This window comes from Cibotium barometz, chromosome 25, assembly GCF_041138505.1.
Source record: "Cibotium barometz isolate CiBa-2024 chromosome 25, ASM4113850v1, whole genome shotgun sequence".
In the NCBI taxonomy this organism is placed as follows: Eukaryota; Viridiplantae; Streptophyta; class Polypodiopsida; order Cyatheales; family Cibotiaceae; genus Cibotium; species Cibotium barometz.
Genome location: NC_141070.1, coordinates 6,860,075 through 6,932,163, shown reverse-complemented (window position 1 = coordinate 6,932,163; position 72,089 = coordinate 6,860,075). Strand labels below are relative to the sequence as shown.

General features: G+C 43.4%; 1 protein-coding gene across 3 annotated transcripts; it reads right to left on the bottom strand.

Annotated features, from left to right (window-relative positions):
- Nucleotides 1-14,485: 14,485 nt before the first annotated feature.
- On the bottom strand, nt 14,486-44,966 carry LOC147624198 (uncharacterized). 3 transcript variants are annotated; one of them, XM_086819905.1, is made up of 6 exons: nt 44,686-44,966; nt 44,521-44,603; nt 15,262-15,432; nt 15,075-15,168; nt 14,842-14,904; nt 14,486-14,741 (listed from the first exon to the last, which is right to left on the bottom strand). In XM_086819905.1, the coding sequence occupies exons 1-6, from the start codon at nt 44,755-44,757 to the stop codon at nt 14,676-14,678; spliced, it is 549 nt and encodes a 182-aa protein (XP_086676031.1). In that variant the 5' UTR covers nt 44,758-44,966; the 3' UTR covers nt 14,486-14,675. The 3 variants fall into 3 exon arrangements, with proteins under 3 accessions (XP_086676031.1, XP_086676032.1, XP_086676030.1); XM_086819906.1 differs by having other exon boundaries at nt 14,486-14,738; XM_086819904.1 differs by having other exon boundaries at nt 14,486-14,701; nt 44,686-44,965.
- Between the last annotated feature and the right edge of the window lie 27,123 nt (nt 44,967-72,089).

Here is a 72,089-nt window from a genome sequence, read left to right as displayed (position 1 = left end):
TAATCATAAAAGCAATGTTACATGTGAATTTTGTTAGTGGGAAAACTAAGAGATGTTAATAATGGGGGAGAAGAGAAGGAATGATCTGGAGGAATGCAAACATAATCATCAGAAGATTGTGTTTCTCAGTTCCTCATTTGATTCATTAAAGCGACATTCATCATTTGAAGAAATTAGCATTTGATGAAGTCTCTTTTTGTGGTAGGATTCTTGTCAAATGTTTTTGATTAGGGCCTATTCTCGCATGCTTGTTTTGATGTGCTTTTTATGCTTTTATGTATATTTAAGTGCTCCAATAAAGCAAATATACATGAAGTATAAGAATTGAGTCACATAGACTCTTATTGAGCTGCTTATTGAAGTAGCCACTTGTTGGTGGCAAGGATTGAAAGAATTGCATTGACTTGTGAGGTTTAGATAGATATCTTTACTAAAGGATTGGAGATCATTATTTTTTAAATATTCTAGCTTGGTTTGGAGAGGTTTGCAATTTGAAGGAAAATTCTAGGCGATGGATTGTACCATTGGCTAGCAGGCTTTCACCTACCATGGCCCCCCCATCTAGAGATGTACCTGGAAAGTTATTGATGATGAGGCTTTGGTGCAAATGTCCTCCAGTGCATGAGTATGGATATGTTCAGCTACTACATTAACTTAACCAAAAGAATAGTAAGATATAAACTTTAAAAAAAAGGGCTATTTAAGATCCTTGGGAGTTTTTTGTGATATTCTACCACTTTTAGGTAGGCCATATGTGTAACTCCCTTGTGTTTTTGTTTTTGTTTTTTGTTTTTTTTTTTAAAAATAAATTGGGTTACCACCTTGCGATCAATAGGTTCTTTTGCAGCTATTCTCCTTTGTTTTGTGAGAATAGGTTTTTATGTCGATCACGTATCTTGTGCACTTCACTTCACATCTAGAGGGGTGAAAAGAGCATTGTGAGTTTGTATTTGATGCGCGTAAGTCTGCGTTGCAGACGTGGGAATCGATTCTTGATTTTTGGCTCAAATGTTGTCGAGGCGGTAGGTAAGACTATTGGTTAGTTACCATTAGGGTTTCTTGAACACACAAGCTCGTGTAGGTGCTAAATGCACGAGAGTTAAGGATTTCACAATGGGGATTGGGATGGTCGTAGTGATTTCACTAAACACATAAGGCATTTCTCCCATCAATTGGAGAGGCATTAAGGATGGTTGATTTTGAAGGATCTCATCCTCTTTTAGAGATGTTGGTTGTAAGCTTTTAAGTAAGGCTGCATAGAATTCAGGGAATGATAATTCCAAGATTAATTTTTCTTTAGCCATTGCTGCACTCAATTTCGATGAGGCACATCTCGTATCATGGTCATCTTCCATCATGTTGTCATCTAAATGTATTGCTTCTTTGCAACATTGATCAAATGTTTCTGGATTGGATACAATGATCAAATTGTGTACGCTGTTATTCTTTAAGCCCATCGTGAAACATCTCTTCAATTGAGAATTATTTAGTTTTTCCCATGACTCACATCGTGAGTCCAAGAGTTTTATATCCGAAGGATAAAGTCTGTAATGGTTTCGTTTGGTTTACATTTCAATTGAATAGAGTTCTGTCGCTACACTCCACCAATCACCTTGTCTTGAAAAGCCATGGACAAAGGTTGACTCCAAGGTTTTGAACCATCAACTAGCTTTTCCCACTAAGAATAGGTTCAACGCATGTACCTTTATGGGGCAGTTTGGATTTCCAAAGGCTTCACGTCTCTGTTCAAACATATGTATATGAATTGAACAGGATCAGTTGTTCCATCATATTTATTTGGAAATCTGTATGGGGTCGTATTTTTGTAAGTCACTAAGGCGGTATATGAGTGCTCTTGTGGGTAGGGACTCACTTAGTCCTTGGGCAACCTCCCTTCTTAGACTAGTCAATATGTCCAAGGTGTGGGCATCGAGGGGTTGGAAAGGGTTGGTACCTATAGGATTTGTGGAAATGTTAGGTAAAGGACCAAAGCCCGGTGGTGGGATTGAGTGACGGGGGGTGCAAAACCTGATGACACTCTTGTTGTTGGCATGGAGAATGGTATTGGGAGGTGCATTTGTGGCATGGATCTTAATGTCTTGAAGATTTACGCCATTGCGCATTAAGTGAGGGTGTCGTCCCGCATAGTCCCTCTATCATTGCCATGTCTGATGCTGTCAATTGCTCTGTAATGAGCGAGCACGTATTTTTTTTTAATGTTTTATAACAACCTATTACAACCCATTATAGTCTTAGGAGGCCTGGCATACCCTTCATTGGGTCAGCGAGAGTGTCACTTTGCCCAAATTGGCTTAGGCGCCACACGCGAACGACAATAATTTTCCAAAAAAGGTGCATGTTAGTAGCTTCCTAGATGGAAGATGAGGTCTCAAAACCTGTTTTCCATCATTGTCTGAAGATGAATTTTTTTCCCGAGAATTTGTTTCCTATGTCGCAAGCCGTTTTTTGAAGGTGTTCCAAAAGGACTTTTGAAAAAATATGTATGAGAGAGTTGTAATATTTTTGGAGTACTACAACTTTGTCTGTCTGAGTCGTTTGTGATTATGTCATTTGGACCCTCAAAAAGTAACCCGAATATGTTTCGAAGTCGTTTTCGCACTGTTTTTTACGATTTTTAGTGGTTTTCGATTGTTTTTTTGCCTCGATTTTTTGGGTCAAATTTTGAGGCTGCTCGTCGGAGGCCAAAACGATTGATTTTTCCTTCTAATGGTCAAGACCAAATTCAAAGAGCTCAATGTCAGCTTTTCGAGAGCACTAGAGCACGTTCATTGGATTCATGGTTTAGCAAATACAGGCCTTCGAACAAAGGTTTTTGCGGCAGGTGAGCTACATGATGTTTTGACCTTAGACAGGTTGAAAGAAGGCCTTTTGGAGCGTTTGCAGCAAGTGGAGGATTCTAGTGTGCTTTGGCAGGAGTTGAGCATCTTGAAGCAGGTCCATGGGCAATTACTGGATGATTTTGTGAAGGTATTTACATGTTTGTGGAGTAAGTTGTGTATGACATTGAAGCAGGAAGTTCCTCCTATGTTTCTGAAAAAGAGCTTGTTCATTGATGGTCTGTTACCTCATTTAAAGGTTAGGGTTGAGTTAAAGAATCCCAAGTCATTTGATGATGCAGTTAGGGTTGCTAGGGAAAAGGAAGGCAAGATTTTAAAGCAGATGGAGATGGGTATTTATCCATATGAAGGTGTTGTATCTGCGAGGGATAGGCAGGTAAATTTGGTTGAGGTGGATAAGAGTTCTATGCAAAGTTTGATCAGACAAGAACCTCAAAGGCCGATACAGGTGCAAAGGGGAATGTTTTATGTGCCTTCTGATTTTTTCCCAAAGTTTTTAAAGCAGGTGAAGGTGGATGAAAAGCAGGTGAAGGAGCAAAGTGAAGATAAGGAGTTGCCAGTGCATTCTTCTTTGGATTTGGACGTCATAGCAGCTGTACAGGATAGTGATTTGGAAGGTTCTATTGGAGATCATTTGCATTCGGATTTGGATGATACGCATGCACATGGAAGCAAAGAGAATAATGCCTTGGGATTGGCTGATGATAAGAAGGAAGAGGAGCTAGATACAGGATGCTTTGAGGATGATTGTTTGTCAGATTCTACAAGGGAGGAGGACGGGGTAGAGACTTGTGATGAAGTGAAGACGGTTTGTGATGCGGATGCGGAGAGCATGGAGGAAGATCCTATTATTATGGATTTTCTTGGACAGCTTGATAGTGATTTGGTACCTGCGATAAATGGTATGGATGTTTTTTCATTTGATGCATTATGTGTTGAGGAGTCTTTGGACGATGATACCAGGGGGGTTGGCAACATTCAAGAAGGTATACATGTAGATTTGGCTAATGAAGAGCGTTGTGAGGTGAGTATTGTGCTTGAGGATGATATCTGGGAAGTTGCTAGCCTTGATGAACAGGAGCAGGTAGACATGGATGCAGATATGGTCGAGAGTGTAGCTAAGGCTTCTTTGCATGTTGCTGAAATGCTAAAGGCAAAGTCCATGGATGACAAGGGTTCTGAACCAGTTGAGCTGTATGGTTGTGAAGAGATGCCTGAATTACAAGAGCTGGAAGTGCTTATGGAAACTGCTGTTGGAAAGGATCTAGATTTTTGTGTGCAGAAAGGTCAAAATGTTAGAACCTGGCCTTTACTGGTGTTGATAAATGGGATGCTAGATGCTGCAATGCCACAGATTTTGAAGACGAGGAGGTTTGTTGTGGGTGAAGTGGACGTGAATGATTTTCTGATGCATATGGTTGACGTTTGGTATGCAGTGATGCAGCCATGGTGTTTCAAAGATTTTGGGGAATGAGATGGTGAGTTGCTGTTTCCTTTTGATCCTGGTGGATAGCTATCGACTTTATCTTTTGCTGCTGAGCATGAATGCTCTAGCACATGGGGGGGTTGGCAAAGTATGTCAGGCGTTTTTCTGAGAGGTATTTTGGGCTTGTGTACATACGTGTGTATGGTGTGAATAAAGGCTTTGCTATGGAATGCGTTGGCAGGTGTACAGGGTGGATGGATTTATTTTGAGCTTCTGTAGGCCTGTCCGGAACGTGGTCAACTGGAGATGGTATCAGCTGCTTGGTAGCTTGTTTGTGTGCGTGTCTTGGTAGCTTGTTTGTGTGCGTGTCCCAAGTACAGTGGGTATTAGAAAGTTGCATCTCGAAGAGGTATGGAAGCATGGGCATTTAAGGTTGAAGGGACAGTATTGCCTTTGACATTGGTGTGAAAGCATTGAGGGTGGCCATCACATTGGGCTTTAAACAATAGAAAAAATATAATAATATTAACGTGGCCCGCCACTTGGCTGTTTGCCTAGATGCCAACGTCTCCCAGCGCGGCAGGGTGGCTCGAGCTGGGTCGTTGGAGACGGGGCCGGGCAGTAACCATGTGCAGTCCTCAACGTCGAAGCCCGAAGAGCCGACGCTGGTGTCCTGGCGTTGCAGCTGTGCTGCAGCTACTCGAGCTAGGTACTGGGCGGCCACAGCTGCTTGCGCCTAGCTAGGCACGGTGCAAACGTCACGTGCAACACGAGCGCGCAAGAAAGTAGCTGATGCTAGCAGTCGACACAAACGTGCGCCGTGCAGCTGAAGTCGAGGCGCTGATCGAAATATTGGAGCAGCTGCAAATGGTCGAGGTGCTGATCGAAATGGAGCAGCTGATGAGCTGCAGAGGGCAGAGAGCAGATGAAACAATTTGGGCACCGAGCTCTCTGCAGAAAATTTAAGAGAGCAGGGGTAGCTGTAAACGGGCTGTAACATATTATATTATATTAGTTGTAACGCGCGAGAATTAGTATGTATATATATATTATATTATTATATAATATATATAGTATATATATAACATATTATATGTAACGAGCGAGAATTAGTTATATATATTTTATATAATATATAATATATATAATATATAATCTATATTATATATTCTAGATTATATATTATATATTATATATAATATATATAGTATATAACATATAATATAGATTATATATTCTATTTTCTATATTCTATATATATATATATGTATATATATATATTATTATAATATACATACATATACATATGTATATATTATATATACGTATATATACATATATATTATAATATATATGTATATAACACATATATATGTGTGTGTATAATATATATATATATTATATATTATATATATATATTATATATTATATATATATATATATATATATATGTGTATAATATATATATATATATATTATATATTATATATTATATATATGTATGTATATGTATATATATGTTTTTTTCATACATTCGCCATTTAGTATTCTTCTTTAAACTCATAGATTTTTTAGTGTGAAAATTCAAAGATTAATTTCTAAAATCTCGTCATCTCTAGTGACCTTAGCTTCATCTCAAGATGTTATAACCACTTAGGACTAAGCTAGGACCCTATTCTCAAAGTCATCTTAGGTCTTAAATCATAATCATCTCTAGTAATCTCTTTGTTGTCTCACTCGAACCAATAAAAGCTCACATGATCTTAGCTTTGATCATCTTAGGATTTTATAAGCACTTAGGGCCAAGCTAGGTCCTTATTCTTAAAGCCATCTTAGGTCTTAGATCATGATCATCTCTAGTAATATCTTTGTTATCTTGCTCGAACCAATAACATCTCACATGACCTAAGCTTTGATCATCTCGAGATTTTATAAACACTTAGGGCCAATCTAGGTCCTTATTCTTAAAGTCATCTTAGGTCTTAGATCACAATCATCTCTAGTAATCTCTTTGTTGTCTCGCTCGAGCCAATAAGAGCTCCTACTATATGACCTTACCTATGATCTTTACGGTTGAATTCAAAGATGGATTTCATTGTGGTGAGATGAAGACAAGGGCTTTGATGGGTGCAAGTAGTGTAGAAGAGGGTGAGTGGTGATTTGGGGATGCCAAAAATTTTGGATGGGCCATCATCAATGGCTAATCATGGCTATAGCTCACGCACGTGAAGGGATGTGTGCACGTGACGACATTTCAAGCATCATCCATCTCGGTGCCTATATGTGAAGCTTTGGGTTTCCTACAGTTGAAGCTCTCTCTTAATTGTAAGTAAAGCTTTGTGGATCACATATATGTGTCTCTTGATGTTGATGGTGAGCACAACAGCCTGTAATATATCTAGATGTTCAGACCTTTATGGTCTTTGTATTTGGTTCTTTGGTCCTTTTTTTGTGTGTTGTTTATATGGAAGATGAGTGAATTCGATGATGGCCTTACCTCTAGCCTATGCTAAGAGTGATATTGATACACCACCATATATGTTAGTGGAGGTGTAAAACAAAATAAAGGAGTAAAAAGTGTTGTAATTAAAGATACTAAAATTTAAATATAGCTCATATTATATAATTCATATAGCTCACAAGATAGATTATCAAATTGATATTGGAGCATACTATTGATCTTTTTGGAAGCTATAAGTATGATAGCTCATAAGAGCTCTATATATAACTAGTCTTATGAAATCTTCCAATCCCTAAATATTAGATCAAAAGAGGTAATGTTTTAGGTATGATCATACAATATTTTAATATTAATCATCTTAGGCCTTAAATCATGAGCCTAATAGATAATCTTACATTGATATGATTAGAATTCTAGAATATGAATATGTTGATTGTTTGAACCACTCAAATCAAACAACAAATTCAACTTGTGACCATGGCCATCAAAACACTTGGTGATATTTCATTCATGTGGAGTCTATTTAACATTTGCATCAACAGACTCTGCAAACTCAGCCCATGCAACCCTACTTTCCTATGGCAACCATGCCCTAAGTCTTGATTTAAATCAGATAAGGGAGATCCCAAGGAATCATAAGAACAGAGCTTTTAGAAAAAACAATGGAGTGTTTCCAATAGATTAGAAATCGTGAAAGACTATGATAGCAAGATATTAAAGAAGAAACCTAGTCATTTCTTGTGACCTTAGCTTTTATCATCTCAAGATTCTATAAGTGAAAGGACCAAGATAAGTTCTATGAGCTCTTCTCAACCCTTATGTGATCTTATGTGCTCGTAGGAAGTCTTATGGGTCTTATGATCTCATTCAATCTCTAACAATATTTTTTGAAATTATATTAGCTCTTACATGAATTATATGAGCTCTGACATAAATTATGCGATCTTACATTAATTATGAGATCTTAAGAAATATTATGAGCTCGTGTATGGTCTTATGAGATCTTGAGAGCTTCTACCATACACTATGTGGTCATAAAAGCTAATCTTAAACATTAAAGGATGATCACATTGATCTAGGAAATTTCATGACCTCATATATGGTCTTATTAGATCTTAAGAGCTTCTACCATACACTATGTGGTCATAAAATCCAAGCTCATGATATCTTTACTTTAAGACTCAAGTCTTTAAATATAATTCTATTTCCTAGCAAGTTCCTTGCTTCTCTAACTTGTCACTTGCATATGTGTTTTTGTAAGCTTTGACTTGGGTAGCATAATAACGTTTTTTTTAATGCTAAAAACTTCTTCTCATCTAAGTGACGTGGAGTCACTTACAATTGGGGGCAAAAAAATATCACTATTAGAGCTATAGCTGCACTAGTTTTGGCAGATTAATTTATCATGGCTATAGTTACACTAGTGTAGCACTCTCTTGCTCTCCTATCTTGGCATCTCCTATGTCAATGCCAAAGATTCCTAGTTTTGAGAGTGGGTTGGTGATTGGTTTAGATGACATAAGAAACATTGTATCTCCACAAAGTAGCAATCTCACGAGTGGTACACTGCCATCACTCTCTCAATGTTGCTCTCACAGCTAGTATACCTAAGGCTAGGAGAAAATTTGTTGTGTGGGTACATTTCTTGGGAACTTAGCTTTGATCATCTCAAAATGTTATAAGCACTAGGACCAGGCTCGATGAGCCCTTCTCAACCCTCATGTGATCCTATGGACTCACAGAGGAAGTCTTACAAATCTTATGATCTCATTATATCTCTAAAAAGATTTTATGAAATTATATGAGATCTTAAGAAAGATCATGAACTCATGTATATGGTGTTATGAGATCTTAAGAGGTTTTACATCTATGCTTTGAAAGCTATGTAGATAAATTCTATCAAAACACTCACTCTTTCTCACCATTCCCATGCAAAATGTACTTTCCCATTGTTTCGCAATATCAACACAAATCTTTTGTCCTATTTGTATATATTTTAACTTAGTGCAAGATTAATATGGTTTCCTAATTTTGTTTTCAAATAATTAATTTGAAGTGGTGAGAGGTAACCTTAGATAAAAAATAATGATTCTAGTTCTATGTTTAACTCTAAAGAGAGCTAAAATTCACTAAAAATTGCATTCTATTGCATTATTTGATGCAATGGATGCAAACTAAGCCTAATACATTCTATGTGCAAGTCCCTAGGAACATTAAAAATCATATTAACAACAACAAAAATAATAAATTAAGCTAAAAATTAAGCCAAAAAATTTACAAAACAAAAAAGAGATATTTCTCATAAAATCACACACAAATCTCCATCAAATCCACATCTTCCTCATGGGAAACCATGAATCAAGACAATGGGCAATGGGTAATGCGTAGATTAAAGAAAACATGAGTTGTAACTTTAGACAAAATATCAACAAACATGAAGCCACATGAACAAAGCCCAAATCTATTGCCGCAACCCATATGAAAACTTCAAAGAGCATGGGATATTATAGGACAACCCAAGAGCACCCTGTTTACACATCCACATGATTGGGATCCATGAGTTGTAAATTTGAACAAAATAACAACAGAAACATGAACAAGCCCGAATCTGCATGACGTAACCCATAGACAAACTTCAAAGAGCATGGGATATTATAGAACAACGTATATCTAAATCTCTCAAGGTGAAGTTATCTAAGAGAGGCCACCCGGTATTATTAATTTATGGTAAAAAGTTATTATATAAATACTTCTATTGAGCTATAAGAAACCAAAAAAAGCAGTTAAGACATTTATGTTGTTTATGAGTTGATAAGGACATTGTCTTGTATTTTAATTTTCCGAAAAGAACGTTGTAGTTATTTTAACTTGTATATAATGTACTTGAATTTGAGATAATTCAAAAGCAACTGGACCCTTTCACAAAAGCATGCAAGCAGAGATAACCACGTGGTAGCACACAATTAAAATAAAGCAAAAAAGCATGACTTTGTTCTCTCTAATACGTCATGGGACTGAGGCCCAAACCCTTTTGTTTGCTCTGAGGTAGTGCTCTCCTTTGCTTACCCTAACATGGCAAAGCGTATTGGTGAGAACATGGAGATCTTGGATGTTGAGGGCTTTGGGCACCACTGGAAGCTTGCATCCGGAATGCTTGTGGAAGAAGACTATCGTGTATCTGTCCATAGTATCGTCTGGCCTCTCAATGGATCATCCCAACCTTAACTACGCTCCTCTTGTTGTAGATGCTCTATTGAAGGATGTTACAACGGACAAATATCGCATCCTCTGCGATTCACGGCAAAGCAGGAAGAGCACCTCTATTATGGTGCCATAAATAGGCTGCGGAAGGAGTCACAGCAGCAATATGTGTACTTAGCTTTTGGCATGAATGATGTTCATGGAAGCTTGGATCAGCAGAGGCTTTGGGCCTGCTTATGTGACCACCTTCACCTCACACGCCCAGATCTCTTCAAGGCCAGGGATCAAGGGATCCAGGCCAATTATGTGCAGAGCATCTCCCTCTTCTTAAAGAAGAACTTGAATTAGAGGCATGAAGGGAAACCTCGACAGGTTTGATTTTGGTGCTTTAAAATCAATTGTTTAAAAACCTTACCTACACCAAGCAATCTAGTTAGGCATGCTTATAAAGGGTGGCAATGGCAAGAAGCCCGTGCCTTTGCAGTAGTGATCTCTTCGAGAATTCCACAATCCATGATGTTGGGTTCAAGAAGAACTAAGAAGAAGAGGACTCCGGCCACCGACATGGTGGCTGGGGTATTGCTGGCCATGGTGGCGATGTAGAGGTGATGTGGATGATGCATACAAGGTTGACGTGACAATTATGTAGAACTTACGTGTGAGCTATGAGGTCTTGTGTATTACTTGACTGGAAGGAAGAACGTATGCACTACAACACACGGAGAGCATAGCTACATTCAGAACTACACGACAATAAAAGAATCCAGATGGAAAAAAATTTGACGCGGTTATCACACGAGACTCATCTCATCATTGACTTCAGTATCGCAGTGACAAAGGTATTCCTAATTTTTTCTCTTTTATATTCGAACAAAATAATGGCCACTTTCAACACTGAAGGTGTATCTTTGGTCCACTTTCGATATCGAGAGTGTTATTTGGGAAACAGAGGGAAGGGTACGTTCCCTTATGTTTAGAAAAATTTGGGGAGGACTGTGCCAACTCCCTGCCATACTTCATATATTGATTTTTTTTCACTCGCACAAACAAGCACAAAATTCGTATGATTTGAACAACAACATGTAACTCAAATTTAGATGTAGTAACCAATTTGTAATTATCCTTTTTGCAAGGTACTTCAAGATCTGCATCGATCGTAATCGTAGGCATACGGTTCATTGATAGCGGGCGTGCCTCTAGCACCCTTTCCAAGTATGTTTACAGATTCATGTTCGTTCGATCAATTCAAGATATTTATAAGTAAAACTGTACAGTTGTATGTTTGTACAAGATGACCCATTTCAGCTAATGATAGAAGCGGAGACACAGTGAATTATCACTGTTGAAAAAATTAGTGAAGCCTTCAAAACGAAGAGCATTCTGTACAAGTGGATAAGGATACCCAAGCATCCTAGTTTATTAAGTATTCAAGCTTTTTGGTCAAGGAATGACATGGCAACCCTCACTTGTGATCATCTAGTCTCCATAGTCATTTCACGTACTAGAGATAATGTAGGATGCATTGTAGAAGAAAAAATTACTCCTTCCAAAACATATTTTGCATGTATCATCAAGCCATCTATATCTATGTGGAAAACTTCCAAGACCCTTGTGAAGGATTCCAATCGTTATACATTCTATATAGGTTGAAGGAAATATATTTGCATGCAAGCATAGATAAAGAAGAAAACAATCATGATATTCTCTCTGAAGCATTCTAATAATTACTACTCAAGTTTTACTATAGGGATGGCATCTAAGCAAGCATACAAAATAAGAAGACATTGTGTGCTTACAATTTTCTCCCCTTTTGAATTTTTTTTCACAATCACACATCCATTTACTATGGTACACATGACCACTACGCATGCATGCATATTAGTTTTTTTTTCCTAAATACATTACATGCACGTGCATCATGTAGGCTAGAGCATATACATATATATATATACATACACGCCAAACTGTGGTAAAGGAGGGCAATACATCTCGGTGAAAATAAATGGAGAAAAATATCAACCAATATTTGGGGACGTGTTATTTCCACCCAACAAATCCTCACATTTGAGCTCGAAGTTAAAGAGGATTCATCATCATTCCTCACATTGTATAAGGACAATATATTTTTTTCACATTGGGGACGTTCTTTCAATAGGAGATTTCAATGCCAAATTGATTTATTATTTTTGAAGAAGATTTAGCTAGACTCACAAATTTGGACCTAAGCAACGAGGGAGAGCTAGACTTTCTCATGACAAGGGAAACATTATATGCCATGTTAAATTTTGGGCACAAACATGGGTCAGTTATTTACAATAGATTATCTCGATGATCCCATTCAAAGAGTTGTGGTGGAGGCTCTAGAATAGATGACTATGTTATAGGATCCCAAATTTTACTAACAATATCCTACATCTCACCACGCACTCCTCAAGAGATCATACTTATAAGTTGCAACATTCTATGTGTTGTCCCAAAATAACCGCAATCTAATTTGATCACCAAGTGTGGTAATCACCTCTATGATGCTTTTCCTAACACCCAACACTTACCTACATTAGATGATAGAGTGGTATCAAACATAACTCACTAACCACTAACCAAGAATCCCTAAATCTTTCCCTCCTAAAACTAAGATCACGGGTAGATCTCTTGTAGGTCATAACAAGTGGTATGATGATAATCTAGAGACAATTGAAAACAATTGTCGCAAGTGGTCATGAGTGGTAAATTGTATGTTGAAGATGCCAAAAGAGCAAGATATAGTTCATATGTCTTGAGTCATGACCCTAAGAAGTGTTGTATTCAAACATCTCTCCACACCTATTACAAACTCCAAGGTTTGGAGAACATTTGTATAGGCATCGCTTGGTGTCCCCAATTGGCCACCACATGTCTTTTACACTTTCCAAGGCCTTTAACCTCCTTTTACTATAGCTAATGTAAAGGACGCCATAAAAAAGCTTCACAAGAGCTAGAATGATAATGGACTACAAACTAATATTTTTGCCTATGGTTGGAAACTCCTTATGCTAGCTAGACGATTCAACAAGTGATATGTCAAGGTTTCCCTCACACTTGACTATCCAATGCCATTATTCCTATCCACCAAGCCTTGGAACTTCATGAAGCCCCCAATAACTAAAGGACAATCATGGTGAGCCACCACTATGACTAGGATCTATACCCCATTTCTTGAATCTTTGGTTAGCATTTTGCAAAGGGAAATAACATGCAAGCAAGAGAACATGCTAACTTAGGCATATGTTCCACTCTAGACCTTATCTTCACCTTGAGGGCAAAATATGATTGTTTTAGAAAGTCTAATGATGTTTTGTGGACTTAATAGAAGCTTTTGCCATTCCCATGCAAAAATCTCTTTTAACATGTTTCCAGCACTAGACTTGTCACTAAATCTTATCACATAAATAATGGCACTCTATGAGCATGTCATTGCATGGATCAACAAGAATGTCTATGAAATTAGAAGAAATGTTGGAGCGAAGCAATGTTCTACATCATATCTAGCTCTTTTTGGGACTATACACCAATGAGGTGGCTAAATTCATTGATCAATTCAAGGGCATATAGCACTTTGTTGGGACATGTAGTAACATCCATCCTCTTGTATGCATAGAACATCGTGATGGTATCATCATCATCCAAGGGGTTGTACAAAAATCTCCATGCCCTCAAGCCATGTAAACAAAAAGGATAGCAAGTATATACTGGCAAACCAATGTCATTATACTTCACAACTCAAAGGCAAGCATAAGCGAATATAACTTCACCAATAGAGAACAATAAGTAGATGTGGGTGGACTCACACATTTGAGAGTGGTTTTTTTAAGCCTACAATTCTCTTTACGTCAAGCAACAAAGGCTTGCTTTAGTAAGGGTTTTGGTTTCTTCAAATGTTTCAAAGGTAATGTTTTAAAGCTCATTTCTAAGACCCTCAAACAAAGGAGTCTGTGTTTGACTCTGGTCCATCTTGTAGCCAATGTATTATGGCACCTATCCTCAATAGAAATGGATGTGCCAAGATTGTGAACTATACTTTATAGGCTCATTAGGAGCAAAGCATTAATCCTTTCACACAAGCACATAAAATCTTTAACAAGATGCCAGTTCGAGATGTTGTGTCATGGACTGCACTCGTCTCTCTCTCTCTCTCTCTCTCTCTCTCACACACACACACACATGCACACACAATGGAAAGATGACAGTTATAAATGCACAAGAAAGACTTACGAGAACATAGTTCTTTTTTGCTCAGCATATGCACTCCACATCTGGAGGAGGTTTTTCTATTTGCTCGATATGCTTGGCAGCCAACATAATTTGGCAACTTATGGGCACCTACTTTGCACAGGTATTGTTTTTTAATTTACACACACATGGTGTACACATCACATAAGTAAACTAGCTTTTTAGATGTTTTGTCCTTGCTGAACAGGTCCCATAAACCATATTTTGGTCTCCAAAGGTCTCTCTCTCTCTCTCTCTCTCTCTCTCTCTCTCTCTCTCTCTCTCCATATATCTGAAATGATTTCAACATTTAAAACAAGTGAAAACTCATTGTCATGTATATACAAAATTGGCAAAAACAAAAAACAAAAAGACCGCCTGCATTACCCTCCCCATTACAACATGTCAACCTACCCATCAATAAGCTCAAACAGAAGGTGAGCTTGCATCCGGTTTATCAAGCAAAGAGGGGTCATATCCCTCAAGAGACATTTGCAACTTCACTGCCTGTGCCGTTAATGAATAGGTCAGCACACACCATCAACTTCTGGATCCAACCATTGGAGATTTTACATTTTTTATAAGCAGGGGGGGGGGGGGGGGGGGGGGGGGGGGAGGGGGGGGAAGAAACATAGCACAACACTTACTTTCTCAGGAACACCAACCCGTAGCATGCGGAAAAAACGGGAAAAGCGAGAATCGTCCTTGATCTGCAAGGCCATTAAATGGAAGAAATAAATCTATGTATTAGCTTAAATCTAATGATTGCTTGTACATACTTATCTACATGTGCATCCTAATGAATTTAGAGGATGCCACAAATTCTAAAAATAAAGAGCAGTGCATTCTACAACAAGAAATATGTGCCCTCCCAACATACAGTGGAAACAGGCTGCTGTTCAGTTCTTGGAGACGACACATCAGAGGCTGTTGGCTGCTCTGCAACTGTAGTTGAGCTTGATGATGGTAAACCACTGCAAATGCAAAAGCTAGCTCACTGATATATAGTGTCATGTAAGATAAGAAAAGCACAATTGCACAAGAAAACTGAGATCATATCACAAAACCTTAAAGATATAATGACACTTCTGTCATCTTCAGACACGCCATTGGGAAAAGGTTTCAACTGTTCTTGAGAAACAGTAAGAGCTGAGGTGCCCGTCACATTGTCTACCCCATCTATACTCTTCAACTTTGCCTCCAAAAGGGCTAACGTTGCTTCTATCCGTAATATCCTCCTGCAAATGAAGGGCCTTTTTAGCACTACATGAGCCAAAGATAAATACATGAAGATAATGTGCCAAAATATCTGGAAGGATGCCAATGCTAACTGGATATCCCATCACATTCCTCACTCTCCACTATGTTCGGCCAGCAAGTTGGGCCATTTTATAACTACCGGCCAGCCAAGCACTTAAACAAGTGCCCTTTCTATTGAAAAGCTGTGTACACCTTTGTGGGTACCCTCCCCACTTATGGGAGAGGTGTGGCCATAGATGAGGTGGCCCAATGGCCACCACCTTTGAGTCTGGGTCTTCGCGACTATTACTCTCTCAAATGTACACATATCAAATACAGAGAAGTACAATAAAGCCATCACTTATGCAAAACAAGGCTATATATTGCACTGGTGCCCATACCATTTGCGCACAGTTGCACCTTCTATCCATACACTGTATGACCTGTTGAGAACGCTGTATAGCTTGGGCCATGCCGCCTGTACAGTTGTACATCATCAACCTGCAGTACCTGCTGTGAGTACTTTCTTACACTTTGATGCCAACAACTCTTGCTCTGGCTGATTTGAACCTACAAATCCAATCGTGTTTATGGATAAGAGCTTCAACTGGTTTTATTTCTGCTCTACATCCACCTGCTTTCTCATTTTGGTCTTCTATGTCTCGGCCTGGCACACACATGCCTGCATATGGATGTCAGTGGAGCATAGTTGCATGTGACAAATTACTGGCGATTGGGGAGTGAGAAACTGCACACGTAACGCTTTGGATTTCGACTTTCAGCATCGACAAAATCATATTTGGTATTTGTTTTCATTGTATTAAGTGTCATTGGAAATCAAGCATTCAATGCCCATGAAGCTTGTATCTTAGAAATTCCTTGTTAATACATACATTACAAGGGGGCTCGGCCCTTCTTGGACCTAGTGCCTATGTCAACCAATTTTCAGCATTGCTCCAGCCAGAGTCACAAGGGACGGGGGACGGTAACAAGGGACAGGAACAGGGACGGGGGAGGGAACGGCACTTAACAAATACTTTTTTTTTAAGTTTTTCTATTCACACTTATTCTACTTTGGACATCAAAATGAGCACAAATTTACACTAAAATGGTAAGCTTTTGAGGCATATTAACAAAATACACCGATCAAAGAGTGAAGCCGTTGACGGTTGATTGTATTAATAATTAAGTAGATACAAAATGAGTCAGGACTCAGGACTAAGCCTTAAGGAGGCAGGACAAAAAACTTAAAAAGGCTAAAGCATGGAAAGACTCAAAAGTGCTAAAGCCTAGAGCTAAGTAGTAAGGCACATGAATCATGATCCATGAAAGTGGCGGTAGTTCTCCAAAGTTGCTCCAAGCAAGAGGAGCTGACGGCCTCACTAAGTATGCGAATGGCCAGCTGCTGTAGCTCCGGTTCATCTAAACCAAAGTCCTCCCACCATAGAGTGGCACCAACTTTGGAGCGGTCGATATGTGCATCATGACAACCAGAGGAGCCATGACATGACCTGTACATGGAAAGCTAGTCCCTAATCATGCGCCTAACCGATGCATCAAGCACAAGACAGTCCAAGATGATCTAGCGCTCACCTCCCGGTCGCTCTCTTGCTTGTTGCCTTGGAATTCTGGGTCCACCACATAAGCTATTGCATGCAATGGAGAGGTGGGAATTCCACCTTCCTAGACACAAGACATGGATCTCTTCATATTTGTCTTCGTCAGGCACGAAGTCTTTTAACTTCTCTATCTATGGCCTCGTAGAACCTGTTCTATGCATGGTTGCATAGCGTCTACAATCCTCAATAGGTGGACTATGGGCCTCACCATAGCATCCGTGGTCTTCACAGTCTCCCACCAAGAGGCGTCATCCGCCCGTAACCTACACTCTCGGCCGGTGTTTAGAGGATAGCTCCCGCCATCCTATTCGAAGACTCCCCATCCGTAACAAAGCCCACTACATGCTCGGGGCCAATGATCTCCATGGTGGTAGCCCACTCAGCCGCAAGCACATTCGCGCTCTTCCCAGTGCCGGATGCATCATGAGATGAGATAAAGTACATCTCTCCGCGGGAATATGCAACCACGCCATGAATACTCCTCTTGCGGGTGTCGCTCCATCCATCCACAATGAGAGAGACTCCGTTCCTCTTCCATTACCGCTTTGTGTTGTCGGCCGCTTGCTCTACAATGCGCTTCTCCTTCTTGAGCAATGTAGTGCGCAAGCTCTCGGATGGGGGGAGCGTATAGGTTAAGCCATACTCCCCAATCTTCTTAACCATGGCCTTGAAGTATTCCGACCTATTCAAGAAAGCAATTTACTAATGAGAAGGGGACTAGTATGATGGAAACATGAATGATGAATCGGCAATGATCGATCGCACTTACCTAGCCGCTACTTGAGAGGCAATGTGGTCGTGGAAGAAGAAGCGGGCCACCGCCACATCCACCTCGTCCTTCAACTTGGGGTTCCAATTCTACCCAAGTGTAGATTGTCACCGTGGGCCACGCAAGGATTGAGAAGCCGTGGAGATGGAGGGTGCCGGCGTGATGGATGGAGCAACATTCCGACTCGATGGTGAAGGTGATGGCGTGCGTGATCCCAATCCACCACATGCCTCCATCGTAGAAGCTTGAGTTCCTCTCCCCATCGTCGCGAGATCCATGGCCACTCATGGTGTCCTTCTTGCCACTTCGACCTAAGCTTGTCGAGAAGTTCCTGTCTCTTTTCGGGTGTGACATTCATGCCAAACCGCACCTCATGCCCACTCTCATGCAAGAGGTGGGCTTACACTTTGTCGGCCCCACCCGTTTGCCGGTATGGGCAAAGCTTGCATGCCCATGGCCAAGAACCGCCTCCACGAGCGGATGGGGTGTAGTTAACCTCCTCCCACCATGTCCATCCCGTCGTCCTTCTACAGGAAGCCCCGGCACGTGATGAGGATGCCATGGTTGAAGATGGCTTGTCACTTGAAAGTTGATAGCTTGAGAGAGGGAGAGAGACTAGAGACTAGAGTGCTTGTGTGAGAGGCTTGGAAGTTGGAAGAGGCTTGAGGGAGAGACACTAGAGTCTAGAGTGCTTGTGTGAGGCTTGGAAGTTGGAAGAGGCTTGAGGGAGAGAGACTAGGGTGCATGTGTGAGAGCCTAGAGGCTTGGAAGTTGGAAGACTCAAGACTCAAGAGGCTTGACTCTTGAGGGAGAGAGACTAGAGTGCTTGAAGGCTTGAGCCTTGAGCAATGAGCAATGAGGCTTGAAGGCTTGAGCCTTGAAGGTGTGTGTAAGAGGAAATGTGTGTGTGTGTGTGTGTGTGTGTGCACGCGCGCTTGTTCTTATATAGTTAGGCAAGAGGGAGAGGCAAGAGGGCCACTATGGCCCTTGTGACTATGGGCCAAAATGGCCCAAAAAGGCCCCCAAGACGGCATCCCCAACGGCCATAAAACAGTCAAAGAAAAGACCGTTACAGTGTGCAACGGCTCCTCGCCGTCCCCGCCCTGCCATCCCTTGTGAGGGACGCCTCCAGGGGGACGTCTGTCCGTCCCCGTCCCTGATGCATTCCCAAATGGCACCCCCACGTCCCCTGTGACTATGGCTCCAGCCCTAGTGCCTGTGTCAACTAGTTTTCAGCAGAGCTATTTTTTTTTTGTGCTGTGCCATTTCAATGTTTAAGAGTATTAATAGTTCAAGTCTGTCACAAGATTGTGCTCACCAACCAAGGGAATTTCAGGTATATAAGCAAGCACATATATTAATAGTTCAAGTCTGTCACAAGATTGTGCTCACCAACCAAGGGAATTTCAGGTATATAAGCAAGCACATATATTCACATTCTCATCCGCAAACTCTCGAGCATTGGAGCCTTACAGATTGGGCTGGCCATGGAGAGACTCCAGTAGTGTATTGGGTTGAGTATTGAGGTCTATTTTTCAGTCACATTTTGTACATGAGAATTCAGTTGAAACACATTTTCTTGTACAAAATACAATACAGTAGTTTAGGGCTGTTGTGAGTGAAATGTGCTTGAATTCTGTTGCTCTCTTCTCTTTCTATCTTGAAAACCCTAGCACATTGGCACAAGAGCTCTATAAGATATGGCCATTAAGAGTTCTTGGTTTTACCTTTTAGTCTCACTAATGCGCCTACAACTTTACAACAGTAGATAAATGATCGGTATCATCTATATCTAGGAAAGTTTATTCTAGTCTTTTTAGACAATATCCACGTATATAGTAAAACTCTTCATGAGCATCTTGAGCACTTTGGAGATTTTTTGGAGAATGCAGAGTTGAGTAAGTGTTATCCCTAGTCTACCTTGGGCATATCATCACGATAAATTGTACGTCTGAATTGACCCTGAGAAGATTCGAGTGGTGTTGAGTGGCCTATATTGGGAACAATAACAAAGGTGAACCCTTTAGCTTCATACAGTTCTTTCACGTCTCAAGAGAAGAAGGATGGGAGTGGGAACAAACCCCCACTCTCTCGAAGAAGATTGTCTGTCAAGCAATTCGAGGAATATGCCAAAGAAGGAAAGTGTTTCCAATGTGGAAAGATGTAACTCGCGGCGGCAGGTGCCCGGGGGACTAGGGTCTTTGACACACTTGTTGATACCATCAATGCATATTAAAACACTTAAAACATGGCCACAGCCTTAACACATATCCATCATCACTTTGCATAAAACATAACAACTGGACAAAACATCCACAAATGCTGAAAATGGATCTTGCACATGTGACACCACATAGAGGCCGGAATGGGCCGACAAATATAACTCGCGGCGCGTGCCCGGGGGACTAGGGTCTTTGACACACTTGTTGATACCATCAATGCATATTAAAACACTTAAACATGGCCACAGCCTTAACACATATCCAGCATCACTTTGCATAAAACATAAAAGTTGGACAAAACATCCACAAATGCTGAAAATGGATCTTGCACATGTGACACCACATAGAGGCCCGCCATGGGTGTCACATGTGCAAGATCCATTTTCAGCATTTGTGGATGTTTTGTCCAGCTTTTATGTTTTATTCAAAGTGATGCTGGATATGTGTTAAGGGCATGTTTAAGTGTTTTAATATGCATTGATGGTATCAACAAGTGTGTCAAAGACCCTAGTCCCCCGGGCACCCGCCACGAGTTACAAAAGAAGGGACAATTGGCTGCAAATTGTCCCAACCTGCCAGAGAAAGAAGCTAAAGAGACCAGAAGATCATCATATTGGCATCTTCAAGAGAAATCCTACTCTGATACCATTGTAAGCCCAACGGAACATGCAGTGAGAGATTCAACCACATGTCCAAGAGATATAGATAGAGAGAAATAAGGGGAAGGGAAAGATGGGAATAGGGGTTTCACACAGTACACCACACTGAGCGGGGAACAGGCCCCGCCTCCTTTTCACGAATTTATTTCAGAAACAATCCACAGGGTCTTCCAAGCCAGGACCAATACAACAAATGAATACAATATCAAACAAGAGTGCCGATGTCGAGGTCGGGCTGAAGTTGGTGTCGAGGCACAAGATCTCTAATGCCGAGCTCACCACGAGGATGACCCACAAGAGTCTTACACCGGGCTAGTACCAATATCCAATGTCTGAATCAAATTTGATGCTCTCAAATTTCCACAAGTGTCTCTACAAACTGGACAAATAGAATCCCAAAAGGCACACACCAAAGTGGTAGATGCGAATAGGATAAGAAGAGATGGCGGCTCTCTATGAGCAACAGCAATACCCTGTGGGTGGTGCTCAGCTAAAAGAGAGAGACAAGACAGGTGCTCATAGGCGGCAGGAAAGGCAACGGCAGCACTCTAAGGAGATGGCAGCGGCGGCGCAAACTTGGCGAACTAGCGGTGGCGGATTTGGACTCTGGCCGACGGAGCTAGGCTCTGGGCGGCAGAGGCGCTAGCGGAATGGGCGGCGATGCCAGAGAAACAGGCGGAGCTAAGCTCTGGGCGGCGGCAACGGAAACTAGTGGTTCAGCCGACAGAGGTGGCGCTGAAATCGAGAAGAAATCTTTGGATATCTCATGGATATGATGCTTTTATGGATTTATTTATCTTTATGCCATATTAGAATCACTATCTCCCCATACAGAGGCCAAGAGATTCATTGTTTATCTCACCATGCATGTGGATTCATGTTGGGATTGTGAGAGGGCAATTCAATGAACACTCCACCATACACGTGGATTCGTGTTGCGATTGTGGAGTGAGTGTTTCATTGTTTCCACACCATGCTTGTTGATCAGAGTTGGGATTGTATGGGAGAACATGGGAACTGTAGGGATTGGGAGAAAGGATTGCCAAAACTATGGAGAACCAGCTTTTCTGTCACCATGGTTTGTGCTCTTAAATGGCACCAGTTTGTGTGCATAGCACATGTTTCTGTGTGAGGCACTAGTTTATTGTGCATGGCACTTATTTAAGTGTCTTAGCACCTGGTTGGTGATTTTCATTGGCATATGATTATCTCATTGATATTGGTGATTGAGACACAATTGGCTCTTGTGCCTGTGTCTAGCATATCTTCCATGGAATTCTTGCCCATTTATTTTGGGACATGATTTTGATATTGGTATTATGGAGACTTATTTAGTCTCACCTATTTCTTTGCGACATGGATTCTTCAGCTATATTGGATTTTTGAGACTGTCTTGTCTCGCCCACTTCATTATATCTTGGATATATGGCTTCAAGCTTAAAGTTGCGGACAACTTTTAAGAAGCTGGGGAGGATGTCACCAGCGTGGACATTTCCCAGTATGAAAGGGGTCTGGTGGACTCCAAGATGTCTAAATATTTGGAAAGTACAAGCTTTGGGAATGGGGGATTATCCTAGAATACAAAGGACCACACTATTAAAATTTAGGAGAGTTGCTATTTTTGACCCGACTCCGACCGAAATTCTGTTCGTGTCATTACATCTGGAAATGAGCAGATAACAAGAGTTGGCAAAGTGCCTATGACAGAATGTCTACCAGTTGGGATATTTTTAGAGATAAAGTTTATGGAAGGACCCATCTCTTAGATTGGGACATGTGGCAAGAAAGTGGACCAAAGTGAGACAAGTGGCCTCACACTTGTCACTTCAGCTATTGTGTGGCTCTCCACTTGTCATTGTAGCCTTCTCTTGCCATTTTAGCTCATGGGAGGCCCAAATCTATAAATCGGAGCCCTCTCTCTTCATTAAAAAGGCTCTCTTGCTGCAAACTAACCTCTACCACCGTTACAGGATTCCCTAATGATGGCTACTCTCTTTCTCTCTCTTGAAGGCTGCTCATGAAGAATACCGACTGTTGGGGACTGTTTTGGAGGCTTCCATCGCGAAGAAATGCTGAAGGCAAGGGTATTTAATCATTTATTATGATTTCTAGCCGTTGTACTTGTTGTACCTGCTATACCAACCAGTGTACTGGCTGTACCAATCCTTGTACTTGTACTTGCTGTACCACCCATTGTACCGCCTGTACCAACTTCTGTACTTGTTGTACCAACCGATGTATCTGTTGTACTAGTCACTATACATGCTGTACCAACATTTGTACTTGTTGTACCTACTGTACCAGCCATTGTACCTGTTGTACCAACCACTGTACCGGCTATACCAGCCATTGTACCTACTGTTCCGGCTGAATGGAGAGTTGTACTTGCTGTACCAGCTCTATTGCATGAAGACCCGTGGTTTTTGGGGAAGAACCAATACCCACACGGAGGTATATGGATTATATTGTTGGCTCGGCATTTCTACAGCCTATGTTCCGGCTTGGTTGCCTCGTGTTGGGCTGTGTTATGGCATTCGTATATGGATAATCCGGCATCTCCCGTGGGGAGAGTAAGTCCCTCAAAGGTTGTACATGATATTATTCTCCTTGGGTAATAAATTACTCCAAGGGGGGGGGGGGGGGGGGGGTCGGCCCATTCCGGCCTCTATGCGGTGTCACACGTGCAAGCTCCATTTTCAGCATTTGTGGATGTTTTGTCCAGCTTTATGTTTTATGCAGAGTGATGATGGATATGTGTTAAGGCTGTGGCTATGTTTAAATAATTTAATATGCATTGATGGTATCAACAAGTGTGTCAAAGGCCCTAGTCCCCCGGGCACCCGCCGCGAGTTTCAAGGATTCTTACAATCAGATGAGAAGGAGCGGTACTTCAAAGAGAACCGTTGTTTTTTCTACCACCACACGAGATGTCACCATTTGGCCACCCGAATGGTTCACTCTTGCTTTCACACTGTGCATATTGGATTGGTGTCCATGGCTTATGGAATGTGCCTATGCATGTGATTGACACGTGTCATGCTGTATGGTTGGATATGATATTCCGCTGGGACTTGACGTTATCATGCCCGGAATATCTGGAGGACTTGGCTTTCCGCTGGGACTTGTGCCTTTGTGTACATGCCCGGAAACGCCTGGAGGATTGGCTTTCCACTGGGTCTGGTATCGCATATACTTACCTGGAAATGCCTGATCTTATATGGTTTCATGAACGGAAATTGCTCATGCCAATGCTGCATTGCATAGCATCTTTATGTGCTTACTTGCAATTGAAATTGCATGCTGTTTTCATGCTTGCTTGACCAATGTGTAGTTCCGGGTAAGGGGACGCCCGCCCGTGAACCATGCATGTGAAACTGTCTGCTAACATGGTTGTGTGGCATGTGAACAGGTGGTAAGTATTACCCAATCTAGGCTCAAATAGCCCTTAGGACTTATCCAATATTTATAAGTGAGTGCGTTCCCACTTCATTAAAGTTTGGGCGCCCAAAAGTCACTTTTAAATTATGACCGCTTCCAAGTTCACACTCACTGAAGTCCCGAGGCGGACAAGACTCAATGTCCAGGACCTGATCCTCCCTTTTTACTCATAAATGGGCATCTCCCCATGTCCCTTCACCTGATTGGACCCCAATTCACTTACTTATTAAGAGAAAATTCGTGATTTCTCTTCATGAGGATTTTTGGAGGCTAAAAACTCTGTTTTTCCACCATTTCTCTCCATTTCCAAGCTCTCCATAGCCATACCCAGCTTGCTAGGGTGTTTTCCAAGCTTCCAAGAGTGTTTCCAAGTGCTAATCACTCTCCTACTCACTCCCAAGGACTGAAATTCAGCAAAACAGCTCTCATTTTTGCTGTAATTTCTGGTCTTTTTGCTGAAAATCCTAATTTCAGCCTTCCTTTCTCAAGTTGAACCATAGGGGAAGCTTTCCCAGGGTTCCCTTCATCCTCTTGAAGACTTTTGTCGCGAAGGATTGCGGCAAATCGAAGATATCAACACTTCTAAAGCTTCCAATGCGAAGGCTTCCACTTGCAACAACTTCTATGAAGACTGGTACGTTAATTGGACAATGTGTTGTCATTACTTATTCAGTAGAAGGGCAGGACTCCTTGCTTAGCCGCCCTGTGTAGTATTTCTCTTGTCCTATGTGCTCTTGAAGATGTCACTACCTTGCTTGGTAGAACATAGAGCCAATGGTAGAGAATATGGGCACTGAAGTCGGGCCGGGCATCAAGGCAGCTCCTTGGTGATCTACATCGACATACCATTGTTTTCTAAATGCTGAATTTCATATGCATTGGCATGGAGGATTTGGCAATGGATGCCCGTGAAGCTATGTATTGAATTTCTCCAATAGTAATACAATTTACTCAAGGGAGGGGTCGGCCGTTCCTCTCTTATCAATTTAGCAATTTACTTCTTGTATTTGAGCAAGTGTCCTTCAAATCTTAGTGTATTTAAGTGTATTGATTAGCATTGTGTTCAACCAAGTTACATTGGTATCAGAGCATACGGTTCTCTTTCACTTCTATCGTGAGAGACGATCACCGTGAACACTAGCTATCTCTACACTTAGAACATTATGGACAGCCATACAATGAATGTTGGAGATGCTAATACAAGAGGCAGGGACAATGAAATGCATGCCTCCAATGCTTTACAGGATGAGCAAACTCATGTGGTGCACAATAGGGAACATGAATATGTGGGACAGCCGTCCCGTGGCAAAGAGAAGATGCAAGAAGAAGAGTCCATAGTCTTGAGGGCTGAACTTACTCGTATGCAGGCTCTTCTCCATGCACAACAAGAAGAATTGAATCTCTATCGCCGCGAGGATCCATTGGTACATGATCGTTTGAAGGCCAAGAAAGCTGAATCTTATATGGATTATGCAATGGCAATGATTGCTCAAGAGTTGCGCATGCAACCGAGGGATGCAGCACGTGCATACTTGGCTCGTACCGAGGATGCCTATGCAGAAAAGGCAACCATCCCACATGTCTTGGAATCCCCACTGGTGCCCGAACAAGAACTTATGTCTAAGAGGATAAATCTCCATGCTATGGGAGAGGAACAATCAGTGACTTCACGCCATGCAAGAATACCTCATGTAGCCCGTGAAGGATACAATGTTTTTTTTTTCCCGAGAAAAGATCCTTTCATTAGTTATATAAAAAACGCCCGTAGGGCTACAAAAGATCTCTCCTGCTCATAAGAGAGACAGAGCAGTGAATACAGCATGGCAGCCCGGGAGACTCTCCCTAGGTACTGCAAAATACAAGCATCAGTACAAAGAACAAAGAGGCTAAATCATACAATAGGGGGGGAGAAGAGCCAAACAGGTGGCCTGTAGTGCCAACGGGGGGATCCCGTGTGTAAGGTGTAGAGAGGGCCACAGCGCCAAGTGGTGTGAAAGGCCTGGCGCCATAAGATCGCCTCATCCGAGTCTCCCCGGATGCGGTCGTACTGTCCTCGCAGGGTGTGGATCAACTCCTGCCAAATCCCCCGTACAGTCTCCGCTGGTGGCTCCAATCTCCCCTCAAAGGCCGTAAAGCACCGGGCCCTCCAGGTGAACCAGATGGTGAGGCTGCTGAGGAGCTCCCATCGTAAATCCCTCTCCTGTGTCTGAAACCGATCCCGTCAAGTGGGAAAGACTCCGTTGGACACCCACACGCTTAATAGCACAACTTTAAAACCACAAATATGAAATGGACAACTTAAAACAACTTGAAATTTAAATGAAATGAAATGGAAAGATGGACACCAGCACTGGGGCCGGAACGGGCCGACCCCCCTCCTCAATATATGATATATTTATTGGGAGTATTTAATAAATACAATGCTCCATGGGTTCCAAGAACCAGATAATGTCCATGTACATATGAAAACAGTACCAAACAAATAGGCTCGAATTTCGATGTAGAAGCTCGAAGCAGAACGACCACTAGTGTGGTCCAATCGCTACGGTCCTGTGCTTTCACTGGACTCCGCGGAGAGCGCCTCACTGGTGTTCCGAGACCACGCACAAACAGGCGCTCTCGTACTAACGCCTGGCTCTCCCGATCTCAGTACCTTTGGACCGAGGTTCGCCAATATAGCTTGGACAACCCGGCACCGAACGGGTGTTGGCCGAGCGGGATGAATCCCTTTATCAGATTTAAACATAAAATACTTTACTCAAATCTGAAAATCACTTACTTGTAGATGGTTGATAGAAAACCAATACTTGTGGAATAATGAAGCCACCCAAGAGATGCGAAGTCCCCTTGATGAAGACTCAGTCGCCTCGTGGTGAACCACCAAGGCAAGTACCACCGCAAGAAAATCCACAGCCGCCTGCTGTGAGAGAAGAAGTATCCACTTGCAAGAGCGGAGAGGGACCTGGCTACTGTGTGGGGAGAAAGAGCAGCTTGCTGGAGTTAGAGTACACAACCTCTTGCCTTATTGGAGATGGAGTGCACAGTCACTTGCAGAAATTCATGTGCAGCCAGGAGTTTGCATGGACAGTAGAAAAGCATGAATAGTAGCCAGTCGCCTGCAAGGGAGCATGGGGAGATGCAACCAGTAGAAGATGGGCAGCCTGCAGGTACTGTCGCTTGGCTGTAGCCTGAAAAGGAGATACGCCTGGAGGAGCAGCCGGCTGTAGCAGAGCCTTCACGTGGTAGCAGCCGCTTGTCAGCAGCCATTTTATGCTTATCCTGAGATCTTGCAATGGCTATCCGCACCTGACCAAAGGCAACATCCAAGTCACGAACATATTCATCAGCTGCAAAAATCTCATCCTTTGTACGAAGGATGGGTGGCAAGACCACTCTGCCATAAATAATCTCAAACGGAGCCTTTCCTGTGGAAGCATGGATCGTATTGTTGTAGGCAAACTCAACAAGTGGAAGATACTTCTCCCATGCACTCTTTTGATCTGCCACATAACATTTCAATAAATCCAACACGGCCGAATTTGCAGCTTCACTTTGGCCATCCGTTTGGGGATGATAAGCTGATGAAAACTCAAGTTTAGTACCCATATTATCAAACAAAGCCCTCCAAAATAGGCTTGTAGTCCTGGGATCTCTATCCCCAACAATGGATTTAGGCATACCATGATGCTTGAAAATATTAGCAAGAAAAAGCTTTACCATATGATCAGCTTTAATGGTTTTCTTGACGGGCAAGAAGTGAGCTTGCTTGCTAAACCTGTCCACAATAGTCCAAATAGCATCATTCCCATGCTGGGATCTAGGCAAATCCATAATAAAATCCATCGTGATACTTTCCCAAGGTTGCGAGGGAATAGGCAATGGCTGAAGCAAACCTGGAGGCTTTTGCCTATCAAATTTCACCTTTTGGCAAGTGATACATGCACGCACATAAGCCTCAATGTCTTTACGCATGCTTGGCCAAAAGAAATACCTCTGAATCATGCGAGTAGTAGGCATAATACCTCGATGACCAGCATATGGTGGAGCGTGACATTCGTCCATAACCTTTGGATGCAAATCCTTCACCACACATAGGCAATTATCCTTCATAAGATAACCCTCGTTGATAACATAAGAGGCATGTGAATGACCAGCCATCAAATCAGTCCATATATGGCAAAAACCAGCATCCAAATGATACAAATCTCTCATAGCAGATAGATCTCCATGAGAGGCCACTGAGATTGCAGCAACATAAGGCCTCCTAGATAGTGCATGGGCCACCACATTTTTCTTTCCTGGGGTATGCACAATCTGAAAATGAAACATGGAAAGAAAATTTGCCATTCTCATCTGCTTCTCTGAAAGCTTGGTTTGAGATAGAAAGTATCTCAAGCTTTGATGATCTGTCTTGACTACAAATTCAGCCCCAAGAAGGTAGTGTTTCCAAATCTTTAAGGCGTGAATTACAGCCAAGAGCTCTTTCTCATAGATATCCATATGAAGCTCAGCATCATGCAAACGACGGCTCTCGTATGCAACTGCATGCCCTTCTTGATTTAGGACAGCTCCTATGCAATCACCACAAGCGTCACATTCAACCACGAATGACTTGTGCAAGTCAGGAACAATCAATACTGGACCACATATGATCGCATGCTTGAGCTGCAAGAAAGCATCCTGTTCCTTTGAAGTCCATTTGAAAGCAGTTTTCTTCTTCGTGAGATCATGTAGAGGAGTGGCAATCATAGCAAAATGCCTTATGAAACGCCTGTAGTACGAACATAATCCCAGAAAACTACGTACTTGATGTACGTTTTGCAATTCAGGCCAATTCCGAATGGTCTCTATCTTTGCAGGATCCATTGTAACTCCATCCTTGGATACAATATGTCCCAGATAATGAATCTCTGAAAGGAAAAACTCACTTTTCTTTGCATTGACGAAAAGTTTATGCTTCCGCAACTCTTCGAACACTGTGACCAAATGAGTTCTGTGTTCCTGTTCATTCTTGGAGAAAACCAAGATATCATCAAAGAAGACTCCTGTAAACTTGCGATGGGGTCGGAATATCCTATCCATCATACGATTAAAAGTAGCAGGAGCATTGGTGAGACCAAAAGGCATTACCAAGAATTCATATAATCTGAAGGCTGTCCTGAATGCAGTCTTATGGACATCTTGTGGCACCACGCGTATCTGGTGATAACCACTCTTCAAATCAAGTCTGCTAAAGCAAGCTAAGCCATCAAGCTTATCCAAGATATCATCAATACGTGGAATAGGAAATCTGTTCTTGATGGTAAGCTTGTTCAAAGCTCTATAGTCCACACACATACGGAATGATCCGTCCTTCTTTTGAACAAGAAGCACAGGATTGCAGTAAGGTGAGGAACTGGGCTGAACCAAACCTTTTTCTAAAAGCTCGTTTACCTGCTTCATGATTTCTTCTTTTTGTGCGGCACTCACTCGGTATGCGGGTTTGTTAGGTGGAGAACTACCTGGCACAAGATCTATGCGGTGATCTTCGGGCCTTTGGGGAGGTAATTCACCTGGCAACGAGTCAGCAAAACAGTCGTTGAATGCATTAAGAAAATTCAGCCTATCATTAGACATAGCATCCACATTTTGATGATTTGGCACAAGACTATCACGCACAAAAACCAAGTACGCTGAAAGACTCTTTTTCATTGCTTTATTAATTTGGATGTGTGATACAACTGGGATAGAATCCCCTTCTTTGCCAGCATCAATAAAATGCCTTTATGCATAAAAGAAATCATATTGGACTTGTAATCTCTGCGGGGCTCAAGCCTATGGTGCCACGGCTTGCCCAACAATACATCACATCCATTCAGTGGAGCAACTAAGAAATGCTCATTATCAAGGTAGCCCTGAATATGGATACGCAACTTCCCAATCAAAGGGGTAACCTGCACCTCTTTACCAATAAATGCAGCTTCGGCTTCAATCTGAGGTCCCATGTTTTCAACCTCAATACCCAATGCAGCTGCCATTTGCATAGAGATGAAATTGTCAGTTGCACAGTCATCAAACATGAAGAGTGCGGGCTGATCCTTGATTTGCCCCCAAGCCTTGCAAACCATTCGCTCTTTTGCATCATGACCTGTATTTCCTTGCACATCAGAAACTGCATGAACATTTGCTTTGGTGTGCTTGTCCTCGTGCTTTGGTTTGCGATCTGGGCATTGTCGGAACATGTGGTCTTTGCTACCACAAGAAAAGCATTTTCCATCCTTGACATATTGCTCTCTTTGCTCTGGGGTTAATCCAAATTTGTTCTTTCTTGGGCTCTGTTCTTTAGATGTGTTATTTTCAGCTTTACCACCCTTGTAAGGCTCCCGGAAGTTCTTTTTAGGTGGCTGTCCACCCTTTTGCTGATTTGGGACAGCCTTGTCCTTCCCCTTGGAACCTCCTTGATCCTGTTTAATCTTGAGTACCAATTGCTCTGTAGCAAGAGCAGAAGCTGTGAGTTGTTGCAACGTATGTTTCGGGTGCAATTCAATACCCGATCTATATGCTGGTTGCAGTCCAGAACGAAACTTCCTCTTTCTTTCATCCTCTGTGATTTGCATGAAGGGAGTTACTTCCAGCAACACTTTCCAGAATTTATTAACATACTGTTGCACACTCTCATTATCTTTTTGCTCCAACCTGTCCCACTTTTGAGTGAGAGTTTGCTCTGCATTGGGTGGCAAGAACTGAGCATAAAATCTATCCTTGAATTTCTTCCAAGTAGAAATGGGATCCTTGGTGATCTTTTCAGTGATCCACCAATGGGCAGCAGTCCCTTTCAAAAACATGCTAGCATGGCGCACCTTCGATTTTTCTGTAAAGTCCTCATCGCTAAAAGCAATGTTGAACTGTGCCACAAATGCTAACACCTTAGAAGCATCATGTTCACCATGAAAGACATCAAATTTGACAGATTTATCACCTGCTTTGAATTCCTTGAGCTTCCTGGCATGAGGCTCATGGTCCTCTCTTTTTCTTTTCCCCTTATCCAACGAGGTAGCCCTGTCTGCATGGGCTCCATGGGCCGTCATAGAAGCTTCATGGGGCACGGTGGCATGTGCTCCACGAACTCGAAACTCAGATGCATGTGACTTACCTACATATGGCATGGTCTCTCCATGAGACAACTCAGAAGGCAAAATTTTTCTGGAGGTAGACCTGTCACCATGAGATACATATCTTGCATGCATGTGACTTTCGTGCCCTCCATGAGCACTGGCATATATATATCTGTCAGGCTTAGTGCCTTGGGGAGAGGATGCATGTCGAGAGGTGACAGTCACCTCTTCCTTTTGCATAAAAGATTTCAGCCTTTGGGATGCGGGATCTCCATGCTTCAAACGAGGTGGATTTCTGAATTTCAGCTCTCCGTCATCCCCCTCTTTGATATCACCTTTGCGAAGGAGATAGGCAAGTGCCAACTCCCTTGGTTTCTTGCCCACTTCACGAGCCATTGATTCAAAAGTTACATCAACCATAGCATCAACCTTCCTGGCTTCAATAGCACTTTGCAGATGGGGATCTTCATGCAAAAACTTTAACTCTTGCTCTTGAGCCTGCAAAAGTTTTCTCATATGTTCCATTTCAGCCCTCATAGCATCAGGCTCTTGTTCAAGCATAACTGTCTTTCCTGGAGACAGTTGACCCTTGGATTCACTATCCATAACCCTTTCAAGGGGCTTGTGTCTACCACGCAGGGCATCAGACCCACGAGAAGCACTAGATGGACCCCTCGAATTTGGCACTTCCAAAGGGTTGCCTTGGCTGTCCATTGTGTTTAAAGTTTGCTAAAAGCGGGATGTCCAGTACACAGGTTCGTTTCCCCACTAGGAAGAGGGAAACAATATTTATTGGGAGTATTTAATAAATACAATGCTCCATGGGTTCCAAGAACCAGATAATGTCCATGTACATATGAAAACAGTACCAAACAAATAGGCTCGAATTTCGATGTAGAAGCTCGAAGCAGAACGACCACTAGTGTGGTCCAATCGCTACGGTCCTGTGCTTTCACTGGACTCCGCGGAGAGCGCCTCACTGGTGTTCCGAGACCACGCACAAACAGGCGCTCTCGTACTAACGCCTGGCTCTCCCGATCTCAGCACCTTTGGACCGAGGTTCGCCAATATAGCTTGGACAACCCGGCACCGAACGGGTGTTGGCCGAGCGGGATGAATCCCTTTATCAGATTTAAACATAAAATACTTTACTCAAATCTGAAAATCACTTACTTGTAGATGGTTGATAGAAAACCAATACTCGTGGAAAGAGCAGCTTGCTGGAGTTAGAGTACACAACCTCTCGCCTTATTGGAGATGGAGTGCGCAGTCACTTGCAGAAATTCATGTGCAGCCAGGAGTTTGCATGGACAGTAGAAAAGCATGAATAGTAGCCAGTCGCCTGCAAGGGAGCATGGGGAGATGCAACCGGTAGAAGATGGGCAGCCTGCAGGTACTGTCGCCTGGCTGTAGCCTGAAAAGGAGATACGCCTGGAGGAGCAGCCGGCTGTAGCAGAGCCTTCAGGTGGTAGCAGCCGCCTTTGTGTAGGCAAAACAGCCTTCAGGAAAACAGGCGCAGCTTGCTGTAAACAAGGCGCAGAGCCTGTTGAAGGTGGCCCAAAACTGTGTGTAGAAGAAGAAAAACAGCGCAGCCTTCAAGTTTGCAGCCGCCTGTAGGAGTAGAAAAATAGGGTAGTCTGCTGGTGAAAAATGCGCAGCCTGCAGAGCCAAGAGAGTCGCCTGCAGAGGGCAGCGTAGCTGTCTGTATGAAGGTGGCCGCCTACAGTAGTTCTGATCTGTGTGTAGCACACCTGCAGTCAGTGCTAGCCGCCTGTAGAGGAGGCGGCGCAGCCAGCAGAGGGTACAGAAAACAGCCGCCTTCAAGAAAACATGCGCCGCTTGTAGAGATGGTAAGCGATGATGATTTTACGCTTGAAGGAGGGAGTCCTTTTTAATAAATTAATGTGGAGTTTTACTTTGGTGATACCCACGCATGCATGTGGGGGAACTAGTGGGGGTAGGTGACCATGCCCACCCCCACACTCACTTAAAAGTGGGGCTCCCCACCTTGGCCCCTAAGTGGGTGCCCAAAGGGGGTGCCCACTTTTAAATAAATGTGAACACCTAACCTTATAAATTAAAGGGTTAGAATATAAAAATTAAAACAACAAGTGCGACATACTTACCACCTGTTCACATGCACCAAAACTCGTCAGAATACACGGCAGACTTCACGACTCATTGGCAGGCGTCCCCGCTCAGTAAGTAACACGTCAAGCAGGCAAACACACAAATACATGTCATGCGAAAACAGTTTCAAACATGCAAAATATGTGTGCATGTGCAAATAGTAACATGGACATATCTCCCGTTCATGGAACAAGTACAAAATATCTGTCGGCACAAAACTGGCACGACATAAAAACACAAAAGCCTGGTCTTCCTATGGAGTGACAGTCCCATAGGTAAGACACAGTTCCAGGCACGAGTCTCCCTATGGTGTGACAATCCCATAGGCAAAACACGGCACGAATACTGGCTCTTCCATGGCGTGACAATCCCATGGGTCGAGCACAGTCCAGGTCATACACGAGTGGCACTGATCTGGCTCCCGTCCATACGACACCATCCTGCTAACACACGGGTGGCACCAGTCTGGCTCCCGTCCATGTCAGCAAAATACTGGCCTCTTCACATGAGACACTGGCCTGGCCTCAAGTGAACGAGACGCAAAAACTGGAGATGGACCAAATGGTCGGCCAATTGGTGACAGTGTCCAGCTGGCGGACGAGAAATCCGGTGCCGGAACCAGGCGAGGCTGGCCCCTAATAAATCTGATGGCCTGACTGCCCTGCTCCATCTCAGAGCCCATAGCAGGCCCTGACGAAGTCACCAAGCAACGGCACCCCACGTAAACATATCCTCTGGAGAGAGGGGGGCCAGAATACGCAGCATCCGCAGCCAAATCTGCTGCGCCTGAGGGCAATCCCAAAGGCAATGTCTCTGTGTCTCCATAGGGTGGCCGCATCGGACGCAGGCCGCCGGAAGACCGCTGTAAACAAGCCAAGTGCCAACTGCTGAGCCCCTGTGGGCGACCAGCCACCACTGAAAAGTCGAGATCCTGCGGGCTTGTCGACTAGCCCAGAGCCGAGCCCAAAAATCCTCCAGGAACTCCTGTGAGAGTCCCTGTAGTAGTCGCCAATGCCCCGCTGCCGCTGGAGAGACCGTCCTCCTCACCGTCAAAATATGCCGCCCCAGCCGAACAGTATACTGGAAAAAGGTGATCTCTGTGGCCTCAAGGGATGCATAAGGATCATGCCACTCGTACTCCCCGGGGTCCCACTGTAGCCGGGCCAAGGGGCGCGCTGCATATGCCCATATGCGCCAATCCGGGAGCACATCAGCAGGGTCGGGGTCAATATGCCACTTCCGAGAAGCGGCGGCCACTACCCGAATCCTCTGAAAGGTGCACTCTGCAACCAAAGGCGACTCCACCTCCACTCTCTGGAGTCTGCCCTCATCCTGAATCTCATAGTATAGGCAACTGCCATCCTCAGTGCAAGCTCTGACAGCAATCAGGATCTCCAACTGTGTAAAGGCTCCCATCCACCGTGGGGCCACTGGCTCGAGGCGTGAACCACTCCTCTGTGAGTGCCTCCTGAATATCATCCCTCATAATCAAACCCCCTCTGAAGTGACTCAGCCTCTCCACCTGGATCTCCTCTGGTAGACTGCAAAAGGCCTGCCAGTCTCCAAAACTACGAGCTGGGCCTGTCGCTAAAGGCCCCCAGGCTAGCCGAGGCCGAGAACCCAGCATATGACCCTGCTCTATGCGAACCGCTCGGCTCCAGATGAGCGGCTGTCTGGCCCGCTCCTCAACACAGGAAGGAGGTCGCTGAGAGAGCCCCGGTCTCAGCAGCTCCCAAGCTCTCAGGATACTCAAAGCAAATCTGTCCTCCCATCCTCTACTAAGGCCGGTCCTCCTCATCTCTATAAAGATCCAGCGAATCTCTGGTGCCCAAGTGCCCCCTGCTGGGGGCGCCCGAGCCTGCAGCCGCTGCAAGAGGAGCTCTTTCCAAGGCTCAGCGCCTGGAAGCAACCCCCGAACGATAAGCTTTCCCAATAAAGCTCTACTCTGATCGACTGGATCTATAATGCCCAAACCTCCCTGAGCCAGCAGAAGTGTAATAACTGCCCATGCAACCTTTGCCCGAGCTGGCTGACCGTCCCGCCCAGACCACAGAAAGTTCCTGATCAGCCTCTATACCTGGCTGATGCAAGAGCTCGAGAAGATCCAGCAAGACGTAATGTACCACATGGTTGCTAACAGCGCCTGATTTGCCACCACCCTCCTCCCAGCCAAGGATAGTCGAGCTGTACTCCAATACAAAAGCTTCTTCCGAATGCTCAGAAGAAGCGGGGCAATCTGCTGCTCAGGTGACAAATCTAGGCCAATCTGGCATCCCAAATACCGCACTGCTGTGCCTGGAGGAATCCATCTAAAACCCGGGTCCGGGCTCCATGCCGGAGTGGGAGCACTACTGATCCAAAAGGCCACTGTCTTGCGCCAATTGATCAATGCTCCCGAAGCTGCACTAAAAACCTGGAGCGACTGCTCTACCCGAAGAAGATTGGCCTCTTGGCCATGCAAAAATAAGCCCGTGTTGTCTGCAAACTCAGCATCAAGCAGGTCCTCCCCCCGGACTGGGAGCTGAAGTCCTCTCAAACCAACCTCCTCTGCCGTCAAATACATGCTCATAGCCTCCGCAAAGAAGAGAAAAAGAAAAGGGGCGAGGGGACACCCCTGACGGACTGATCTGGTCAGCTCAAAACTCGGCCCCCGTCCTCCTGCAATCAACACCTGGCTGCGAGCTGTGGAATACAGAGCCGCCACCCCTCTGATCCATCCTGGCTCAAAGCCCAGGCGAAGCATAGTGCCCTCTAAGAAACCCCAATCAACTCTATCGTATGCCTTCTCAAAATCGAGAAGCATCACGACCAAGTCCTCGCCAAGAAATCTAGCTCGGGCCGTCACCTCCCAGAAAGTAAAGATGTTGTCAAGGATACTGCGCTCCTTGACAAATCCTGTCTGAGTAGCATGAATCAACTCCCCCAGGAACGGCTGGATCCTCAAACTCAAGGCCTTTGCTAAGACCTTGTAGACAGTATTGAGGATCGTAATAGACCTCCAATGCCAATATCATCTAATACTCCCTCCCCCTTGGGGATAAGATAGATCAAGCCCTCTGAAAAGCTCTGCGGCATCACCCCAGTGTCCAAAACATGCTGAAAGCCCCTACGGAGGCCTGGCCCCAAAAGGTCCCAATAGCGCATAAAAAAGGCCGGCGTCAGTCCGTCCTCCCCTGGGCAACTATGTCGCGGCAGGACCCTCAAGGCCTCGGCAAGCTCAATCTCTGACAGAGGCACACCTAGAACTGTACGCATACGGTCTGTGACCCTCCTCTGCACATGGGCCCACACAGTCTGTCTGCAAACATCTCGATCCTTAGTGGCTGGCTCCGCTGAAAGCAGGTCTCTATAGAATGCAGTGGCAATGGCTGATCTCCCCGAGCTCAGTAGCTACCGATCCATCCGGTCTACCAAGCTGGCGGACTCCTGCTCGCGCATGACGGGGCCCAATGATCTCAAAAAACTCTCCAGTCACTCTATCACCAAGCTGCGTCCACTTAGAGGCCTGACGACGATAGTAAAACTCATGTCTCTACTCCTCTACCTCTCGAACCTCCTGGCGTGCCTGGCTCAACTGGGACGCCACCCACTCACATGCATGCTGCTGCTCTTGAAGGCGCTGTAGCGAAGCAAGGCTGCGTCTCAGCCGATGCTCCCGCTCGCGAATCTCTCCAAGCCGTGTCAAAGCTGCAGCGTGCAGAAAAGAGCTAAGATCGATGAGTCCCTGGGCACACTGGCCCACTGCATCCTGGTCAGAGCACTGACTATCATGCCAGATCCTCTCAATGTCCTCAGCGAGACTGGGATCTGTAAGTACCCTCTCTGGGATCCAAGCTGGGCTCCCGTGTCCTCTCCTCCAATGTCAAGATAACTGGCGCATGATCTGAAAATGAGGTGCCAGCGAGAATGCCGACGGAGCCCCCTCGCTCCCCTAACCAGTCGCCCACATAAAAGCGATCAATCCGTGATAGATTAGTCCCTCCCTGCCGGCGATCCGACCGAGAGAAACTAAGACTGTCCTGAGACCGGGAGAAAGCCCCATGCTGCCATGCATCAGTGATCCTCAGTGACATGCAAAACCGGTCCCAAGCTGCAAGCTCCATGCCGTGCACTGTAACATGACTGCCTCCCACCCTATCTGCCGGGTCCTCAAGCATGTTGAAGTCTCCCCCGACACACCAATGTGCGGCCTCTGACAATGCATCCGTAACCTGGGTCCAGAACTCTGCTCACCTTGGCCACCCTTTTATAGGCTCTTGACCGGTCATCAGGCGTCCACACTTGGGCGCCCGCCCGTCCATACTTGGGTGCCCGCCCATTAGTTTATCCCTAACACAACTCGTCAATCAGCCTGCCTAGTACCAAGCTTCCCCAAGCCTCGAAACTAGTCTTGCGTGCGTATAGCACACGGTAAATACACACTGTGCACATGACAGGGGGGATGTCGCCATTTGGCCACCCGAATGGTTCACTCTTGCTTTCACACTATGTGCATATTGGATTGGTGTCCATGGCTTATGGAATGTGCCTATGCATGTGATTGACAGGTGTCATGCTGTATAGTTGGATATGATATTCCGCTGGGACTTGACGTTATCATACCCGGAATATCTGGAGGACTTGGCTTTCCACTGGGACTTGTGCCTTTGTGTACATGCCCGGAAACGCCTGGAGGATTGGCTTTCCACTGGGTCTGGTATCGCATATACTTGCCTGGAAACGCCTGATCTTATATGGTTTCATGAACGGAAATTGCTCATGCCAATGCTGCATTGCATAGCATCTTTATGTGCTTGCTTGCAATTGAAATTGCATGCTTTTTTCATGCTTGCTTGACCAATGTGTAGTTCCAGGTAAGGGGACGCCCGCTCGTGAACCGTGCGTGTGAAACTGTCTGCTCTGACATGGTTGTGTGGCATGGGAACACGTGGTAAGTATTACCCAATCTAGGCTCAAATAGCCCTTAGGACTTAGCCAATATTATAATTGAGTGCGTTCCCACTTCATTAAAGTTTGGGCGCCCAAAAGTCACTTATAAATTATGACCGCTTCCAAGTTCACACTCACTGAAGTCCCGAGGTGGACAAGACTCAATGTCCAGGACCTGATCCTCCCTTTTTACTCATAAATGGGCATCTCCCCATGTCCCTTCACCTGATTGGACCCCAATTCACTTACTTATTAAGAGAAAATTCGTGTTTTCTCTTCATGAGGATTTTTGGAGGCTAAAAACTCTGTTTTTCCACCATTTCTCTCCATTTCCAAGCTCTCCATAGCCATACCCAACTTGCTAGGGTGTTTTCCAAGCTTCCAAGAGTGTTTCCAAGTGCTAATCACTCTCCTACTCACTCCCAAGGACTGAAATTCAGCAAAACAGCTCTCATTTTTGCTGTAATTTCTGGTCTTTTTGCTGAAAATCCTAATTTCAGCCTTCCTTTCTCAAGTTGACCCATAGGGGAAGCTTTCCCAGGGTTCCCTTCATCCTCTTGAAGACTTTTGTTGCGAAGGATTACGGCAAATCGAAGATATCAACACTTCTAAAGCTTCCAATGCGAAGGCTTCCGCTTGCAACAACTTCTATGAAGACTGGTAAGCTAATTGGACAATGTGTTGTCATTACTTATTCAGTAGAAGGGCAGGACTCCTTGCTTAGCCGCCCTGTGTAGTATTTCTCTTGTCCTATGTGCTCTTGAAGATGTCGCTACCTTGCTTGGTAGAACATAGAGCCAATGGTAGAGAATATGGGCACTGAAGTCGGGCCGTGCATCCAGGCAGCTCCTTGGTGATCTACATCGACATACCATTGTTTTCTAAATGCTGAATTTCATATGCATTGGCATGGAGGATTTGGCAATGGATGCCCGTGAAGCTATGTATTGAATTTCTCCAATAGTAATACAATTTACTCAAGGGAGGGGTCGGCCGTTCCGGCTCATTGTGTGTCTCTTGTCAATTCAGCAATTTACTTCTTGTATTTGAGCAAGTGTCCTTCAAATCTTAGTGTATTTAAGTGTATTGATTAGCATTGTGTTCAACCAAGTTACACAAGACATGCCAAGAAGGATTGTACCGAATGGCAAGCGGAAAAACGCAAACAACCAGCCTCTACAGTGGCTACTGCCACAGCTGTACCACCCCCGCCCTCAACCACCAATGCTATTCAACTTTTCCCCACTTTGAATGTGGTACCCGCAGTGGTATTCGATGATAAGTAGGAGGGCGGAGTTGAGGAGCGTCAGAAAGGTCATATTCGAGCTTATGGCACAGCGAAGGAGCAACAATTTGTTGTTCTCTTCGACATGGGCAGTTCAGAAGATGCCATCTCTCCGCAGTTGGCGATCAAGATGGAATGTGCCCTTGTGCCGTATCATTTGGACATGGACGGGTTCCTTCTGGCCTACATACCCATATTTCCCAGAAAGCTCAATAGTTTGCCTTCACAGTCTAGAATGCTCAACTTTAGAGGGATTTCATTGTCTCGCCCCTTCTCAAGTGCAACATGATCCTTGGCATTCAGTGGTTCCGCCAATACGCGCCCATTCCTCATTGGAGGCAGGACACCTTCACTATCATCGAAGGTTTGCTTGAGCCTACTATCATTCGCGCATGGATTGGAGCATTCAAGGTATTCCATTTATTTCCCACCTTCAGTGTGCGATGATCTATATCCGCCCATGGTAGATAGCGACATGACTCCATTAGAGCCACAAATGATAGGCCTCCTCCAGCAATTTCAAGACATCATGTTGAGGGGTGATCCTCCACCAAGACCTCCCTCCCTACCTCCCTCCCTCTCGTCCTAAAGACCATCATATGGATTTGGTACCTGGAGCTGAGCCACCTAGTAAGTTTCCGTATAGTCTTTCAAAGGCGTTGGAAGCTAAGTTAGAGACGCAACTAGCACACCTGCGTAGGTCTGGTTTCATCAGACCTTCATCCTCTCCTTTTGCTACACCCATTCTTTTGTGCAGAAGAAAGATAAGACTGCACATCTCTCTGTGGATTACCGAACCTTGAACAAGTTGACAATCAAGAATAAGTTTCCCATGCCAAGGATAGAGTACATCCTTGAAAGACTCAATGATGCTAAGTACTTCACCAAGATCGACCTCAAAAGTGGCTATCATCAAATCAGAATTTTCGAGGCCAATATCCCAAAGACGGCCTTTCGAACAGAACAAGGCCATTATGAGTTTGTGGTCATGCTTTTTGTTTTGACCAATGCACCCGCAACATTCAACAAGATGATGTCACAAGTCTTCACCTTACTCATTGGTATATGTCTTCATTTTTTTGGACGACATTCTTATTTTTTCTACCACTGCAGAATAGCACGTGAAAGATGTGCAAAAGGTCTTGTAGCTTTTGCGAAACAACGAACTCTACATTAATGCAAAGAAGAGCATATTTGGAGTTCAAGAAGTTCAATACCTGGGCTATGTGATTGGTTCCGATGGAATTCACCTTGACCCTAAGAAGATCAAGGCAATCTCGATTGGGACGTTCCGAAGACAACCCAAGAGATACGTTCCTTCGTGGGCTTGTGCCAAGCGTATAGCTCACATATGGATCGGTTTTCAAACCTTGCAGCACCATTGATAGATTTGCTCAAGGGAGTGAAGACTAGAAGACAGAAAGTTTCAGTCATAGATAAGGCTTTGGAGGCATTCTTTTCTCTGCAAAAGGCGGCTTCCAAAGCACCAATCCTTAAAACTCGCATCATGGGACGATCCCATCGAAGTGATCACCAATGCCAGTAATCTCGCCATAGGAGCAGTTTTGCAACAGGAAGGCAGACCCGCGGCATATTACAGCAAAAAGTTAAATGATGCAGAAAAAATTTATTCTGTCTATGACAAAGTTGCTAGGAGTTATCACAGCCTTGAAACAGTGGAAACCTTTTCTTTATGGACGGGAATTCGCTGTGAAGACAGGCCACCAGGCCTTAAAGTGGTTGCAAACTATGCCAAGTGCCCAACGGAGTGATAAAACAACACCAGTGAAATCAGTTGTTCCAATAGTTTGGCGGAATGATTGAGTATGTACCAGGTAAGCACCACCCTGTAAGCAGACGCTCTGAGTCGCAAAGGTAGTATTCAAACAGTACAGGAGTCCACTATGTTGGAGATACAAGGAAAAAGATTTAGACAGCATGAAGATCCAATATATAGATTGTCCACAGTTGGAACTCCTTACAGTATGGCCCTTTATTAAGAACCGGGTCATTATACCATTCAGGACGGTTGGCTCTTTTACAAGGATCGACTTTGTGTTCTCAAGAAGAAAAGACCGGCACTCCTCCATGATGCCCATGATTCATTTGGTTATCATCGCAGGATCAACAGTACCTTGGAGAAGTTAGAAAGATCGTTTTACTGGCCGAAGATGCGTAGGGATGAGTACAACTATGTTTTCGCATGTTCCATATGTCAAAAAGTGAAAGTACCTCATACCAAACACACAGGGTTGCTTCAGCCATCGCCCGTTCCTGAGGGTCCGTTTCACGACATTTCAACGGATTTTGTTGAACCCCTTCCCCATCTACTGGATCTCAGAATACTCAGTGTATGACGATAGTTGATAGATTCAGTAAATTTTGTATGCTTATACCATGCAAGCAGACGACCACAAAGCAGAAGATATAGCCCGGCTTTTTGACATATGTTCCATATGTCAAAAAGTGAAAGTACCTCATACCAAACAGGCAAGGTTGCTTCAGCCATTGTCCGTTCCTGAGGGTCCGTTTCATGACATTTCGATAGATTTTGTTGGACCCCTTCCCCATCTACTGCATCTCAGAATACTCGGTGTATCACGATAGTTGACAGATTCAGTAAATTTCGTATGCTTATACCATGCAAGCAAACGGCCCACAACAGAAGATATAGCCCGGCTTTTTCTCTGACATTGGTATCCAGTTTGTGGTTTGCCATGGACCATTACTTCAAATCGAGATCCAAAGTTTGCATCTCACTTCTGGTGAGCTCTGTTCGACAACTTTGGTACCAAATTGCAATTGTCCAGTGCATTCCATCCCGAGACCGATGGCCAAACCGAGATTTACAATCATTTGGCTTTCGATGTGCTTTAAGCGTACTACCACAAAAGTCGAAGTGGGAGCTTCATCTCCCATTGGTACACACGATTCCCAATGACACTCACTCATCCAGTGTTGGTAGAACTCTGTGTACGAGGCTGCCTTTGGTCGAAGATTTTCATCCCTTCTCATAAGAATGATATCTCCTTCCTTGGAAGCCAACAAGACAACAGAAACTTTTTCCGCCATCATTGAGTCAGTCAAAGAGCGTCTTACCAAAGCTCAGGAGGCTTACACTAGACAGGCAAACAAGTCACGGAGAGATGTCAATTTCAAAGAAGGTGAATGGGTATATTTAAGGATCATGAAGCAAAGACTCAAGCAAGTGGGCAAGCACTGTCCAAAGTTGTCATTAAGAAGTTTTGGTCCTTTTCCCATCATCAAGAAGATAAGCGATGTCGCCATGCAACTCAGATTACCAACCAGTTGGACAATGCACGTCGTCTTCCAGGTCTCTTGGTGGTTAAAGCCTTATACTGGACCTTCATTGCAGAATGTTCCAGCAGAGCAGTAGCCAGAAATGGTTGATGAAGCAGACGTGATAAAGCTTGAGCAAATCCTTCTACATCGCTGGAAGCATGGTTCTAGACAATGTCTTCGCTGCTATGAACCTGCCGCCAACCTAAGCAGGAGGGAATGTCACGTGCACCCATGCACTGTGGTACACGGTGACAAACTGGCTCATCAACAGTGTAAGAATCATGTACAAAAGTAGTACCTTTTCGGATTTTTTGTCGTATGTTGTGACCCCTTTGTGAGCCCCAGTCCGAGACATGTCAGGCACGAGCTACGTAGGTCAGTCTCCCAGCCATAGAGGTCAGTGTCAGGACAATCCTCTAAACCCACTATGGAGAATTCAGCAAGTGTTTATCATATAGGTGCATGTAAAGGTCAACCATAGCAGTAGGATGCATTGTAGACATTCAGTTGCGCTCCATGTAGAAGGGGCCAACCCTAAGGCCAGCCCCAAGGCAGTCCCAAAGATGTGCAAGCCTTGCAAGGGGTGGCCAACACCCCTAGCCATGCATATAGGACCAGTCAACAACCTATTGGGGGGCTAAGAAGCAGTCGGCCAAGTCATGCAACAAGCCGACCAGCATTAAATACTAGTCGTGGGCTTTTCTTGCAGGCCGACAGCATCCTCAAGCAACCAACCAGCACCCACTAGCCATATAAAAAGGCAAGAACTGTTCAATCAGCAGGTAAAATCAGAGATTATCAAGCAAAGTCAAGCATGTATGCTTAGGCTCCAGCCTTTGCATACCGCCACTCTTGTGCTTTCAGCCCAAGGCAAAGAAGCTCGGTCTCTTCAAGAGTATTCAGCACACCAATCCTCAGTCTCGGCCCGGTGTACTCTCTCGAAGATAGCTTCACAATTGCCTACAACTTATGAATAGTTCTGCCCACATTTGCATGTGGTAAGGCACTCCTTGCTTCTTTCTTTCAAGGGATTGTTCAAGGTTTGACGACAAAGACTGCCCAATCAGCTGCTTGTTTTGAGGCCCACCTTGCCTTGAGACATCTTAGAGATTTGCAGCACCCTGCAAATCTAGGATTAGTGAAACCACGTTCACCAACCATAGGAGATAACAGACCCTAGAGATGGCACCAACCACAAGGCAGACACGCATCATGGGCATGTTCCATGTGGCATGGACAAATGGGGGGCTTACCATTGTAGCCCTCAAAAGACAAGTTTCTCTGCCACCTTTGTAAATCCGGTTGCTTTGACTGAGTGAGTTGGCAGCATTACGTGGCTTCGCAGAGATTTTCCAAATCCACTGTGTAACGGTTACGTATGCACTTTATATTTCATTTCTTTGTGACTTAGGTCATCTATGTTTTTGACCTCAAAGGCCATTTTGGCCCCTCTCTCTCTCTCTCTCTCTCTCTCTCTCACACACACACACATTTTGTCAAAGCTAATTTAAATGGGTATAGACATACATACAAAAATAAACATTCACATGCATACCTACACACATACATGCGCTTCATCAAATCTAATTCTATGATCGCTTAACTTTGATAAAGGGATTAAACAGAGTTGATTGCATACCGGTGAACCTCTGCAAGCTTTTGCTCGCAAATTGACGAGAACTTATTGAGAAATTGGACTGTGTGGATGATGTACACGTTAGCCTGTGGACCCTTCCACCTCAGCAACAGGACAGGACTTGACATTTAAAAAACGCAAAATCAAGCACAGAAGAATTTGACTTACAAGGAAGAGAGGCCTTTGATCTGCCAAGGGCTCGCCATCGAAATCGAAATCCATGGAGGCTTCGATATCCATGGAGCAGATAGACCTGTTTCACACGCTCGCGTGATGCTGGAACTTCCGTATGGTAGGGCCATATAAGAACACTCTTCGATCACTCCATCGTCCCTCCCGCTACATCAGCTACTTGTGCTTGAGTTCACATGGCATCTCACTTTTCACAGCCGCTGGAGGATTTGGAGGGGTAACACGTTTTCATCTCTTTGGTTGCCCACCACCCAATGCGTGGGAACAGCCTCTTAGGGTCTTGGGAGGGATATTTTGAAAAGCAAAAAGCTGACGTGTCTTATTGTGATAGTAGGCAAGGAAGCTTTCTTAGAGTCAGCCAAAATGCTTGAAAATTTCAAAGAAAACATCATGACAAATATCTGATTGAAAATTGAAAGAGTTGAAGAAAAACTAGTTTGTCGAAGGCTTGACTGGTATTTTGCACTAAGGTTGGCCCATAAGCAAGGAGAGCAAGAATACATGCACATCTAGATTTAGCACATCTAACGCATCATTAAAAACCATGATGGATACTTTTTGCTCCTACTAATAAGGACATTGTGGAGAGTGAGTGGTTTTTTGGGAGTCTCCTCTATTTGGTTCAAGAATCTTGTGATCTGACGATCATGGTGATTTTTGCTTTAGCCAGACCTTTTTTTTCTTTGTGGAACCTTGGGTATGAAATAGAAGTTTTTTTAATGTCATTTGATTAGAGAGATTTTCCAAACACTTTTCCAATAAAATGACAATTAGAGCTTTGCTTGTTCAACTCGACTATTTTACAAAGCGGCTTCGCCAACAATGATAGGTTCAATGATGGACATGCTCTCTCTACTCTTGGCTCATTAAACTCAACATATGGCTATTTGGGGGGGGTCTTCCAAGAGAGTGGTTAGAAACATAGAGCCATATGTTGAGTTTGACCTTTTTTATATGTAAAATGCTAAATTTAAAAAAAACCATAATTTAAGGATCCTTTACACCCATGTTTTTCAAATTTGGGGGAGAGAATCGTGGGACCATAGGTACAACAAGGGGATGGTATCAAAATACTCTACTTTCTTTATGACTGTGGAGGCATCAAAAGGTGAATTAACCTCCCAAGTCCATTTAATTTCCCAAGTCCCTCATTTGATGCAGATTTCTTAAAATAAACTACAAAGGTAACCACTTCTATGCAATCATCTACCCATCCCCAACTTGATCGGATAAATCCAACTTAAGTGTTTTAGTCTAGTTATAATTGAAGGACCTATACTTGGATAACACTTTCCCAATAAAATGACAATCAGAGCCTTGCTCGTTCAACTCAGCTATTCTTTGAAGGGGATTCTCAATTATAGGACGTGCTCTTTCTACTATTGGCTCATTCCCAAATCATATGTAACCCCCAAAAGTAGTTTCTCAAGGTCATTTTCAATGAATAACTACCTCATTGACACCCCACACCTTTTCCATCATATCTCATGCATATATTCATGTTAACCACTTATTTGATCAAATTTCTGTGCATAAAATATATTGGGCCACCAACCACCCTATGAATGCATAGAGGGCTCTACCTTATGGATAGAGCTCTCTATGCATGCATGATCTAACCACCGTGTAGACTTTAGGTCTCGTTGCTTGCAACATGAAATAGAGAGACAAAGGAGTACGGATACAATTTAATTAAATGAATATCTTTAAGTAATGATTAATTTTATCTATTTAAACTCTTAAATAAATTATTTAAATATAGATTACATAATATTAAGTAATAAGTACTTATAAAATTAATTAACTTGTCTATTGATACTTTAAATTAAATTAATAAGAATCCAAGTTAGATTAATAAAAACTAAATATATAAATAGCATCATAAGTATAATAAGATCTTTTTGTTTAAATCAATTCTTTTATCTCATGGATATTTTAAAGTTTATAATTTAAGAGATGATTGTATATTCAACATTTTGTCTAAGGCTTTAAATTTTCATATAAAACCATATGTATATTCAACATTTTGTGTCACGTAGGCTGTAACGCCTGTGGTGACCGACGGCAGACCGGATGGCTATGTCCGGGGTTCAGTGGGAGAGGATGCCCATGCGGAGTCATGGGCGGCCAGGCTAGTGTGGACGGCAGGCCACACACTATATAGCTTGGGGGATGAGGGGCAATCCTCATTCTTCCTCTATGGCTGGGTGGTGAGCCAGAGGCCGTCCCCTCTTGTGGTAATGCCCGTAGCGGCGTTACGGGAATGTAACACTGGTATCAGAGCGTGGTTCGATGGGATTGTCAGAGCCTGCGCGTGAACGGGGGACCGGAGCCCACACTCGACGGTTTTCATCCACAATCTCCTTATCCTTATCTCGAATGGAAGGTGTGGAGGGAGGCAGCCATGGAAGAATGGAGGGGAAGAACTCTCTCCGACTCTCTCTCTCCCCGTCACACACAGCAAGCAAATTGTGAGGTAAGCTATTTTCGTTTTTTGCTGCGTTGAAGCTTGTGTGCAAAAGAAAAAGAAAAATTCGTTTTCTGTGTGGAAAGGGCGGCACAGCCCCACTGTCTGTGACTTGCTGTGTATGGCTGCTTTGAGGATAAGGTCGCCTTTATACTGTGTGTGGGGGAGGTGGGGGGGGCGAAGAGCAGCCCCACGGCAAACACCAGCCCCCTCACGACTTGAAGCTGCTGTGAATGGCCACCAGCCCACGATTGATGACCAGGCGGCGTTGACCCGTGTGTGGGGGTGGGGGGCGAAGCAAGCCCAGGGCAAAAACCAGCACAAGGTTCTGTGCCGACTTGCATGAGCGAAGAAATGCGTTGAGCCAGCGAAGTCGACGCCTGGGCACTGCATACGCCATTGTTGTTGCTCACGAGCTGGTTCAAGTCGATGGACGGTGTTTCTCGGGCGCCCACCGCACCACTATGGACTGTGGCCCTGCCGGAGTCTGAAGGGCGGCCAGGCCAGCCAGCCTTAGGCGGCCAGGCCAGCCAGCATAGGCGGCCAGCTAGGCGGCTAGCCAAACGGCCAGGCCAGCCAGCCTTAGGCGGCCACAGCCAGGGCCACAGCCAGGCTAGCCAGGCCAGCCAGCCAAATGGCGGCAACGACCACCAAGACCGGCGGCCAGCAAAACGCCAGTCCAACCAAGCGCTGCAGGCACCAGCGGCAGCCAGAAAAAAAAAAAAGGGGTTAAAAAAAAACCATTTGTTTTTTTAATATATTTTTAATTATTCATTTTTATGAATAATAAAAATATAGGCGGCCAGCCCTTGATACCGCATATAGGCATGCCTAGCGCACACCTGGCAACGGGCGGCCAGCCTGGATACTCCCCACGGACGGGCGGCCACGCCCGAAGCGGCGAGGGCCGGCCCGGCTCGTACTTTATTTTATTTTATTTATTTATTTTTTTTAAACAAAAAAAAAACACAAAACAATGGTACACCCCACGCAAACAAACCCAACACGGTCGTCGTGCCGTGTGGCCGTAGTGCCTGTTTTCCACGAGAGAGACCCACCGCACACGGCCGTAGCGCCGCGTGCTAAGAGAGAGACAAATCCCACGGCCGTAGTGCCGAGTCCTTCGAGACAAAGCCGTTCTATGGACGTTGTGCCTAGTGAACACGTCTATGACCGTAGCCCGCAAGAATATGCGCAATGCCTGCATCCTCCAATGTTGTGGACGCATTGGTAGAGTCCAACCCAATCGTGCCGTAGTGCACCTGGCCATTTGTGGCATAACGCACTTGCTCGTGCGGTAACGTACGTCTAAGGGTGCCGTAGCGTGCCCATGTCTGCTGAACCATTGATAGTCTTGCACACACAAGTCATGTCATGGCGTGCACATGCTAGTGTCACGTTGAAAGTGCACTCATACCCACATTGTGCCGTAGTGCACTAGAATTTTTTTTTAAGGTGGCAAGAAGGAAATCGATGGTAATGTTCTCGCGTAGTTCGAGAAGTATTCGTTGACAATACATAAATACATGATTAAATTCTCTCTGTTAGTGGTTTAACCATGTGGTTTACCACAAAGTAATATGAGAGAAGATCAGACACATTGTTCTTGTTGAAAGTCCACAAGAAGAAGTTCGTGACTCCAATGTGCTTAGACCCAATGAAAAATGTTTACTTGGATGTGGTCCATTGTGACGAACAAGTGTAGTCCGTAGAGACACTTTTGCAAGCGCAGTCTTGCCATGGTCATGACTTCTAAAATTGGTCAATGGCATTTAAGATAGCTGGGATTGAGGTCGCGTTTGTCGATTACTTGCTAATAGCCTTGATCACATGACCCCATTAGCAACGTACTCTCTAGACATAACTAGTGTTAGACTCTGGGAGCGTAGCCTCGCCAGATTTCAATTACCACTTTTGCGAGCGTCGTCTTGCTAGAGTTAAAGTTTTGCTAGACAAACAAATCTGAAGGGGTATAGTCTTGAGATGTAATGCTCAATGCCCTTATACAATTTGATCGAAGAGAACTGTTCTTAAACTTACTAGCATGGTTTTCTCTTCTTTTTATTGCCATGCGTCGACATCCCACTGCTTGAGAGTTTGTGGTGATCTTTCGAGACGGGAAAGAGCATTTTTATATGTCACAAACTTGAGTTACCGGAGAGTTCTCAAGTTCATCTTGTCTTCCATGTTAGTAAACTGAAGAAATCAGTTCACGGGTTAGAGAACGCAGTTTCTCTAGAGATTTTGGTGGACTTGATAGTGCCACCAAAGATACCACATGAATCTGAAAAGATTCTATAGGTATCGAGACACACAAACCCGCCATAACGTGTACCAAGAGGTACTTGTTAAATGGATAGATAGGGATGAGGAGGTAGCTACCTGGGAATGCCGTAGTGCAATTTCCAAAAGGTTTCCCCAGTTTGTTTTCGAGGACGAAAACTCTTCTTAAGGGGGGGGTAATGTCACGTAGGCTGTAACGCCTGTGGTGACCGACGGCAGACCGGATGGCTATGTCCGGGGTTCAGTGGGAGAGGATGCCCATGCGGAGTCATGGGCGGCCAGGCTAGTGTGGACGGCAGGCCACACACTATATAGCTTGGGGGATGAGGGGCAATCCTCATTCTTCCTCTATGGCTGGGTGGTGAGCCAGAGGCCGTCCCCTCTTGTGGTAATGCCCGTAGCGGCGTTACGGGAATGTAACATTTTGTCTAAGGCTTTAAATTTTCATATAAAACCATCTGTAAACAAATAACAAATATTTTAATTAAAAGATAGTATGTAATGTAAGAATACACAATAGCAAAAAAGCTAGATCAACGTAATACAAAGCACTAAATTGCAAAAAGAAGTGAATAGTAAATAATATTATTGCCTGCAAAAACTTGAATATAAAACTAATGGCACCCACCCACCCACGCACCCACCCATGTGCTCTAGCAGGTAAGGAGCTTTGATGGTAATCTAGACAGACTCTCGATAAAGAATGTCTTGCTTATTACAAGAGTGCTTAAACATAATGAGCTCGATGATGAACTAAGGTTGCCAAACTCATCTATATATAGTACCCAGGGTTGGCCCGGCCACGTCGGCCAACTAGTCCAAAATGACCAATTGATCATATCATTCGACTGGGACCATATTACTTAAACATAATGAGCTCGATGATGAACTAAGGTTGCCAAACTCATCTATATATAGTACCCAGGGTTGGCATGGATGTAGGTCTGGCCACGTCGGCCAACTAGTCCAAAATGACCAATTGACCATATCATTCGACTGAGACCATATTACTCTACAATACAGTCCCATAGGAACTGTGCATAGCTCCTATGAAAATTTGAGACCGTCAAAACACTTATATGGGGCCCATAATCTGAGAAAGTGTGTCCTCGGTTTGTTGTGTTGTCTAGCACTCACTAATGCAGTCACATAGCTCGCGTAAGCATGCATCCTACTTGGTAGAGTTCCATTCTACATAATAACCATATGGCCACACTTGGCCACCATCCAACATCTAAACTGGGAACTATCAAGTGTCGCATGCTCACCACAACGGCTACTCCCCTTATAAAGGGGGCCTTAAAAAATAGAGCACATCTTTCACATAAGCATGCATCCGACTTGGTAGAGTTCCAAGTCTACATAATAACCATCTGGCACACTTGGCCACCATCCAATGTCTAAACCAGGAATTGCTAAGTGCCCAAGTGTTCACCACAATGGTTGCTCCCCTCATAAAGGGGGCCTTACAAATAAGCCCGCATAAGCATGCATCCTACTTTGGTAGAGTTCCAAGTCTACATAATAATCATATGGCCATACTTAGCCACCATCCAATGTCTAAACTGGGAATTGTTGGGTTCTCGGGTGCTCACCACAACAATGACTCCCCTCATAAAGGGGGCATTACAAAATAGAGCACATCCGTCATCCACAGAAACAACACGAGGGTGGATCATTAAGTAAATACTCCACCCTTCAACGGGTACTCCCCTCATAAAGGGAGCCTTACAAAATAGAGCACATCCGTCATCCACAGAAACAACACAAGGGTGGAGCATTAAGCAAATACTTTTCCAACATATAAATTTGCACAAGATATAAATAACGGTCAAGATATTTCAAATATATATTGGTATAATCTTTTAGGAAAGTCATAATGGATTAAAATAATGTAAAAAATAATATAATTTAGTTTCTAATTTTATATATCTTATTTTAGTGCTAGTTATAATATAAAAGTAACTATAAACAATATGTGATAGTAACCACACACTTGAATATTATAAGGCACTACCATATTGTAAGCTCAAATTTTGTTAACATACAATCCAATATTGGAAAGAGTAATAGATGCACAATACATTTTTGAAAACAATCTAGAAACATGGTGACAAAACTCCATTCAAATATTGAAAGACAAAACTTCATCTATTATTTCTTCGAATATTGGAAAGAACACATGTGGAATATATTTAAATCTAAAAATTAAAATCTCTTATTCACACAAGAAATTTTTGATCTAAATATATACATTTTAAACATGATTAAAGAAGTTATTACTTGAAAAGAAATTCAAGAAAGATTAAAACTCAATTAGTATAGTAATACAAAGTACACTTTTAGTGAAATAAAAAATATCACAACTGAAATGAAGCTATTACTTTAAGAAAAAGCATGTAATAAATAAAATAAAATTAAACAATAAAAACCTAAACTTATATAGGGAATATTACAATGAACCATCATAAGCATTTTTCTTAAAAATTGCTCTCTTAATGATACACCAACTAATGCATGTGCATCTTGTGATGTGTGATTTAAAAAAACAAATGGAAAAGCTATCCCAACCTATTTTAATAAGAGTAAGTCCTAAAACCCAAAAACGTTACAATTTTACGCAAATCCTTATTAAAAACAATAATATGCCCATTGCATTTCAAATTAAATAGCACAATAAAAGAGGTGAAAAAAAGTTAAACGATGTTAAAAAGTGTATGATAGCCCCAAGGATAGGATTTTTTCAAATACAACATAGGCTTTGGGAAAACTTTGGGCATTTTTTGTAGATTGTTTCAAGAAGTTACAAATGCTGCAAGCAACAACTTTTGGTAATGAAATTGAGTGCTATAAATATTTGATACGCACTATAACCACAATTTACAGTATTTGCTAAATCTTATTAAAAAAGATATAATAATACTTGACAAAGTCAAGGATATTTTTTAAAAAGTGAATTTCAAGGACATGGGAGCCACCATGATCATGGCTTACATTGGGTTAGAAAAGAGTCCTTTATATAATATAGACAATAGCCACAATAACAGAGAGAAATTTATAGGCACATACATATCTTATGGTAGGTCTTTATTGCCCCCAAATATTTAAGAAATACAAACCCATAAACATACCATACCTGTTACAAGGAAATATACTCTAGGATTGTCGTTAAATGCCACAATGCTACTATAACCATTTGAAACATTATTAATTATTAATTTGAAAGAACATACAAATAATTTCAATAAAAGAAAACAAAAATAAAACATGGAAAAAACTTCACATTTGAGGAGTTGTTAAATATCTTGAATATGTCAAAACTGTCATTTATATTGGGTGCATGTGCGTAGAGGCCATTGTCGGCGGCCAGGCCCCACAATGCCTAGACACACACACATTACATACGGGACTATGCTAATCCATGTGGCACACCCCCCTGATAGTTAGAATGTGAATACCCAGAGGCACTCATGAGATCGGGCCTAGAGGCTTCTCACACAATAAATGATTTCATAGTTGGTGCCCTTAGGATTTACGCACACAATACATATGGGACTATGCTAATCCATGCGGCACGCCCCCTGATGGTTAGGATGTGAATACCCAGAGGCACTGATGAGATTGGGCTTAGAGGCTTCTTGCAAAATCAAAGATAGCATAGTTGGTACCCTTAGGATTTACACACACATCCTTTTTTTGGCTCAATGATTACACTTGGCATGACAACAAGCTTGTCCTACTTGTACATGATGGAAGCGAAAGCTCAAGTAGACACGGACCTGCCAAACAACAAGGCGAAAGGCCCCCTCACACCTCCATCCTTGTATCCACTCACCCATAAAGGGTGAGTGGAGGGATAGAGGAGGCCTTTAGGATGAAGCAATCTTTATAGTGAGGTCAAGGTAGCTTGTATGTGGGATAGTTCCCATGAGCCGACATTCCAACACCCTCCCTAACATCGAGCTTGGGTCACTCCATGGTTAGACAGTGTTAATGTAGCGAGCATCATTTCCCAAAGATGGTTCAACTAGATCTATCTAGAAATTGCAGCTTATACACATAGTGATATGTGTGGTCTTATAAGGACACCATCTATTGGGGGGGCTACCTTTATTTTGTCACATTCATTGATGATTATTCCAAACATACCTGGGTATATCCATTGAAATAGAAATCAGAGGTTTTTATGTGCTTTAAGCACTTTGTTGCTATGGTTGAAAATATTTCTACATGTATGGTTGGTACCCTATGTACTGATCGAGGGGAGGAGTATATGTCTAAGGAGTTTCATGCATACATGGATGATCATGGGATACAACACCAATGTACTGTGCTCTATACACCTCAACAAAATAGTGTAGCTAAATGCAAAAATAGGTCTCTCATGGAGATGGCACGTCATATGATAAAAAGTCAGGAGTTACATCACGGTTTCTGGCTAGAAGTAGTCGTGTGTACAACATATGTTTTGAACATGTGTCCTATAAAGGCTTTGCATACAAGTATATCTTTTAAAGCTTGGAATGGCAAAAAGCCCTCTATGGCTCACTTACGCTTTTTTGGTTGCTTGGCTTATGTACTTGTGCCTGAGCAAATTTGTGGAAATCTTATGTACTTATGTACTTATGTACTTGTGCCTGAGCAAATTTGTGGAAAGTTTGACGATAAGGCTGTTAAATGTATTTTTGTGGGGTACAGGTTGGAAAGTAAAGGTTACTATCTCTATCATCCTACTCCCATTCTTGTGAGTAGAGATGTATTTGTGGAAGATACAATTGAGCCCTTGCTTTCATGTAAAAAATAGCAAAATGTATGTTCACAATACATATTCAACACTCTTCTTCCAATCCCTTAAGTAGCAGTGGAAGGTAGCCACACCTAGCTGATTGTCTTGTACTATAAATAGTCACACCAACGACGATAGAGGGAGTTTGCACCATAGATCTCAGCAAAGTTCGAAAGTACGAGTGGCAGTGGTGGTGGTGGTGGTAATGGTAGTATTGGTGGTGGGACCGATGCTTATACTCCACCACATCATTATCTTGTGAGAGAGCTCTATTCCCTAATTGATGGTGTTCTCATGGGACTACATACATCACTATGTATAAGCTATAATTTTAGCCCTTAGTTTACCAACTCTCTTGATAATGCCTTACATCTCAATAGAAAATTTTCTTAAGGATCCCTCCCTATCACCCTTATCTCTCAATCTACTAATAGCGTCTTCAGTAAGGGAAGTAAACAACTCATCCTTAATTAATAGGTTATTCACTCTTAACTTCCTTGCGGGAAATTCTTTGAGCTTATCTTCCCCCCCGTTTAGCCACATGCCACCCCATATGATTTGATAAGGCAAAGCAAGACTCCACTTTGGCAAAAAAGGTATGGGGAACCCATGAGGCCTAATTACTAAAGAAAACCCTATTTATTCTTGAAGATGACCCAAAATATTGAAGACTAAAGTAAGTATGTCCAGGTTGGGATCCCCAAGCACCCAATTCCCAACCATCAAAACAAGCCCAACCTTGCCTCTAAGATTTTCCCACTTCTTTCTCTCTTGGACCATCAACACCGTGCTCCCCCCACACTTATTAACATGCTTCTCTACCATGTTAAAATCCCCCATAATAATGCATGGGTAGTGAATATCTAGCTTAGCAATCCATTCCCACATCTCCCCTCTAATCTTATGATTATGAGCTCCTTAGACATTAACTATCCACACCTTCTCCTCATCTACTTGAATTTCCAACTAAGATTCTACCATTGGGATGATTAGCTACAATAATAGGTTTTAGGTCCTTCTTAACAATAGTCAAAACACCACTAAAGCCTGAATTCACTCCCCTATACAAAACCATCCGATCCCCAAATCTATCCTTTCTCCAACACTTCGGACCAAACAAATTATGTTCCTAAACCACCATCAATGACATCCCCCAAGCCTTCACTAACCCCCAAAAGATTGAGTTCTTCTTCTTGTCCTTTAATCCCTCGAATAGTCTATGGAAGAGGAGGCTCAAGTGGATATGGTACCGGCCACTACTTTGGAATGAATAGGAGATGTGAAGTGAAGGGGTGGACCTCGAATCTCAAGTGAGTTTTAGCATCTCATGCTTGTGTGTGTGTGAACATGCTCTTAGAGCCTTATCCTCTCTAAAAGTGAGAGTAAGTCTCTCTTTTTCAATGTGTAAGAGTGAGTTCTATCTCTATCATGTAACACACAAGCAACACTCTTCACATGTAACCTCTCAAGCACCATAGCTTGTGAGGTAGCTCTATCTATGAGAGCTGAAAGGATTAATGCTCAAGTTGGTTCTCATGTCTTGTGTCTTAAAATGCCTCTTTCTCTCAATCTCTCACTCACCATGGATTCCACTGTGTGATGCTTTGCAATAGCTACTGCATACCGCTGTGCCATTTCTTTACAAAGGAGGCCTGCAATAGTCTACATCAAGTACTTGCATATCCCCCCGAAGCCAAATTATCTAAGGCATTTTTAAAAATTTATATTAAAATATTATTATTTTCTTGTTTTGAATTTGAATTTAGTTGAATTTATTCAAATCATAGGAAATTTATATTTGAATTTATATTCTCTACACAGTTATCAAGAACAGAGAGTGACTTTTGACCCTTAGTAACAGAGAGTGACTTTTGACCCTTAGTTGATTTATTCATGCCTTAACCTTAGTATGACCCTTTAAATTGATTTTAGTACCCAAATTATGATGTATAAATGTAAGATTCATTTATGATGATGATGGAGAAATAATGTAATTTTTAAAGAATAAAAAAAGAATATTAATTTATTAGTTTCTAGAGACAGAAAATAAGATTATGCATGAAACATGAGTCTAGATGAACTTAGAGGAGTCTAGAAATTCTAGATTTATGATTACCATGGTTATGTCTAAATTTTGAATAAGTTTGGGTAAGTTTTTAGAGACAGAATCAAATATTTGACCTAGATCCTAGAGACAGATAACAAAAAATTATCTAGGTTAAGGGTATAAATAGCAAATAAAGACTTAAAGTAAGTTTTTAATAAGCCTAGATATTGAGAGTCCAAATCTATTGAATTTTTTATAGTAGATGAGGTCAGTAAGTACATTATGCCAAATTAGAGAGAGAAAGTGCCATCAAATGACTTAGATGCACATAAGGTAAGTTAATACTATATTTAAGGTAAGAAATTTTTTCCAAGTAGAAGGAATCAAATTGAGACCTAATTTCTAGCGAGAGAAAGTATAAATCTAGTGAGAGAATGACCTATGTGTAGAGTTATGCATCAATATTGACACATAAGGATGGATTACGAGAAGGATTAAGGATAATTTAAGATAATGCTAAGCATAGAGAAGAGAAAAATGAGATATTTGGAAAGAAAACTGGTATAAAATCTAGAGAGAGAGAGAGTAAGGAGAGGAGGAAATTTACTTTTGGGTACCTTGTTCATTCATGGATCCTCTTTGCTACATTTTCTCATTATCAGGCTGCCTTTTGAGAACAACAACTCGTGTATCATTTTTAGCCTACTGATACATAGTCTCTATAAAGTGTCCCAAGTTTAAATGTTTTGCAAGAATAGATATGTAGAAAAAATAATCTTTTAACAGATAAAGTAATTAATGCCAAAGCTTGTGCATCATTAGAATCCATCTTCTCTAATCAATAGTAATTTAAGGGGTATGTGTTTGGGCCTATTGGCCGTGACCGTGACCGTGTTGAGGAGTGCTAAGAGCAATTATGTTAGGGTGAGGCTCATCATTGAGACAAGACCCCATAACCCTTGGCAGTAAGGACATTTCTAACCATGAAACTTTAGAGGGAGTAATTTGACTCATCTAACTTTTCTTTTGAAAGATGTTCACCTAAATGAGCATTCTCCTTGCATGAGAGAGGAATAAGAGAATAGAAGAAAGAAGATGCAAGGGTCGGTTCGGGAACATGCACTTAGACAACCCTCAGTGGGTTAACTCCTGAATGTGAAGCTGCTAGGGGCTCACTCCACTACCACTTGTGTCACTTAAGTGGATATTTCCTTGAGCTAGGTAGGGCAGAATGAAAGGAGTTATAGAGAGCTCTACACCTATCTCAATGCCTTCATGTGTGCAAGAGAGAGAGAGAGAGAGAGAGAGAGAGAGAGAGAGAGAGAGAGAGAGAAGAAGAAGAAGAAGAAGAAGAAGAGGGAAGGAAGGAAACATCACCTCTACAAGCGCACACTCACAAGAAAAGCAAGCATGTATCAACACACAAGATTACCACTATAGCTATAAAAGAGAAAGAGGGAAGAAGAAGAAGGCTCAATTTTGATAATGGGATTGTATCCTTTTCATATTTCATAAGTCACTTATATACATGAGCTCTCTTTTTACAATGGCCGGCTACCTCCCATTAACACACAAGATTACCACTATAGCTATAAAAGAGAAAGAGGGAAGAAGAAGAAGGCTCAATTTTGATAATGGGATTGTATCCTTTTCATATTTCATAAGTCACTTATATACATGAGCTCTCTTTTTACAATGGCCGGCTACCTCCCATTAACAATTGGGGGCCCAAAATTGGTTCTCTAGCTCTATGTACACCTAGGGTTTGTTCCTCAATGGCTAGCATTACACATGTCGTAAGCTTGGTCATCCCATATCTTTTTATATGAAGCACTTAGTGCGGTTTTGCATAAAAATGAATTACATGAAGTGTAACCATGCTTTGAGCAATATTAACCATTGTGGTCAACATATCCTTAGAATTGGCAAGAAAGTTCATTGGTGATAGGGAGTAGGTGTGGATAAAATCATACCGCGATTTGTGGTAAGCAATGGAAAGCTTTATAGCTTGCCTAGAAGGTGGTCTCTAGCATATCTTCAAAGGTCTGGAGGCCCCACTATATGTGCTCGTAGTAGCCAAAGAGTTGCTTGAGTGTCGAGCCATTGTTGATGTCGAAGGCGTGGGCTCCTTCATCATAGTGGTGCCAAGTGGAGAATTCTGCCAAGAGGGTGATGAGAGGTTGAAGAAGTAGATGATGGTGGGGTCGAGTACCTGATCATACTTGGTACTAAATGCGTGCATTTGGACAAGCATGTTTTCTTTATTGCATGGACTACCAGACGTTGGGGGGTTGAACCAAGGAAAGTTAAGTAGGAGTCTTGGGTTCCACTATGGTTCAATGCGGAAGAGGTCTCATGCCCATTGGACAATGGATGGGGAGATAGGATGAGTTGGGGATGGTCACCGAGGGAGCTTGGTGGAGGGAGCTTTTCCTTGCTACACTCTCTCTCTACTTGAATAATCTCTCCACCACCACCTAGCCCAGCCTCTCCGCCCAACCTAGCCTCACATCACCCTCTCTCTCCTTCTCCCACCCTCTTTCCTTCCCCTCTCTCTCTTCCCTACCTTTCCCTTTCCCTCTCCCACCCTCCCTCTCTCACGCTCTCTAGGAGAGAGTGTGGTGTGGGCTATATCCATATCCATCTCCATATCTCTCACACTCTCTAGGAGAGAGAGTGTGGTGTGGGCTATATCCATATCCATCTCCATATCCTCCTCTCTCCTTCTCCCACCCTCCCTCTCTCTCCTCACTCTCCCTCCCTTTCACTCTCCCACCCTCTCTCTCTCTCTCTCTCTCCTCTCCACGCTCTTCTCTCTTCTCTCTCTCTCTCTCTCTCTTCTTGTCCCACCACGGCCCAACCCACACCACCCTCTTTCTCCTTCTCCCACCCTCCTACCTCCCCCTCTCTCTCTTCCCTCCCTTTCCCTCTCCCACCCTCCCTCTCTCACTCTCTCTATTCTTGTCTCTCTTTGCTAACACTCTCTCTCTTCTATTACCACCATCCATTTCTCTCCCTCCCTTTCACTCTCCCACCCTCCCACTCTATCCTCCTATCCTCCTTCCCTCTCTCGCTCTCTATGTCCTCTTCTCCCTCTCTATCCTTCTCTTACCTTCTATGCCCCTTCCCTCTCTCGCTCTCTATATCCTCCTCTCTCTCTCTCTCTCTCTATCCATCTCTTTGCTTACTCTTTCTATCCTTCTCCTTTCTCTCTCGCTATCCTCTTCCCTCTCTCTCTATCCTTCTCTTGGCTCTCTCTCTCTCTCTCTCTCTCTCTCTCTCTCTCTCTCCTTCTCTCTTTTGTAGCTCTCTCCCTCTCTCTCCTTCTCTTACCTCCTATACTCCTTCCCTCTCTCGCTTTTTATATCCTCATCTCTCTCTCTATCCATGTCGTTGCCCACTCTCTCTACCCTTATCTTTACTCTCTCTCTCTCTCTCTCTCTCTCTCTCTCTCTCTATCCTCCCCCCTCTCTCTATCCTTATTTTGGCCTCTCTCTCTCTCTCTCTCTCTCTCTCTCTCTCTCTCTCTCTCTCTCTCTCTATCCTTCTCTTTGTGCTAACTCTCGCTCTATCCTTCTTTTGGCTCTCCTTCTCTCTCTCTCTTTACTTCTCTCCCTCTCTACCATTCTCTCTCACTCTTTCAATCTCTTCTTTGCTCACTCTCTTTATCCTCCCTCTCTCTCTTCCCTTCTCTTTGCTCTCGTTTCCTCTCTCTCTCTCTCTCTCTCTCTCTCTCTCTCTCTCTCTCTCTCTCTCTCTCTCTCTCTCTCTCTCACTCACTCTTTCTGTCCTTCTCTTTGCTCACTCTCTCTATATTTCTTTCTCATTTCTCAACAAAGCTTACTTAACTCATTTTTTGCGTATAGATCCTCGAGTCTACAAACGCTTCACTACCTTATTCATCCACATAATATAGAAAATGTTAATTCTTTATTGGTTTATACGACATGTTGTATATAAACATCGTTTGTTGCAGAGAGGGGAATGATGTCTTATTACAAAACCCCAACATGCGTTGCTCTCACCATCTTTCTCTCTTTTTTAATATGAAAAATAAGATCATGACACAATCATAAATAATTGCTACAAATAAGATCATGACCCAGTCACTTGAATATTCACAAATAAATATGTTTACTGCACTATAATGAAATCTTCATCAAGACACCTCCACTACATCCTCTTCGGTCACACTTCGGTCAATATGTTTAACAATGTTCATGCCTAATTTTTGTGCTACCATAGCATAATCTCCACATCCAGCATAAAGCTCTCGTAGCACTTGCCCTTGCTTTACACATGACGCCTCAATAAGCTATCCCAAAAGTTATATCCACACTGAGATCCACCTGCAAAGAAAACATCTCTCTTAATACCACCAAAAAATGTAAGGCCCTTATTTTGGAGCACATGAAAAGTTAACTCCATACCTCGCCATGCTATCCCATCTAGGTGTCTGCCCCAGTGCATCATATTGCAAGGATAAATGATATAATCAAGTGAGAAAGGTTGTGTGGTTTTTTCCAACTATGCTCATGAAGGTAACAGTGATGAGGGTATGTATCTGCACAAGAGTATGAGATGTTTTTTTGTAGCAGAAAGTGATGCTCAATGGCAACCTCTATGGTTAGTGTTGCTTACCTCTTGTGTCCAAAGGCCCTTCCAATCTACATTGTACATCGCACATTCACTAGGGTGTCTAAGGAGAAGCTAAAATGCTCAGCGTGAGCTATAATGGTTGCCACTTTGATACATAGTACTGATGACAATAATAAAGTCATTGTCGTCTACGATGGTCTCACAAATCTGAAGCACTACATGCTCCTCTCCATCTATGTGGCATCAAAATGATATACACAAAAAATGTAAGCATGACATACACACAACATATGCACAACACATAAGGTCTTAATGAAGGGAAAATCATCTCATCACTCACATGTGCAGAGATTCTATGGTGGGATAATGTCATTGGGGTAGCCATAAACAAAACCTCATGTGGGCAACCTCACTATAATATAATCACACGCTGTGCTTGTATTGACACCTTTAACAGTAAAGGTCTTGTCTCCCATGTGGCCTTTAGTAACATATCAAAGACATGTTCTAGCTCCGGTGGACACTGTTGGTTCATAAGTGCACGGCCTATCTTCAAAGGATCCCCAACACATGCCATCATCTTTGCAGAATGATGTCGTGCCACACCATGTTGAGTAGAGTTATACATCAATTATTATTACAGGATATAAAACACACCTTTATAATCTTTTCACATGTGGTCACAATTAATTATTACACGTGTTAACGCTAAGGCTTCTATAATGATAGAGGAACTAGCACTTTGATGTTTGTTGGGAGCGCTGAGGATTACTGTCGTGGTACAACAAGACACTCCTACAAAGCGTACATTTTGTAAGTGCATGCACCACATAAATACTTTACATTATCATTATTAATGAGTAAAATCATACCTTGCAAATTTATTTGGATTGGAGTCAGGTTACCCAGGCTAGGTGGATTAATTGGTCACAATGGTGCATTTGACACTTCACCTCTTGCCAAGCTTATTTGAATCCATAACTTAATCTATGTTAGTAACCAAATAATGTAACAATAATACTAATGAACCACAAGTAAAAGAGTGCCCTGCCTGTGTTGGTGCATGACCAACTTCTTCAACTTTTGGGGTTGCCTCGATGTTGCAAGTGCTATGATTAGAATCACTTTTGTCAATCAGAGTCGTCCTCTTCCTATAGTGACTTTCATTTTCCCTTTCCCTTTGTTGCATTCTTTTTGGCACTTTTGCCTCTTCATCATTATCATCCTCATCCTCTTCACATCATCATCATCCTCTTCATCTTTCGCCCCTTCATCATTATCATCATCATCCTCTTCATCATCATCCCCTTCATCTTTATCATCCCCTTCATCTTTCATAAGACCTTTGCCCTTACCTTGAACATGTGATTTGTCACGTAGACTTCTAGGCATCACAATAGAATTTACGATTCGAAAAGATATAAGAAATTATATTTAAAATAAAGTGAAATATCTAATTGTATAGTTCATACCATGGTTGATTGCTTCGCTTTACAAGCTCGAGTATACATCTCCTTCTTGCTCTTGGAAAATAGTTCTCTCATGTTTTGGATTGGGCCATGCTTTTAAGATTGTAGGCACATTTGCAATAGATGGAGGGAGGGTGGGAGAGCGAAAGGGAGGGAGAGAGAGGAGAGAGGGGGAGGGTGGGAGAGTGAAAGGGAGGGAGGGAGAGGAGAGAGAGGGAGAGAGAGAAGGAGAGAGAGGGAGGGTGGGAGAGTGAAAGGGAGGGAAGAGAGAGGGGGAGGGAAGAGGGTGGGAGAAGGAGAGAGAGGGTAGTGTGGGTTGGGCGATGGTGGAACTTGGAGAGAGAGAGAGAGAGAGAGAGAGAGAGAGAGAGAGGGAAGAGGGTGGAGAGAGAGGGAGAGTGGGAGAGTAAAAGGGAAGGAGAGAGGGTGGCGAGGAGAGGGAGGGAGAGAGAGGGAGAGTGGAGAGGAGAGAGAGGGAGAGTGGGAGAGTGAAAGGGAAGGAGAGAGGGTGGCGAGGAGAGAGAGGGAGGGTGGGAGAGTGAAAGGGAGGGAGGGAGAGGGAATTGAAGGAGAGAGAGGGAGGGGAGAGGTTACAGAGAGATACCAAAGAGAGCGAAGGATAGAGAGAGTGAGGAAAGAGAAGGATAGAGAGAGTGAGATAGGGAGGAGAGAGGAGAGACAAGACAAGGATAGAGAGAGTGAGAGAGGGAGAGTGAAAGGGAGGGAAGAGAGAGAGGGGGAGGGAAGAGGGTGGGAGAAGGAGAGAGAGGGTGGTGTGGGCTGGACTAGGCTGGGCTGGGCAGTGGTGGGTGGATGATGGTGGTGGAAATAGTTAGAGAGAGATTGTTCAAGCAGAGAGAGGACAGCCAAGAAAAGCTCCCTCCACCAAGCTCCCTGTAAAATCACACTTGGCTGGGTTGATGTGGAGGTGGCATGGGTATTTACAATATTTGGCCTAGATGTGAGGCTTTGAGGAGAAAGGGACACCGCTAAACATGCCGTTTGTCCATGAGATTGAATGTGATGGGGTGAGCATCAGAGTTGGGCTATAGAGGTAGTTGCCATGCTGTTAGTGTGGGTGCTATCTTTTCCAAGAATCGTGCTTAGCATTGATGTAGAGGTGAAGGAGATAAATGCCCATGCAGTCAATGATCTTTGTGAAGGGTGCTTGTTGAAGTTGGTGGCCAAGCAGGATGGAGATGTCCTCTTCAAATTATGGGCGATCTAGAGAGTCGCGCCATTTGAGGGGATTAAGGGGATGATCCACCTCATCCTCGTTCTCCTGTGGGGGCTGGGGAGGAATTTCACCTTCTTTTAGGGGGCTAGGGGGAGGTAGTTTGAATGGTGGGGGTTCTTGGTGTGGAGGGGTTTTTGATGTAGAGGGTGTGGTGCGAGGCATTAAGGAATGGAGGTGGGTGCACCGACGAAGAAGGGTGGTCCCTGGGGGGAACAGTGGGGCGGGCCCAATCCTAGATGGAGGGAGAAAGGTGGCGAGGGTGACATTGGTGAAGGTGGTGGTGAGGGAACATGAGGCGGAGTGGTATGTGGTGAGGGAAATAGAGGAAGGGTGGCATGGGAAGAGATTGGAGGAGGGAAGCTAGTGCTGGAGAGGTTTTTGGAGTGGAAGAGGATATTCATGGGCACGAGGGGGTGGGTTTGCTGGCAGTTGAGAGGTGTAACCTTTGTGGGTGGGGGAGTGAGGGTCGTGAGAAAGTTGTTGGGGCAAGGGTTGTGGGGCAGAGAGGTCTCCGCATGTGGGGGCATCATTGCCATCATCATCATCATCATCTTCACTGTCATCGGCATAATCTCCCACAGGGGCTACAGAAGGGCATTTGGAGAAGAAGAAGGCTTTGTCTTGTAAAGCCTCTTTGTGAGTGAAATCTAGGGGGAAAGCCACATGGGAGTCATCAAATCAGAGTATGGCAGTAGCAGCAATGACCTCTAGTTGATGGTAAATCCTAGTGTAGAGTACAAGGAGGCCATGGGGGGAGTATGGTTTGATGATGTGTGCTTCCCTATAGACGAATAGGCTGAGGTAACTCCTCCCACCTTGCGGCATGGTATAAGACTTTGGTGAGTAGGGAGGAAGCTACCACCTTGCCTTGTGGGTTTGAACATACAACATGGTGCTCTTTGTGCAAATATTTGGCCCAATTCATGGGACACCTTGATGGACTCTTGCAAGGGTGGAGAGGTTACAACGGTTGACACAGTCCGCCCAACATGTGGTGAGGAGAAATGAGAGGGCTCTAATGGGCATCATCAAGTCTTGCAGGTGATGTTGTGCCATTCCAAGCCATCCTTGATCGTAGGGCCCTGGAAGGTATCATGCATATGCCTCATGAGACGAGGTTATGGCTGCTCGAGTCTGGCAAGCTACAGCGCATCCTGACCAAATTGAGACTGAGGTGTAATATAAGGGGACCGTGTTCAGAATCGAGCACATGCCTGGTAACCTGGCTGGCATTATAAGTTTCGATGAACTAGAGATAGTTGAGGAGGTCACGTCCCCAGGGCTCCATGGTGGGTAAGCTGTCAAGCCTGATTTAGTCCAGGTGTGCGACCATTGTGCGATGGCATGGTAGTAGGGCTTAATGTAGTAGAGAAACTTGTGGTCCACTTTATGTCCACTTTATGCGTGTTCTTCATGAGGTTGTGAATAGCGTGGTTGTCGAGACCTGGTTCATCAGTGCCTCACCTAGATGAAACTTGTGGTCCACTTTATGCGTGTTCTTCATCATGAGGCTGTGAATAGCATGGTTGTCGAGGCCTGGTTCATCAGTGCCTCGTCGCCTAGATGAGAAAGCTAGGCAGGGTGCTTTCCATATTCCTCAAATCGATGGCCCACCTGTCATCTCTTCTTCTAGCGAGTGTGAGTGAAAACCTCGAGAGAGGAGTCAAAGTGCTCGGCAATGGCCTAGGGGTTTCACTCTTAGAAAACTTTTGATATCATGTGAGTGTACAAGAGGGGGGTTTTTTGAAATGAGGCATAAGCTTATAAGGTAGGGGTAAGGCCATGTATTTATATGAATACTAAATCTTAAATTTAAGTTAGGGGGAGGGGGCCAAGAGGGGGGGGGACGGGGAGGGGTATAGCAACATTAAGGATATGTCATAAGTAATTTTGATGAACATACTTGTACGAATTTCTTGTAATGTTTTGGTAGCAATATAGTAATACTTAACATCTATTTCTTGGTAGCATGCATGAACTACTTATGTTCGCTCAATAAGGTTCAAAGTAACATACTTTAATCTAAGGAGAGGGGATGTGTAAACTCTAGAGAAAAAACATAGATATAAGGAAGGGGGTGACAGTCATTTTTAAATGTATCCTTATAAGCTTAAATAGGGGGGTGTTATCATCTTATGAGCATCATATATAGGGGGTTTTCTTGAGGTTCATACATGCAGGTGATGTCCCCCTTTATTGTGAGTGAATCCCCCATGTGATGGGTAGGGTGGCAAGAGGGCAGGAGGTCGTGAAAAATTAAGGGTGAGTTTGGCTAGGGAGAAGAAAAATGGGAGAAATGAAGTTTGGTGGGCCCTTATATAGATTTTCAGGGGAGGTACGAGCATGGCTTTGTAGAGGAACAACCATGGCTCTGTAGAGGAACGACCACAGATGGGGACTGAGAAAATGGCAGTGGCTTGACAGAGATGAATGGCTGTGGATACGAAAAATAGAACAACTGGACGGGCATGGTTGAACTGATAGAATAGGCATGGCTTGGCATACAAACGACTGTGGATAGTGGAAATGGAATGGTCGGGGGTAGATTGAGTGAATGGAGGGGAGGTACGAGCATGGCTTTGTAGAGGAACAACCATGGCTTTGCAGAGGAACGACCACAGATGGATTGAGAAAATGGCAGTGGCTTGACAGAGATGAATGGCCGTGGATATGAAAAATGGAACAACTGGACGGGCATGGTTGAACTAATAGAATAGGCATGGCTTGGCATACAAATGACTGTGGATAGTGGAAATGGAATGGTATTGAGTGAATGGAGGGGAGGTACGAGCATGGTTTTGCAGAGGAACAACCATGGCTCTGCAGAGGAACGACCACAGATAGACCGAGAAAATGGCAGTGGCTTGACAGAGATGAATGGCCGTGGATACGAAAAATGGAACAACTAGATGGGCATGGTTGAACTGATAGAATAGGCATGGCTTGGCATACAAACGACTGTGGATACGAAAAATGGAACAACTAGATGGGCATGGTTGAACTGATAGAATAGGCATGGCTTGGCATACAAATGACTATGGATAGTGGAAATGGAATGGTCGGGGGTAGATTGAGTGAATGGTCGTGGCTTGGGGGAGTAAACAACCGTTCACTCACCCTTAGAGAGTTTTTTTTTGCACCATGTTTGACAGGTTTTGTACCCTTGGACTATGTGGTCAGCACCCCATTTTGGGTTTTGTACCAACTCCTTGCCCAATTGGCAATGGTGACAAATTGGGTCAAATTGGATTTGGGAAAGGTTGCCAGCAAAGTACTAATGGTAACAACAGTGCCCATCTTTGGTCACCCCATGGAAGTGTTGTGGTGCGGTGGGCTTGTGGGAGAGGATGCTACATGTTGGCAACTTAGGTAGCTATACCTGCCTATTGCCTTCATAGAACCTTTGGGTTATCATCATGAGATCCTTAGGTAGCCACCTTTGAGTAATTATGGTATGAGTATGAGGTGGGCTTTCTCGATGCCTTTGCTTTGATGGTAGCTTTCTCCGGATGTTCTCCTTGACTCTATGGCTTTGCAATTGCCGTGGTGGCAGAGGTCGATGGTGAGATTTTTGAAGTGTATCTATGTGTGAGAGCCTTTGGTGTCCCCAAGATAGGGAAAGGTAGGATCTTTTGGGGATCCACAGGGTGGTAGCACCCTCATAGTAACGGTGGTGAGTCAAGTGGAAAAGGTTTGAAGTGGTCCCTACTGGCAATTAGTAGTGTTAGCAATTTGAAGTGGTCCCTGCTGGCAATTAGTAGTGTTAGCAATGTTAGCTAGGTTAGCAGGCATCATTAGTGGCGAGGCTTGATGTGCTGCGAAGTTTGTCTTGCTGTGATGAGGTTTTGTTGGAGGGGGGGGATCTTGGTAAAGGATATGCTTCTTTTTGGTGGTACAATTCTATCTTTTTGGTAATCAAGGGGCTTGTGGTTGGGGAAGAGGATTTTGCACATCCTAGCATCCTAATCGATGTGACACTAGTTGTGGCCCATCCATCCTCTTCCCCCCAGGAGAATTTCTTCTTGCATTGTCCCTATAAGCATGACATGGAACTTTCCTTCGAAGGGGTTATTCCTAATGTGATTTAGAATCGTAACAACACCTAAGAACTTAACACAATTTAAAGAAACAATAGTGATAGTGTCCGGGGTGTGGAGTTAAGTTGGTCGACCGAGATAGTCCCATGTGTCATAGGACATTAAATTATGATTAGCACCCGTGTCTACAAGTGCTAACCTTTGGGTGAAACTTGTTAGTGTGGTCATTACTAACCACAAATGGGTAGGTTTGATTTCACATTCCTCTTCTTCGAGGTCCACCACCTTAGCCATATTTATGGAGATTTTATGACCTCTAAGTATTGCTTACCTTTCCTTGGCTTCTCTTTGTGCTTCCCTTTTCATCTCATTCCGTTTTTTGTTTTTCCTCCTTTTTGAGGTGAATTACCTTCAAGGCGATTTGTGTGAGAGGTTTGTAGTAGCATCGCAATTTGCAACCATTGAAATAACCTGCCATCTCAACACCATCGAGAGTTTCAATGTGCATAGTGCCCTATGTAATTATTTCCACCACTAGGAAGGGTCCTAGTTCTCTGTATTTAAGTTTTTTTTGGTGATTTTTTGTGCTATAGAGAAGGACCATGTCCCCCTCATTCATCTCTTTGTTCTTGAGCTGGTCATCAAACCATTGCTTGCACCTTAATTTTTTAGAAATCATATCATACATAGCCCTTAGACGGGTTTTGTCAAGTTTCTCAAGCTCAAAGAGTTAGTCACTCAAAACATTGCCGGTGAGTCTTTCCTGTACACAGATACGCTTAAGCTTGACACCAAGAATTCTATAGGCATGACCGCTTCAGCTCTATATGTCAGGCTGAAGGGTGTAGTGTTAATGGCTACTTTGTATGCTGTGTGATAAGCCCAGAGTGCAATCAGGATTTTTTGTTCTCAGTCATTTGCAACTCGCCTCTATGGTCTTGGTTAAGATGGCACACAGGGCCTTGTTAGTGTTTTCTACTTGGCCATTAGCTTGGGAGTAATAGGGTGAAGATTAACGGTGCGTGACTAAAACTTCTTGTAGCAATAATTATATTACCTCATTTATGAAGTGGGTGCCATTGTCAATAACAAGCTCAAGGGGACACCCAAAGCCAGTGATTACACACTCGTAAAGGGATTTGACCATGGACCTTGCGTTGGATTTCCTTGTGGCTCGAGCTTCAACCCATTTTGTGCAGTAGTCCGTTACTGTTATGCTATATCAGGCTTGGGTGTGTCGGTCAACCAGGTTCATGGGACCGAAAAAATTGATGCCCCATGTCTCACAGGGTTGTAAGGACATGACGGGGTAGAGGGGAATCCTATCCTTATTGTGCAGAATAGCAGCCCGTTGGCATTCATCACATCATTTGACATATTTGGCCACGTCTCTATGGTGGTGTAATTTCATTTTACTTCGTTCAATTGGTGAGACTGGCAAAACTAACATGGAAGTCCCTGTTATGTTCTCTAGGTTGAGCCAGTACACAACCTATTGTGCGAAAGTAGAAATATCTATGTGGATATGAAATATGATTTCCCAATTGGGGGATCTCAAAATGGGAGTGCTTGCTAATGCTTTTTTAAGGGTATTATACGCTTGTTGGCACTCCTCTGTCCATTTGAAAATAACAAGGAGCCCATAAAAAGGGCGCGCTATGTCGGCATACATGAAGATGAAACACCATTAATAAACCAACATGCCCCATAAATTGTTGGACTTCCTAAAGTTGATAGGGGGTGGTAGCTCGAGAATGAGTCGCACCTTGCTGTCATCTGTGGTGGAAATACCATGTTTTGAGATAATGTGTCCCAAGATCACTCCATGCCAAACCCAAAAATAGCATTTCAGAGGGTTAAGAGAGATCTTGTAGAGTCATCTCTCTAGCACTTTTCTCAAACACCACAAATGTGCTTTCCATGTAGAATTGCACAAAGGTTATCCATAAAGACTTCAAGGAATTTCCATAGATACTCCTTAGGTTGTGCACATCAGGCATTGGATGGTGCCTGGGGCATCGGTCATACTGAATGACATGACACGGCATGCATATGTACCCCAGTCAGTGTGGAAAAAGCCGTTTTATGTTGATCTTTTGGGTCTATCAACACTTGGTTGTAGCCAAAAAAAACCATCAAGGAAGCTGTAGGCTTCCTTTCCTATGGCCTGCCCTTCACATGTTCTGTGAAGGGCAATGGATAGTGGTCTCGTATTGTGGCGGCATTAACCTTTTTAAGGTCCACACACACTCTCAATTTTTTTTCCTTCTTGGATACTATCACGATGGGTGATACCCATTGGGTGTACTTAATTTTGTAGATGAATCCGGCATCTATAAGTTGATCAATTTCTTCACGAACCATCATGGAGTACTTGGGGTTCATATAGGATACACTCTTTGCTTTACTGACCTTTCTTCTTCTATCATGAGGATGGTGTATTTAACCACTTCAAGAGGTACACCTTTCATATCAATGTATTTCCAGGCAAAGCAATCTTGGAATTCGGTGAGGAGGTCAGTAAGGTCCCTGTCTTCTTCTACTGGAGAGGTCTTCCCCAATATAGATGGGTCTCAGATCTTCCTCTACTGGACCTACCAGGTTGATCTCCTTAGCTCTTTGGCTGGATCATCATAAGATGTTCTTGGCTTTTCATTATGGATTATTTGGGCCTTTTCATATTGTACAAAGTGGTCTCCTACCTTGTAGGCTTTGAAGTGTTTAGGGACCTGTTTGGTCTCCTCAGCTTTAGCACTTTCCTCATCCATTCTTTTTTTGGCCTCTTGCTTGGCTTGTGCCAACTTTTTGTTCCATCTTCTACATGCAGAGTGAAACAATTTTTGGGGTTTAGATTGGTAGTCAACTGACTCTTCTTTTTAGTGGTCACTGTGTTAACCACGGAATGGGAAACTTGTCAAGCTTCTTTTGCTTTGCCAGACCTAGTATAAGTCAGAATGTGCATTAACAACTTCCACATATCTCAGCCACCAGTATGTAACCTTCCTGTCCTCTAAAACCATTTGTTTTAGGGTCTTATGGGTGGATTTTCCCCATAATGGCCTTACTTCTTGGGTACTTTGCAAGTTCATGGTTCGTAGCATCGTGCATGCACGTGGCGCTCATCATGTAGAGGGATGTGATTTCTTGCATTTTGGAAGTATATCCATGGTAGCAAGGATGTGCATCAAGTTCCTAGAGACTTCCGGCTCTGGGAGGAGAGGTGCAAATTCCATGCTATCCCTTTCTTTTTCCTCCCAATAGTTATTTGTGTCATGTTTAGCATAAGTGTACTAATGTAGACCTAGTAGTAGTCAGCTGAATCTTCTGCCAAGGGTTCCCCACTCATTGGATGGATCTTCCAAGTGCGTAGGCTCACCTTTAGCATTTAGTCTTTTTTTCGAATGTAGATGTGATCCGTGTTGTAATCATGGATCGTCCTGATTTCTTTCATGAAGGGCCTTGGAAGTACTCACAGGAGTACTCACCATCCCCTTCTTGACCATACATTTAGCTATTTGATGAGGTCCAACGTAGTGATAGCATTGTAAAGGTGGTCGTTTAGACATACTGTTCATGTCTTGTCCCCCCCGCAGTGTTGCGTTTGGTATATGGGGTATATGTACTCACCCTCCATCACGTGTAATGACTCAAGATTTGTGGGGGTGGGATGCTTAGCTCAGGGGGTTTGAAGATGGTGTTGGTAGCCTCTCCCTCCTCACCTTTTTAAATTTTTTTTATTAAGGTCAACTGGTGAATGTGAGTCACTCAAGGTTAGAATGGTTGTGGTGGAAGGATTGGAGCTAGCAAGGGTACTTCGGGTACCCTAAGGATTCCTCATTGGACCACTTCATGGGCCAAGTTTAAGGGCATTATGCTGTGTTGGTGCTAATAAAGCTAGAATTATCCTTGGATTAGCTGGCAAGGCCTTGCTTGAGCTGCTTTGGTGGTAGCAGTTTGAGTTTCATGATTGCCCCATCTTTGGCACAATAAGTAGAGTAGAGAGTGGGTTTGGGTATCAAATGTGGACATTCCGTACTAGTGTGGATGTGGATGTTCTGTACTAGTGTGGTTTTCTCGACAAATGGAGCACCACACTAATTCTCTCTTCGAGTAAAGCCTAAATTGGTCATGGTTTTGGTGTACTCTCCATTGTTGGGTAATTTGTTGCTGCTAGGTGCTCCACTTTTTGGGTAATTTGTTGCATTAATGCAGCTGCTAGGTGCTTCACTTGCCATCCTAAAGAGGATTCCTTTACCTTTCCTTTTAATTTTTTGTTTGTAAAATTTTAAGGAAGCTTTAGAAGTGCCCTCATGCAATTGTTGGGAACGAGTTCCCTTGAAATTGTCTTCAAAATCCATGGTGCTTCTATAGCATCGCTCAAAGGAGGTATGTCCAAGAGCATATAGGGAATTATATAGGGCTACATCTTCAATTCCCTCTAGGAGTCAACTGATC

What these genes read in the sequence shown, in the direction of transcription:
- LOC147624198 (XM_086819904.1), bottom strand. Translation starts at nt 44,757, where the DNA reads ATGGATATCGAAGCCTCCATGGATTTCGATTTCGATGGCGAGCCCTTG. An exon ending in ATCAAAGGCCTCTCTTCCTT is followed by an intron (nt 44,604 to 44,685) that starts GTAAGTCAAATT and finishes AAGGGTCCACAG; the next exon opens with GCTAACGTGTACATCATCCA. An exon ending in AAGCTTGCAGAGGTTCACCG is followed by an intron (nt 15,433 to 44,520) that starts GTATGCAATCAA and finishes CTTCATTTGCAG; the next exon opens with GAGGATATTACGGATAGAAG.